The 67,628-nt window shown below is 39.1% G+C and overlaps 15 protein-coding genes and 1 long non-coding RNA gene across 20 annotated transcripts in view; 3 read left to right on the top strand and 13 right to left on the bottom strand.

Moving 5' to 3' along the window:
* Positions 1-1,127, bottom strand: part of LOC18786244 (probable carboxylesterase 120) — a 1,620-nt gene extending 493 nt beyond the window's left edge. Inside the window, exon 1 of the mRNA XM_007219750.2 lies at positions 1-1,127. This exon is cut by the window's left edge and continues 493 nt beyond it. Coding sequence (XP_007219812.1) covers positions 1-611 — 611 coding nt within the window. The 5' untranslated portion in view covers positions 612-1,127.
* On the bottom strand, positions 1,470-2,807 carry LOC18786279 (carboxylesterase 1). Its single transcript, XM_007219633.2, has one exon. The coding sequence runs from the start codon at positions 2,620-2,622 to the stop codon at positions 1,690-1,692; it is 933 nt and encodes a 310-aa protein (XP_007219695.1). The 5' UTR covers positions 2,623-2,807; the 3' UTR covers positions 1,470-1,689.
* LOC18785196 (carboxylesterase 1) lies at positions 3,318-4,554 on the bottom strand. The gene has a single exon (XM_007219668.2). It carries the CDS (start codon positions 4,447-4,449, stop codon positions 3,442-3,444), a length of 1,008 nt encoding a protein of 335 aa, XP_007219730.1. The 5' UTR covers positions 4,450-4,554; the 3' UTR covers positions 3,318-3,441.
* Positions 5,317-9,239, bottom strand: LOC18786487. Its single transcript, XM_020556460.1, has 5 exons — positions 8,042-9,239; positions 7,428-7,841; positions 7,278-7,325; positions 5,716-7,149; positions 5,317-5,553 (listed from the first exon to the last, which is right to left on the bottom strand). Exons 1-5 carry the CDS (start codon positions 9,153-9,155, stop codon positions 5,534-5,536), a joined length of 3,030 nt encoding a protein of 1,009 aa, XP_020412049.1. The 5' UTR covers positions 9,156-9,239; the 3' UTR covers positions 5,317-5,533.
* On the top strand, positions 9,734-10,708 carry LOC109947068. Its single transcript, XR_002270068.1, has 2 exons — positions 9,734-9,821; positions 10,437-10,708. It is a non-coding gene; the product is annotated as an uncharacterized LOC109947068 (long non-coding RNA).
* Positions 14,795-17,112, bottom strand: LOC18786422 (PTI1-like tyrosine-protein kinase At3g15890). Of its 2 annotated transcripts, none has more exons than XM_020557061.1 (4): positions 16,803-17,112; positions 16,568-16,715; positions 16,173-16,435; positions 14,795-15,649 (listed from the first exon to the last, which is right to left on the bottom strand). In XM_020557061.1, the coding sequence occupies exons 1-4, from the start codon at positions 16,898-16,900 to the stop codon at positions 15,007-15,009; spliced, it is 1,152 nt and encodes a 383-aa protein (XP_020412650.1). In that variant the 5' UTR covers positions 16,901-17,112; the 3' UTR covers positions 14,795-15,006. The 2 variants fall into 2 exon arrangements, with proteins under 2 accessions (XP_020412650.1, XP_020412651.1); XM_020557062.1 differs by having other exon boundaries at positions 16,568-16,712.
* Positions 20,138-21,551, bottom strand: LOC18787584 (transcription factor bHLH36). The gene is made up of 3 exons (XM_007219811.2): positions 21,075-21,551; positions 20,560-20,928; positions 20,138-20,451 (listed from the first exon to the last, which is right to left on the bottom strand). The coding sequence occupies exons 1-3, from the start codon at positions 21,423-21,425 to the stop codon at positions 20,386-20,388; spliced, it is 786 nt and encodes a 261-aa protein (XP_007219873.2). The 5' UTR covers positions 21,426-21,551; the 3' UTR covers positions 20,138-20,385.
* On the bottom strand, positions 23,314-24,618 carry LOC18785722 (transcription factor bHLH120). The gene is made up of 3 exons (XM_007220987.2): positions 24,237-24,618; positions 23,668-24,009; positions 23,314-23,528 (listed from the first exon to the last, which is right to left on the bottom strand). Exons 1-3 carry the CDS (start codon positions 24,447-24,449, stop codon positions 23,451-23,453), a joined length of 633 nt encoding a protein of 210 aa, XP_007221049.2. The 5' UTR covers positions 24,450-24,618; the 3' UTR covers positions 23,314-23,450.
* LOC18787436 (transcription factor bHLH36) lies at positions 26,150-28,181 on the top strand. 4 transcript variants are annotated; one of them, XM_020557065.1, is made up of 4 exons: positions 26,151-26,697; positions 26,962-27,342; positions 27,469-27,547; positions 27,815-28,181. In XM_020557065.1, coding segments are annotated over exons 1-4 (756 nt in total). In that variant the 5' UTR covers positions 26,151-26,403; the 3' UTR covers positions 27,817-28,181. The 4 variants fall into 4 exon arrangements, with proteins under 4 accessions (XP_020412655.1, XP_020412654.1, XP_020412652.1 ...); XM_020557066.1 differs by lacking the exon at positions 27,469-27,547 and having other exon boundaries at positions 26,150-26,697; XM_020557063.1 differs by having other exon boundaries at positions 26,154-26,697; positions 27,469-28,181.
* LOC18784780 (receptor-like serine/threonine-protein kinase At4g25390) lies at positions 29,312-31,952 on the bottom strand. The gene has a single exon (XM_007220835.2). It carries the CDS (start codon positions 31,510-31,512, stop codon positions 29,581-29,583), a length of 1,932 nt encoding a protein of 643 aa, XP_007220897.1. The 5' UTR covers positions 31,513-31,952; the 3' UTR covers positions 29,312-29,580.
* Positions 34,900-37,816, bottom strand: LOC18786692 (glycosyltransferase family 64 protein C4). The gene is made up of 5 exons (XM_007218108.2): positions 37,380-37,816; positions 36,892-37,291; positions 36,630-36,793; positions 36,459-36,529; positions 34,900-35,280 (listed from the first exon to the last, which is right to left on the bottom strand). The coding sequence occupies exons 1-5, from the start codon at positions 37,676-37,678 to the stop codon at positions 35,120-35,122; spliced, it is 1,095 nt and encodes a 364-aa protein (XP_007218170.1). The 5' UTR covers positions 37,679-37,816; the 3' UTR covers positions 34,900-35,119.
* On the bottom strand, positions 38,373-40,822 carry LOC18786410 (probable protein phosphatase 2C 75). The gene is made up of 4 exons (XM_007220081.2): positions 39,999-40,822; positions 39,514-39,900; positions 39,340-39,412; positions 38,373-38,865 (listed from the first exon to the last, which is right to left on the bottom strand). The coding sequence occupies exons 1-4, from the start codon at positions 40,536-40,538 to the stop codon at positions 38,531-38,533; spliced, it is 1,335 nt and encodes a 444-aa protein (XP_007220143.2). The 5' UTR covers positions 40,539-40,822; the 3' UTR covers positions 38,373-38,530.
* LOC18785706 (subtilisin-like protease SBT1.3) lies at positions 41,420-44,327 on the bottom strand. Its single transcript, XM_007219799.2, has one exon. It carries the CDS (start codon positions 44,040-44,042, stop codon positions 41,700-41,702), a length of 2,343 nt encoding a protein of 780 aa, XP_007219861.1. The 5' UTR covers positions 44,043-44,327; the 3' UTR covers positions 41,420-41,699.
* Positions 46,843-48,656, bottom strand: LOC18786164 (3-ketoacyl-CoA synthase 5). The gene is made up of 2 exons (XM_020556144.1): positions 47,477-48,656; positions 46,843-47,385 (listed from the first exon to the last, which is right to left on the bottom strand). Exons 1-2 carry the CDS (start codon positions 48,643-48,645, stop codon positions 46,890-46,892), a joined length of 1,665 nt encoding a protein of 554 aa, XP_020411733.1. The 5' UTR covers positions 48,646-48,656; the 3' UTR covers positions 46,843-46,889.
* On the top strand, positions 51,657-53,853 carry LOC18787620 (alpha-L-fucosidase 1). The gene is made up of 3 exons (XM_007219553.2): positions 51,657-52,330; positions 52,427-52,666; positions 52,992-53,853. Exons 1-3 carry the CDS (start codon positions 51,789-51,791, stop codon positions 53,704-53,706), a joined length of 1,497 nt encoding a protein of 498 aa, XP_007219615.2. The 5' UTR covers positions 51,657-51,788; the 3' UTR covers positions 53,707-53,853.
* LOC18785746 (cytochrome P450 704C1) lies at positions 60,028-62,617 on the bottom strand. The gene is made up of 6 exons (XM_007221023.2): positions 62,063-62,617; positions 61,588-61,803; positions 61,197-61,487; positions 60,773-61,093; positions 60,443-60,646; positions 60,028-60,331 (listed from the first exon to the last, which is right to left on the bottom strand). The coding sequence occupies exons 1-6, from the start codon at positions 62,366-62,368 to the stop codon at positions 60,134-60,136; spliced, it is 1,536 nt and encodes a 511-aa protein (XP_007221085.1). The 5' UTR covers positions 62,369-62,617; the 3' UTR covers positions 60,028-60,133.

Here is a 67,628-nt window from a genome sequence, read left to right as displayed (position 1 = left end):
CTGAAAAACGGTTGCTGTAATATCAGCCCATGGATCTTCAACGGATGGAGACGGTCAACGTCGGCGTGAAGTGCTGCGTGGTAGGCTATGTTACCCCCCGCGCTGATGCCCATGAGGAAAGTATTTGAAAGGTCAGCATGGTCTCTCAACCAATCATCTGGGGTGGTTTTGATCCAGTGCAGCGCTTCCGTTGCATCCTCATAGGCCGCTGGCAGGCGATGCTCTGGAGCGAGCCTGTACTCGACCGATGCGATGATGACGGGAACATCAGTGGCGAAGCCGACGCAGTAATCGTGGAATATGGTTGAGGCTGCACTGAATAAAATGAAGCCTCCACCATGGTAAAAAACGACGAGAGGTAACTTGGAGGAGGAGGAATGATCCAGTGCGTGGCGGGGCAAATAGATTCGAACCCAGGTGTTTTTTGATTCGTTGATGGGGATGTCTTTGGAGAGAACTGGGGTGGGAAGCTTGGGATCGGACGTGGGTGGGCTTTCTGGGAATTTGGCCAAGCGGGTGATGGTGCCGTCAGGGTTGGGTGCAATCTGGAGGCGCTGATAGTTATCAACGGTGGAGATGTCTTCTGCTTCACCTTCGCCTGCACCTGACATTGTTTAGTTTTGTTAATTATCAGAGAAGATGATTAATATGGACCGGTAACGATGCAGTAGTGATTAAATTATATAGTGGCTAACAAACCCTTGACTTGACTTAGGTGTTTATTGTCTTTTTCTCAAGAATCAAAGAAAAACCCAATGTGGAATTTTATTTAGTTGAATCAAAAACATGGGAAAAAGAAATAGAGGAGGTTGGCTAGTGGTGGTGAGAGCGAAAGTTGTCGCCGCTGCGATGTGGTGGGGTAGCTGATAGGTTTATCATTTTTTCTTTATTTTTTTGTTCAATTATTATAAGACCTAACAGGATTAAATTGAGGTTTTGTTCAATTTATCGCAGTGCTGAATGGGAAAGATGGTGGTTGAGGCTTGCTTGGTGGGGGTTTTCTTCAACGGGACCGTGTTTGACATTAGGAACTTAGGCCGACAATTGGGAAGGGTGGGGTTTATGTATGCGAGCCTCGTGGGATTTGGGAACGAAAGTTCTTATGTGGGCCTGGTTATTTAGAGAATTTCCACTAATGTCCTTTTGGGAAATGCATTCTAGTCCGCGTAGGACGTGGGCTCCACCGAAATTGGGCAGGTCCGAAGATGAGATCAGCTCGAGCTGCTGTTTGAGGGGCACTGACGTCAGATAAGAAAAAAATCGGAAAAAAAATATGAAAATAACGTGAAATATTGATGATGCATATTGGAAAGTTTGCAATAGTTGGGTAACGGGTTGGGGGCAATGAAGCTAAAACGGAGACGCATTGGCCCCACAGGGCAGAGCAACCATGGGTACATACATTTCGGCAAATGGAAAACCTAGTTGCACTCATTCTGTAGCAAGACTAGTGCAGACATGCTTCAATATTGTAACAAATTCTTGTTTCGTTCAGTATTTGGTATTTATATGAAGCTCTGAAAGGTATCCTTTTGTGAAATTCCACCTCACATCACATGTGATAATCATAATCATTTTATAATTGTGATATAAAATTGGATTGGAACGCAGCGTTATTCACTGATTCAGCTCTCACCACTCAACAATTAATTATAAATTTTCTAATCATTAATGATAAGCAATTAATAATTATAATTCATATATGAAGTTTTTCAAGACGGTGAACAAGGCTGGGGCTTTGGACGGGTCAGATACCTCCAAACCATGAAAACCATTGCCAAAATGGGTCATTGTCCGTACACCTTTCCCCTCTAACATCTTCCCCAACTCCATCTGACGGTCAATCAATGGGTCCCCGAAACAACCCGCAACCAAGACCCGACAACCCATTACCCGAATCGCAACGCAACGCTCGAATTCTTTACTTACCGCCGGATTGCAATACTCATGGTCACGGTCTGCGCCCACAGGCAACACCCATTTCCACGCTGCATCACAGACGCGAGGTGGCAAAATCGGGTCATCCTCCATGACCAGCTCCGACCCGGTCCTCTCAGACCCACCAAAGAATGGATGGTGCAATATCAGCCCTTTGATTTTCAGAGGGTCAAGATGATGACTCACTTCACAAGCGCGAAGCCCAGCATGGTAAGCCAGGTTCCCACCGGAACTCGTACCCATTAAGAAACAATTGGAAAGATCAGCAAATTTTGCGATCCACTCTTCTTTGGTGGTTTTAATCCAGTGCAGCGCATCCACGGCGTCGTCATAAGCCGCGGGGAGACGATGTTCGGGTGCGAGGCGGTACTCTAGGGAGACGATGAGGACTTGGAGTTGGAGAGCCATGGTAGAACAGAATTCGTGGAAGATGGATGACGTGGCACTGAGGAAAATAAAAGCGCCACCGTGGTAGTAAAAAATGATAGGGATTCTAGGGGCGGGTAAATCGAGGACCTCACGGGGTAGGAATAGTCGTACCATGGTTTCGGTTTTCGGATTTACCGAGATGTCTTTGGAGAGGACCCGAGTGGTTGAAGAGGATGGGTCGGGCTGGGCTGGTACGATTGGAAGTGTTATGAGACGGGTGTATGTGCCGTCTGGGTTGGGAATCAAATTGGACATGGTAATCTTTTACTTGTAGTTTGGGATTCTTCTTCTTCTTATAGGAGTTACCCAACAACATGGCTACTTTTTTTTTTCTTCTACTTTTATGGTGGTTTGATTTAAATTAATTTTATCCTAATATTATTTATTGAGATGATGATGTACCCTTGAAAAATAAGTTTCGGAAATTGTTTATCAGGTCCAAACAAATCCACAATATATAATGACGACTGTCTACCACATAATTTAATATAAACGTCAATTTCCTACCAGCGTCATATCGATACTCTACAACTAATTAATATAAGATGTCAAGGGTAATTCAGTAATTTCACATCTATTTTTATGTTATCCTATGCCTACCCCATGTATATGAATTTAATATCAAATTGGTTAAAAGTCTTTGAGGAACTCAAAATTTAGGCACCTAGCTTTTGCAACTTTCTTTTGCCCGAAAGAGCTTATGTGGGCCTTGTTATTTATAGTTGAGTTTTGTTGGGTCTGGTCTTATAGATGGACTTGGACCGAGGTGGATTCACGTTTGCCACATCATCACTTAACAGAAAATTAAATCGTAGAATTAACGGAATGTGTAAATTGGTCAAATTTAAAATATTATGGTTTAAATTGACAAAATTAAAACTCCGTGACCCATTTCAAAAATGATCCCAAACTTTCGGGGTTGGCTCAATTTACGTAAGCGTTGTAAAATATTTGAGTGAACAGACTCTTCTCATCTTTCATTAAATAAGAAGTAAATTGTACATCACGTTACAATCTTATAAAATCTAAACATCACGTTACAACTTGAAGTCTTGAACTAAAGATAATTATTTATTAGAGCTGGATTATAAAACTTCTAAAAACCACAAACAATTCATGTGCCTTGGAGAGCTCAACATCCTCAACTCCGTGATAACCTCCTTGGATAAAACGACCCACCACTTGCACACCCTTTTCCTCTAGCATCTTCACCAACTCAATCTGACGGTCCATCAGTGGGTCTCCATCACAGCCAGTTACCAAAACTCTCCAGCCAAGCGCCTTTATTTCATCCAAGTGCTTGGAACCGCCACCCACCGTTGGATTGCAATACTCATGATCACGGTCAAACCCACGAGGCAATGACAAGTCCCACATCAGATCACAACAACTTAGAGGTAAAACTGGGTCGTTGGCCATGCTTAACTCGGAGCCACTTCTCTGGGTCCCACCAAAGAATGGTTGCTGCAATATTAGCCCTCTGATCTTTAAGGGTTTGAGATGGTCAACGCCCACAACTGCACGGAGTCCTGCGTGGTAGGCTATGTTACCTCCAGCGCTGGATCCCATGAGGAAACAATTTGACAGATCAGCATAGTCCGTCAACCAGTCGTCTTGCGCGGTTTTGATCCAGTGCAACGCTTCCATTGCATCGTCATAAGCCGCCGGGAGCCGATGCTCCGGAGCCAGCCTATAGTCGACGGATGCAATGACCACGGGCACGTCAATAGCAAGATTCACACAAAAATCATGGAAGATGGTTGAGCCTGCACTGAGTATTATGAAGCCTCCACCGTGGTAAAATATCACGAGAGGTAGCTTGGTAGTGGGTGTGGCTGTGGGCGAGGGGGATTGATCCAGTACATGGCGGGGTAGGAACAATCGAACCCAGGTGTTGTTTGATTGGTTGATGGGGATGTCTTTAGAGAGGACTGGGGTGGGAAGGTTGGAATCACAAGTGGGTGGACTGTTTGGATATTCCGCCAAGCGTGTGATGGTGTCGTCGGGATTGGGTGCAATCTGGAGGTGATGGTAAGGATCAACGGTGGGATTGGAATGGGATGCTGCCGTTTGATCGGCCATTGTAATTTTGGTTAATGGAGCGAGCACACTGAACTCAAGTGAAAAGTCCTTTGGTTAGCTTTTGCAACTTCCCCTTGCGCATAGTTGTTCCTCAATCTACCTGAACCTTTTAGAAGTGCTTCGTATAATCCGGGGGGGGAAAGTGCTTATGTGGGCCTGGTTGTTGGGTCTGGGCTTACAGATGGACCGAGGTGGCTTGTTACATTTTGAACAAGCGCTTCTGTTTAAATCAATATTATTTAAAGCTGTGTGTCATTGTCAGACACAATCTTGGAGCTGTGTACGGTTTATGCGACTCAAAAAGGGCGTAATTGGCTGATAAAATTAAGTTGCAAAGAGGTCAGAAACCACAGGAACTATATGGTAAAAACCCCGAACGTGAAATGTTGATTGGAAAGTTTGGAATAGTTGGGTTTATATTGGGGCAATGAAGCGAAAATGGAGACACATTGGCCCCACAGGGCTGAGCAACTAGGTTTTGCATTTGAGGAAATGTACCCACGGTTCTCCCACTAGCGAAACATTTGCATCATTCTGTAGCCAGATATTTATACTGTTGTTGTGTTTGGATGATAGCTAGGGTTTGGATCATTTGGATCGAGGACAATCCTAATGGAGGTTTTCCTTTCATGTCACAAGAAATTTAGCTTAGAAATGATACACAACAACAGCGCTAACTTTCATACGTTCCATTACTTATCAACCTTGGAAATCTTGGTGGGAGACTTTTCGAGAATTATTGATGTGTTTCTGCGAAATTAAATAGAAATTAAAGATTCTGCAATGTTCTAGGTTAAAGATTTTAAGAGAAGAGGATATATATTGTGCATGCCATGTCCAAACAAAACAATGCCTTATCTAGCCCACTGCAATACCAATACCAATACCAATACCAATACCAATACCAAGCCCGCTTCCCAGACCTACGTACCAATCAAAACTGTAAATAAACCCACTGCTACCTCTGCAATGATACCCATCAGTTTTCAGTCTTCCCAACTGCATTTCCTCACCTTTGATTTGATGGAACTAACCCTAGGAGCTGCCTCTGCACCCAGCAGCGGCAGCTGCAACAGCCGCCATTTCACCTCCCCAACACACACCCTGAAAATCCAAAACCATTTTCTTCATTTTAAGGTATCAAATTTAAAAACCAACCACATACAAAAGTAAAATAACTTTAACAAACGCCAATTCATTAATCATAATAATAAATACATAATAACAATAATGTGTTAGAGAGAGAGGGTCACATCAGAGCCCCACCAGCTGTGGCTGACTGCAGAGAAGACTGCAGCTGCAGCAGGTGGTGGTAACAATCGGCTGCGGTCGGCCTCTGCTCGGGGTTTTGATCCAAACACCGATTTTGAAGCTCCCTCAGCATCTTCGGCACGCCTGTCAACCCACAGTTCCTCACCAAATACCCCACTCCCCACACGTCCACTTTCACCCCATGCAACCCTCTCTCCATCTCCGGTGCGTGCCTCACACGCGCCGCCGACTCCCCCGCCGCCACAGCTCGTCGCGGGTATATCTGTGGAGCCCCCACCGCCTCCTCAAACCCGCAAACAAACCACTCGTTCTCCCTTTCCGTTCTCCTCATCACTTTCTCCCAGCTTATGTCCCTGTGCATGAACGACAAGTCGTGCAGTGCCACTAAAGCTTTGGTCACGTACTTGAGCGCCTCCACAAGCTGCTCACAGTTTGTAGGCTTGCACTTGCACCCTCTTGGCTTGAACACCAAACCCAAATCTCTTTCCAACGACCTGTGGATATATTCTGCATGGGGTATTCTGTGGTCGAGAAAATCGTAGATTTCTTTGACCGCGGTCCATTTTCGAACGTTGGAGAAAAATCGAGTCACCGTAGTTGGTGTCATTTCGACTATGTTTCTTCCATTGCCCAAGTCAAGTCTCTCGAAATCACTATGGGGAAGCAATTTGTTGCAATTGGTGTTGTTGAAGCACCGATCGGCTAGCAATGGCAATAACCCGGCAATTCGATAACATGGGAGTAGGGCTTTGAGTCTCTCTGAGGGTGAGGACAGATCAATGGTGGCTAAATCAGTACGATTTATTCGATCTTGAGATCGGCTTAATGCACAAAATGTCACCACATAACCAATTGCATAATAGCCGAATATGTAAGGAAGGTCCATGTAGGTCCATAAGATTTTCTCAACGATTGAGCTAGATGGGTTCATGTCATGGCTGTCTCTTAGTTGATCGGTTTCTTCTCCTCTCCATAAACAAAAACTTCGAACAAACCCCGTCACGTTCGGCCATTGATCTTGTAAGGGTTCGGTTGGTGATGAAGCGTTGGGCCTGCGGATGAAGACCATTTCGAGTGAACAAAATTTGGAGACGAGCCTATTGATGCAGTCGTCCCAAATGGGAATGAAAGAGTCTCTACTTGTGGCAGTGGACGCACTGAGACTGGGGTTTGTTCGGATGATGGGGCTCAGGATGTCGTATGTGATGGCTCTACAGTCTAGCAATTCGGTTGAGGTGGTGAAGAAGATTTCTTTTCCTTGCGGTAAGTCGCGGTAGACGTCTTTTCGGAGTGGGAAGCGGAGTTCCTCCGGCGGCGGCTCTTGTAAGTACCATTGGAGCTCGGGTAAGCTCGGAAGCGATGGCGGCGGGGCTCCAAGACATCCCACGTAGTACTCAGTTGGGTCTTGAAATTCGGTTGAAGGAATAGCTGCAACAAAGCACATGCATATATGGCATGGTGATAATAATAGTAACATTAACCAAACCAATGTGCAATATAAAAGTTGAACATCAAATAAAATGATCAAACTAATTCAATTTGGTTTTAGGACTTACATCTTGAAGCGGATTCTGGTAAGGAAAGCTGGACTTTTTCATTGAAGCCTAATTGGCATTAAATAAAAATGAAGTGTTATATGTGGAATTAAGCAAAGATTTTTTTGACATGGGAATATCAAATTAAGAGATGCTATATATCAATTTTACCAGAAGTAGATGATGAAGGCTTTCTTCTGCCAAAGACTTTGACTACTTGTCCAGACACAAACCGATCAACGGAAAAGCCTCTAAGAGGTCCATCTTCAAAGGCTTCCATGGTGCAAGCAACCATGGAATCATCAAAGAAAGTGAGCTCGTCGGCATTCAAGAAGCTCGAGCCTTGGAGCCTCACTCTCCCGCGGTGGTGCTCACCTTCTTCAGCCCACAAACTCACTAATTCTTCCCATGTCATTCGAATCTTTCCAATTCGACGAAGCTCCTTGGAAGCAGAAGACGAAGAGAGGCCTGCAGTGAAGTCTAGGGAAGACTGATCATGATGATGAAACCCTAGCAAGGTCCCTCTTCCTCCATGGTAAAACGGTTCCCCTCCACCGCTCATGATCATTAGCTGCTTCTTGCTACCTGCATATATGATAAGAGAACTATTATATCAACCCATTGTTTAAAAATAAGAAAAGATAAAAACAAAAACAAAACCAAAAGTAAAAATAAAAATGATAAGAGAACTATTATATACTCCATTGTTTAAGGATGATGGAACTATTAAAAATATATATATGTTTGTGGACAATGTACATAATATACTATAGGATGATATATACCTGAGGGAGGGAACTCGTCTTCTTTGAAAGAAGGCGGTTGGGTTAGACTTCTTGTCACAACAAAAGCCGATCGACTATCGTCCCCAACTGAGCCTAATCTGCTCTGAGGTGTTCTCATTCTAGACCCCATGAACTGTGAAAGTTCCTCAAAAACCTCTTCATCAAAAGAGGCAGGCAACCTATGCAGCTTTCTCTCGTAGGGCGAAAGTCTAAAATAACTCTTCCCAACTTGTTCTCTCTCAGCCCCTCTCTCCCACTCGTAGACTTTTCTAAACTCTCCCAGCATATTATCCCACTTGGTACCTGCTGTTTTTGCGTCTCTGTTGACTCCATGCTTTTGAAGAAACTCAGCTACTTCCCTATCCTTATCAGCTCTTGTTTTGCTTCTGGTGTGAGGGGTACCTGTCTCTGTTGGTATTTGCTCTGTTCTCGAAGATGAGCCGGACCCATGATCTGAAGACCCACCAGCTGGCCCACCTTGATATTGAATCCTCCATCCCCTGGCCAACCACAACATCTCATTTGGTTTCCAAACTGGGCTCACATACTTTCCCTTTCTGAATTGATGGTTGTGCACTGGGTTTTGAAGATCTCCCTCGGTCTTGTTTGTGTCCTGCCCTGAGGTTGCTGATAATGAAGGCAGAGGAGAGTGTGCCGGTGGTGATGAGGCTGTGTCTGAGGAGGAAGCTGCTCCGGTAGGTGTAACATGAGGTTGGGGTAATTGGGTACTCTTTGGGTTTGGGGATGGGGTTGATTCTTTGGCGAGAATTGGTATTTGGGTTTGTTTTGTTTGGGAAGAAGGAGAAGGTAGGAGCTTCCATTGCCCCGTTGTATATCTAGGTCTCTTGGGGTTCACAGCTGCCTCAAAGTGTTGCTGATCAAAGGGTGACGAAGATGAAGTTGCAGCACCACTTGGAACAAACAAAGGGGCAGGAATATTGAATGGGGCAGCAGCCGGTGGAGGCTGCGGTTGATGGTGGCGTGGTCTTGTAATTTCTGTTGGTAGTAACTGATCTTCAAGGGGGTCGTTTGGAGAAGGTGAAATTTGTTGCTGTTGCTGTGTTTGTTGTTGTTGCGGCTGCTTCTTGCTTGTATCCCCTTTGTTGTCACCCATCTCAAATGGGCCCAAAGTATTTTTTTTTATAAAATACTTAAATGAGTTTGGGTAAAGAGAAACCTTAGACTTAGAGAAGAACTAGAACAAGAAAGAAGAAAGCTCTAAACATTAGTGTAGGGCCGTAGAAGTAGAACTAGTTTGGTTTTATTGTTCCAGCTTTGAACTTAAAAAAAAAAAGTTGAAACTTGATCACAAGGGAAAGGGAGGGGGCGTTTTTGGACTTGGGTAACGTTGCAGCCATATCTCTCCAACAGGGAAAGAAAGAAAGTCACAAAAGAAAGTATAGGGATCATAGCCCCAGTTAAAAGCAGAAAAAACAGAGAAAAAGCAGAACAAAAAAGTCGTGGTTGTGGAACTGCCATTGAATATGACCCTTCAGTCCATTAATCACTTAATTAAGACAACCACAAAATGATAATTCTTGATTTGTCACATTTGACAACTATACGTGCATGATTAGGGAAGGGGTCATCATTGTACTGGGACTGAAAAACGCGGCTCTAACTTTGCTTTTGTGCATAGCGCTTTTAATGTGTTTGTTGTATTGTCTAAGAGAGAGAGAGCGAGAGTTCCCGCACAGAGTGAGGGAGAAAGTGAGTGGGAGAGGTACGGCAGAGCGATGGGGACCGAACGAATCGATGGCTCTGCTCCAGTGAGTGACTCGTATGACTCTTTCTTTCACACTGTCTTATTTTTGTTTCTGTCCCACTCTCTCTCTCTCTCTCTTTCTCTCTCTCTCTCTCTCTTTCTCCCTCTCACTCATCATATTTATGTAGATCTACCCTTGTTGAGCAAGCTTATTAGTACAGATTCTCTGCTTCTTTTAATCATTTGCTCCCTTTTAATTTGATACACACTAGTTAATGGAGGGAGCTCAAAATAAATTCAAAGCATATCATACAATACATGCAACTTTTTCTTATCATAAAAAGCTTTTCATTCTTTTGGGTTCAACTGAATTGGTTTTTACTGCATAAAGCTTTTAATTGGTACCACGTTTTTTGAGCCTCTTTCAATATCAGTATGCATGCAGTGGTAATTGTGTGTGTGCGCGCCTTTTATTTGTTGATAAAAGCCTGCTGCTCCTAATCCTAAGCGCTCTCTATCTATGAAAGTCATGAGTCTCATGACCACTTTGATGAAGATTGGAGCCAACATTTGCCTTTAATTCAAATTACACTTCTTGTGTACGTATGAATTATTCAAAAAGAAAGTGCTTCTGGCTTGCTTGATTGCAATTAATAATTATTGGTTAATACGTATTCTTGGGTCATGCAGAGCAAGTGCGTCCGAGGCTGGAGCACAAACTTCTTTATGCCATTTCAAATGTCGAGTGTGCTCAGATTACGCCTTCGATGGATATCACATATTCTGACAGGACCACCACCATGGATCTATGATCTATCTAGCAATCAACCACTAGTTTCCAATCCAATGTGCATATGCGAAATTGTGAAGAAATTTAGCTCTATTTCAGGCAAGGTCTTCTTGTGCGTGCGTGTAAATTGTGATTGTTTCGTCATCAATACATTACAGAGTGTCAAGAAAAATATCTAATTTGGGCCATGTTTAATTCGAACTATACAGGTGACAAATGAAAACACATACCTAGCGTGCGTATGCACTACCTAATTACGATTATATGAAACACTTAACTTTGTATATACATATTAGATGAAATTGTGATCTTATATTGGTTGAACCTTATTCCTCAAAGCCTAGGCCCCAACATTTTTGTTGTTGTTGTTGTTGTTGTTGTTTATAGGCCCAAATTAAACCCCTTTGGTTAAGCAGATATACAAGTCTTAACATATTATGATTTTCATATAAATAAGCAAGCAAGTCAAGTAAGTACCATATATAGAGTAGAGCCACTGTATGAGTGCACGGTAGACGTTCAATTATGATGGTGCAGCTGTGGTTTAATTTCTGTGTAGATCTGCCTTTATTAAAATAAAGAACCCATGTGTCTCTTTCTACCTCAAAATGCCAAGCCAACTGCCAAGGAGATACAGAAAAAGGAGGCCTGGCATTGTCAAGTTACAAATAGTAATAATACAGCAGAACGCCCAGCGCAGAGCTGTAACAAACACACTCACTGATCACTCCCCTCAGCCACCATATCCTTGTATTTCAATGCCTACCCTTTTCTTCTTTCGTATTATTTTCCTTTTTCTTCTAATTATTCCTACGAATATTTGTATATGACAACTAGCATTTCATTATGCGACAAATTAAAGATTAAGGTGGAGAAACACTAATTTTTTGACTTTAAGCAAATGAAATCATAGATTATATATATTTTCAGTTGGATGTAATTATATTGTCATAATAGAGTGAGAAGCATTTGTTAAAAGTGATTTTCAGTTTCTAATAAATGCAAAGGAGGACATAGGTATAGTAAAGAAAGAGGAGGAATCTTTTTCCTTCTTTTTTGCAAATACCAGAAGAATTGCTCGTAAGTTGTAGAGGGCATGCACTCAATTTGTTTTTCCTTTGCTGCTTGGGCTTTTGTGGAAATGTAGATATAGGCTACATGCATAGCCCTCACGCAAAGAAAGAAAATACCAGAATTTCGTTTTATGTAAAGTTATTATGATTGATCATACTGGATTAATATTTATTAATAATAATAATAATAATAATAACAACAGCTGCACTCTCTGCATATAGCTATAAGCTAGCTGTGCACAATTGATGCACTCCCAGCCTGTGAGGCTGCTGCTGCTGCTGCTGCATAATTGTCATTATAATTAACTCATGTGAAGCTCTTGAAATTGCCGCTGGAACAGCCAATAGACTGAAAGAGAACCCAGGAACAATTTTCAAGTTTGGAAATTCTACTTGACCTGCTAAAATCAACATGAATGTTGGGGTTTTTGACCCTATTGCCATTGCCTCTCGTGATTGCTACTATATATCTCTATCTCTATGCCATATGTTGTGGTTTTGGACCACCACCATCCCCTATAAATAACATTATCTATATAAATGCAGTCCCAATCTCTTGGACCACAGGAGTCCAAAAGATTTGTGGTCACTCACCGTTGGATGTAAATTCAACGGTTCACTCAATCTTGAACTCCTTTAAAGAAACTTTTTTGAACCATTAGATTAATATCCAACGGTGAGTGACCACAATCTCTTGGACTCCTGTGATCCAAGAGATCAGAACTGTATATAAATGTACTTAAGTAGATAGCAATATCGTCTCTCTATTCTTGTCACCGGAGTACAAGGCTTCCATGTTTCGGTTTCATTGTCCTCCTCTCTTTATCTCTCTCTCTCTCTCTCTCGACACATGAGAGCAATGAAACCGGAATAAGAAAGTTTCTCTCTCGTCGTTCGCATATATCATCACTGCAGGCATCGCTAGTATTGTTTAAATTTTCTCAAACCGTTAGCCATAAAAAGCACAGAGTGACAAGCACGTAAATGGCATATATATGAGGAGGCCCTATCGATGCGCCATGCACACACCCTATATATATATATATATATATATATATTGATACCTCTCTGTTTGTAGCTAGGCCGGCTGAGAGGCTCAGGCTCCAGCTCATGATCATTTAAATGTTCCTTTCAAAGGGTACACACACAAAGCAAATGCGTTCACAAGCGTTATATGTAGTGTGTGTGCTTTTAACAGATGCTTTGATCAAAGTTCACAGTCCTAGTATGGCTATATCTTAGCTACCATAGCTTTATTTGTATGTATGTGTCCTGTGATATTAGTGTCAACAACAACCAAAATAGCTAGCTTGACTAGGTTTCAGCTCCTTTAAACTACATAACACATGTTTTGTTGGGATTTGGGATGCTAAAAGCTGTTCCCATTTTCCATTTTCACTGCCTTCTTCTTCCTTCCTCTCAAACTCAATGATCTTGTGTGAGTACCCCTAAAGCATTGCTTGTGTCCTCTGGTCTAATACTTTTATGCGGATCGTCATTTATATAACTTACAAGGAGACAAAGCCGATTCTATAGAGTCAAACACAAAGTCAACTTTCTTTTTTGTCGTCAAAGTTTGAGCACATAATAATTCAACTAAATATAATTGTTGTTATCAGATAATTAATTACATAATTGAATTAATGAATTGACTATATTAACTGTTGTGATCAATGTAGAAATTACACAAATCAAGACCATTATTAAACGCTGATCCAGAAATATTATTCAACTGGACGGTACATTCAACTTTGGGAATATTGATAGCTGACCTCTAATCTAACCTCTAAGCCTCTAAGCCTCTAGGGAGGGAAACTCTGCATATAGAATAGTGGGGCTACTCCTACTTGGACTTGATAGGGTGTATGTACGTGTTTTACTTGGACTTTTATTTTTTACCGAATGTGATTGCTGGCAATCAACATAAAAGGGTGGACACAGATGTCCTGGGGAACACAAAAATTTGCATAGCTCGCTTGCAAATATATTCCTTAATTTGGTAAAAATTATTTTTATTCTCTATTTTGCGATATTCCATTTTGCAAAGCCCTTTTCTGAACAAGGATTAATCTTTTAAGTCGGTATAGACGATGGACTATAAAATGGAATATTGAGGGTTGGATTAAACGGCTAACTAATTTGATTTAAGGATTAAGAAATAAGAACTCATCTAAAGACTTTAAAATAAGACCATCACTATAGAATTATTGAAGAATGACTCTAACGACATAACATTTCATGTCATTTTTGGGCTCTCTAACCTCCAAGAATTCTATAGTGTATATGACCATTAGGTGAGGCCTTATTTCTTACTCGATGGATCAAATTGGTTAGCCGATAGATCAAATTGATTAGCCGTATTCAACGGTTAAGAGATAAGACCTCACCTAAGAGCTATATAAGGCCCTACCTCTAGAATGATTCCTCTAATCTCTGCCTTTTCTTGCTGAAGCGTGACATGGATTTTTTGTCTTGATCAAGTTTGGAACTATTCGAGATTTTGATTTCCAATTTGGAAGGGATTCATTTGTGGTTTTCTTAGAAAACACAGAGCAACGCGTCCGGTAGAACAACAAATATAATGAATGGCATGCTTTCCAACATGCAAAGCAAAGACATATTTTTTATGTTATTAATTTTAAGATGAAGATGAATTATAATAATAATATAACGTTGCTTTCACGCTTTCAAATTTTAATTTGAAAAAATAATAACAAAAACTATACGTATTCAATTGTCCCTTTCACATTAGAGCTTGTCGATTGAAATTCGAAAGTATAGCAAACTTCCAAACCAAAATAATTAATAAATAAACTTTGGTCCAAGAGAGTTTTCATCATTCCAAAGTTGTATATTTTCAAGCATGAAACCTTAATTAGTGCTTGCTTAACGTAATATTTAGGTGTGCCTCACCATTCTCTGTTTCCTTAAGACTCAGAAGAATCTTAATATCTCCTAGCAGTATATTGCTGATTTGTTTACACATATTTATATTTTAAATTAAAATCAAACTAAATTATAACATTCCCATCCCTGTAAGCTTAGCTAGTTATGGTTTTTATTTTAAAAAAAATTTATAAAGTTAATAATGTCTTATGTATTTGAAGTATTTCTGAATGCGTGAACCGCGGGACAGAATTTCCAAATAAATTAAGACAAACAGATGAGCCAGAAAGGAATCATACTTGTAGACTTGTGGTACAATATTGAGTATATTTCAAAATAAAGTGTGAAGACTCTATTAAAACCTGTACAGGCTCTAAGACCAAGTCATGCTTTCATCAACTTACATGACTCATGATATGGCTCAAAAAGAACCTAAGCTCAGGTAGATACATTAACATTTCGATTTCACAAACGAAAAAATTATATGGCTCAAAAAGAACCTAAGGTGAAGTCATCTTCTTTGTGATCTAGCCCTTGTAATATTCTTTCTGGCATCAGATTGCTCCATACCATAATTTTCATGATCGGTGTCGGTTTCGTCGTATACTTCTTCTTCATCCTCAGTCTCCTCCACATGATTTGTGATCTCTTTTTTCCTTCTTCTTATACCACCCTTAAGCCAAGCCACCACTTCTACCATGGTGGGTCGATTATCGGGACTGTTATCAGTGCATTTCATGGCAATCAGGACCGTCGACTTAACTTGTTCTCGATCAAACTTGCCCTTCAACCTTGAATCTGCAATTTGATTGAATAAACCCTTTTGGACATAAGGGGTGACCCATTGAACAATGTCACGTTTCACTCCGCCGGGGAGTTTCTCTATCGGCTTTTTTCCGCTAATTATTTCTAAGAGCAAAATCCCAAAGCTGTAAACATCACAGCTCTCAGAAACTTTACCCCACATGGCATATTCAGGAGCTAGATATCCAAGAGTTCCCTTTACCCTAGTAGTCAGATGAGTTACACCATCCGGGATCAGCTTTGCAAATCCAAAATCAGCGACTTTTGCTTCAAATTCAGTGTCTAGAAGCACGTTGCTGGCCTTTATGTCTCTGTGAATTATATGAGGATTGGCCTCATGATGCAGGTACCTTAACAATCAAACACACAAAAGAAGATCCAAAAATGCTCTAGGTAATACTAAAACTTAATCTATGAATTAAGAGTAATACTTGGATTTTATTGAGTTTAGAAATCATAATGTACGCAACTGTTCACAGTTTTGTACTTAGAAGTATCCAAAGTTAAGGGACCAAAATTAGAATCTAATTTAACATAAGGTTTAGTGACAATTAGATCTTGACATCTGGTATACAAAAAAGGATTTCTGATCAATCTAATTTTCTAATGAAGTTAATCATAACACTTTGAAGAAGCCAATAGTAACATTATCTAGCTAGATCTTACTGGTAATGAATGAGAGTCTAGATATAGATGAAGCATCTTTAGCATATTCCAGTTAAGAACGACCTTTGAATTTCAGAAGAGTCATCTGGATGACTTTGGCATTGAAGCAACATACAAATTTAGGTGACCTAATTAATCAAGGGTTTACTTTCATATTTTATATAACATTTTTTGTTAGGCAAATTGGCGATTAGTTTATGTACTTACGATAGACCTTCAGCTGATCCAATGGCGATGCTCATTCGTCTTGGCCAATCAAGAAGGCAATCTGCTGCAAGTTGGCCATGCAAATGGGTGATCAAGCTATGATTAGGCATGTAATCGTACACTATGAGCCTTTCCTCACCACCGGCATAAAATCCCCGCAGGCCTAACAAGTTTCTATGCCTCACCCTTCCGAGTATTTCAACTTCCACTGCAAATTCCATCTCTGCCTTTGCACTCATCGTCTTTAGTCGTTTCACAGCTATCTGCACATGCACATGTGACCAAAGTTTTACAAAAAATTCAACTAGAGAAGAAGGAAACCAAATACTGATTGTTTGTATAATCAGAAGGAATTGAAATTATTCAAAGGAAAAAGATGGACATGATTGCCTTGCCTCGACGCCTTTACTTGTTCGACCCCAATAAACACTTCCAAACCCTCCTTCTCCAATTTTGTTGTCATGGTGGAAGCTGTTTGTGGCATGAAGAAGGTCCTTGAGGGAATATATATCCCACGGGTAATCCCTATTCTTGTGCACCCTACTAATTCATCAAACCACCCCAAGAATTAACATGAAAATTGGTAACAATTAAAGATAATTAATAAAAATTGAGTTTAATTATGTGTACCTGGTCTCAGCTGGTTCCTCTTGATCTTGAGAGAGGCAGCAACAGCAAAAGCAGTTCCAGGGCATTTTGGTCCTTGGAAAGAAAGAACAAGCCTTCATAACTGAGGTATATATGGGGGCAGTGGATTAATAATAAAATGGAGTGTGACTGTAAAGGATGGAGAAGAGTACAAAAGATTGATCAAAGCAAGAAGATGGGAGGGCAAATATTTCGGAAATTTTGAAGCAAAAGGGAAGGAGTCTTATGGTGAAGACAAAAGCCAGCCTTGGAAGTCAAGGAATCATGATGTTCAATGGTGAGAACAAAATGTTATTCTCTATCTCTACTCACAAGCAGCCTTCAACCTCATGTATTCTAGTGCTTGTTAGCTTTTGCCCAAGCTATTGTTTTTCATTGGAAATGTCACATTTTTAATTTTCTCATTAATTAGACTTTCATAGAAAATTATTTTATTTTTAATAATACGTTATATAAAATACTAATTAAGGTTTAGTATAATAATTTTTGATGATATGTGCAACCCTTTTTTCTATAGGGTTGAAAGTGACACCACCACCCGCGATGAAGTTGGCTATGTAACCATCAATCGTGACCTTTCAAAGTTATGATACAGCACAAATTAACTATTGATTTTGCGATTAAAAAAAAAATTTGTGGGATAAAACCAGCTAAGAATAGGTCACAGTCACCTATATTTATAATAATTAGCTGTAATTAACATATTTAATTGAATAGTGAATACATTATTAACTCTCTAATGCCAATGACCTTTAACCTGATGGCACGTACCCATCTTTTCTTTTAGATCCAAGAGCACAAAATGAAAAAAGGTATGCTGAAGCTAATCCTAGGATTGTCACAAATAAACTTATTTGGGTGTTGGTAGAAAGGGAAGAAATTGAGTCCAAGCTGGTCTAATTGTTATTATTTGTTTTTTTAACAGTTGGTTCAATGATTAGGATACAATAATCCCTTTTCACTTTGAAACAGAGAATTGCAATTTTATTGCTTGATTCATGGTAAATTTATATATATAATCGATTCTTGTTAATCATCAGTGACGTTGTAATGATGATTAGATTGAGAACTTGCACATCTCAGTTGTTATATTATTAAATAAACGGATGGAATCTCACCAACTCTCATTTGTTTAACCGTTCTAAAGCTGATTTAACAACTAAATATTACCATTGAGCCATATATTTGTGGAGCCTCAACTTATACACACACACAAAATCAAGATGTCATGAATTTAAACTCTTTTACATAAAACACAGTTTTTTTCAGTGATCTGAGTTTAGGAAGACAATTAAACGAATATTGTTTAGGCTTGAATTCGGCTGCAGGACCACTTTTACCAAGCTACGTGCTTAATCTCAGACCAAAATAAAGAAGGAAAAGAGAAGGTATGTGCTTAATAATACAAATGGAAATGATAAATTAATTAAGCACTTGGCCGCAAAAGCTTCCAATGAATCAAAGCCTCTGCTCATTGACGCTGTACAACAGGAAAGAAGAATTTTCCACTTTCATCGAAGGCTACCCTCCCATTGCTATATACTATACAAAAGTCTTCCAATTGACAATAGCCCCTTTTGTTGTTGAAAATAATAATAAAAAGAAATCGAATAATCCAACATTATTCACCCCAAAATAAAATATAAAAGAAACATCTTGTAGTGCAATCCAATACAATCCCACCCATAATTAGCATCTCAAATTGGAAAGGTCTGGGTTCAGAGATATACTTGCCACAAATTTGGGCAGGGGACCAAGTACTCATCAAACCTGGACTTTGGGACTCAGCATATATATATATATAAATCCTGGGTTGAAGTTTTCTCAGGAAAAAAGTGTTCTTCTGGGCTGACTTAGCTAGATTTAATTACATGCAGAAAGCTTAGCTTAGCTGCCGTGGAAGAACATTGTTAATGATAATTAGTACTAATTAAGGGAGATTGGGCCTTAGTTGTACCATCTCTCTTTTGTCCGAAGACTCATTGGGCTATTTGTGGCCCGTTTTGTTTTGTGCTTTCTAAACTGTTTTTGGGCCTCTGGGCTCCTCCTATTCTAAACGAGCATGAAATTGATTTGCATTAGGAGGTGCTTGCTTTCTACTTCAGCACTCGTCGCAAATAATACGCGCATGCAATAGCTAAAAAGAAGAAAACAACAAAGGTTCTGCATTAAAAAGTCAGAACCACTAGTGTTAGGGCTCGTTTGAAGCTACTTCTTTAAAAAACACTTATGCTCATAAATGTGTCTGGTAAAAGCACTTTTAATGATTTAAACACAAAATTCTGCATATACTTATCTGATAGTTCAAGGGCAGAGGAAAATTCTTTGCAACAAGTGCTGAGAAAGGAAGCTAGCTATAGCTCCAACAATTGAAAAGCGAACAAGTACTAACACTAGACTTAACATTAATCCTTTGATTTTGTTCATAAAGTTGGAAGTCACCGAAGTTGATGTTGGTTGCAGAAATCGGTTCATGCTGGTGGAGCAAAGCTAAGTTATGAATACGGGAAATCAGTACCATCAACAAAAGCAATTACCGTTTTGAACGTATACGAATACCACAGCTGTAAGCCTGTAACTATATATACATCCATGGAATGGAACTTGGGATTGATATTAATTTCCAAGATTTTGAAGATATGTATAGGCCGTTAGGTGGTAATCCATGTCAACATAAATAGAATTATATCTTGTAGTAATCCATTCTGGCATGCATGTACATAGAAAACCAATAAATTGGAGTTGGTAGGATCATGGTCTACAACTCTAGGTGTAGTATCTATTCAGTCCTGGTGTTTCGTTTGGGAAGAAGAATCTCTACCTTAACTTTATTTTAAAAATCATGAGTTTTGATTCTTGCCAACAACTCTATCCAACTATGATTTGCTTGCAATATATATATATATAATCACAAGGAAAATGAAAAATCCTCTAACCCGGCTGCTAGTGATATATCAATTGTAACGAGAAGCACTCAGCAGCAAACTTAAACAATTAACTGTGAATACATCAATATGCCTTATAGAGCGTGCGAGTTTAAGATTATCTAAGCATGCGAGTTTAAGATTAATATGGTATATAATTGGACATTTAATCTGGATACACATCTACTTAAACAGCAGGCAATGAAAAGGTTGCATGATCCATATTAAAATTTCATGCAGCATCGATAAACTTAATTAATCATCAGCATAATTTGCAAAGTTTGATATGCTGATGTATATGTGGTATATGATATTTAAAATCTCAATTATGCTGAATAATAATCTACAAAATTAGGATAATATGAATTAATATGTTGAACTATGAGGTTGACAACATAAACATCACAAATAATATTTGTTGCTTTCTGTTGTTGCATGAACTAATGAGTTCACAGCATCAAACTGTACGTACAAGAAATGAGTTTTCTTAAAACAAGGCACTACAAGTAATGAAACATCAAACATTTGACAAATCACAATTACAACAAAAAAATCTAGGGTTTTGATACATGAAAAAGGACAACTAATTCACGAGGCCAGGGAAGGGAATACCTCCTAACAATTAACGATATGCCTGCCACTCAGATTTGCAAATTTAGTTTCAGTTGCAACTCAGACAAATCCAGTACACATTCCAAATCGTCGACCTGTGGATTGAACAAAAACTGTGAATAAACTTTCTTGGATAGCTTCCTACAAAACCTTTATATCAAGAATATGAGTAACTAAATTGAAAGGAACGACCATATATATACCTCACACTGAATAGTGTGAAAGACCCTTTCGTTTACTCTCGTGGAAGCGCACTCAACAACACAAAGGCCTTCAGCAAGCAACAATTTCAGCACTCTTGAAAGAGGCAACCCTTCATCCTCGCTGCAGCTACTACTTATCACAACCTCCACTCCCCCCAAACAAGTTGGCCCAACCATGATATTGGTCACGGAGTTAACCAAATCAAGACCCAAAGTTTCATTTTCTAGACCAAACTCTTGTGCACTAGAATCATATTCATACAACCTTCTAAGCTTTTCTTTCTTAGCATTCAATTCTTGGATCTTCCTCTTCATGTGAGTTATATAATTCACCGCCTCGTTCATGTGCTCGGAGATTGAACGCTTTCCCTAAAATCCCACAAGAAAAAACCCTAGAAACATTAATTATCTAATCAAGACATTCAAATTCAATCCCCAATAGAAAATTAAGAAATTAAGCGTGGCTTAAAAAAGTCATGTACATATATTTAGAGAGGTTGATCTTGATTCTTGACCTTGATGAATTCATGAGGGAGGAGGGATCGAAGAGATGCATTTAGAACTGCCATAAGTTGTCTTCTTTGGCGTTCGTTGTCCCTACGCACGATCTTCCTTTCAACCTTTACATCACTAGGATTTGCTTCATTATTGTCCGGATGAGCAAATAATATCATATGTTGCTGTTGCTGCTTGCCTTTTCCCATTTTCTTATTATTATGGGATGGATCGCTTTCCTCTGGCAAAACCTCATGACCCGGCACCAGATCTTCTATTTGCATCATATCTTCTTGGTGGGGATCATTGGAAGAGATTTGAAATTCCAAATCCTTGCTTTGATCATTAGGATGATAAAAATTAGGAAACATTGAACATAGACATGTACATGCAAATATTCGAGCTCCAAGATTCTTCAGAGTAAGAGTGAAGGTTGTACTTAAGCGCCTTAATTAGTGTTCTTAAGATTCTCTGAAATCTCTTTCTTTAATTGCTTGCTGAGGAGCTGCAAACGTGGCATTGGACCGCATAATAAAGTCAGGGGTAATACATTATATATTCCATGTGAACCAATAATCTTTTCACTTTTGGACTAAACCAATTACTGCCTGCCCATTTACGTTCACACATTTTGGTGGACCACCATCTGTCGGAAAGTCGGCAGTCGGCGCATCAAATGGGTTCAGACCATGGGCGACCAACCTCAATATATCCGGTAGCCCGAGACCCAAAAGCAAATCAATTATACTGCCCATTAAACATAATTTTCGATTTTTTTCCACACATGGATGTTTATTAATTTAATTCTTTTAACGGAAGAATTGTATTTGTAGTTATTACTTCATTCGAGTATTATACAATAATTTCTCGTATCCAGATAACATAACCAACATGAAGTACCTATACATATTAATTGATCGAGAGCCTCCAATGCGTGCCAAACAATATTTAACTTGGCAAATGCAACAATTATATATCCAGATAAAGCTAGGGCTAGCTAAACAATATATATTGAAGGGCCACTGCCCTAGCATCCTAATCCTCTTTCTTCCCAGGACTGAACTTATTATAGTGAATTATCGCTTTATCCGAGAGTTGGTGGTAACAAGCACAATATACAAGAGGTGCACTTAAAACTAGAAAATTGCATACAAGTTATTGGGCCACCATGTTTTATTGAAAACTTTGACCATGTGTTCCTATAAGGACGGTGGTCATATTATAATAACCAAAGATTAGGGGGAGCCGCAATGCCAACAGTATCAAGGCAAATATATGACAGATAGTCTTCCTCCTCTATTTTATTGTGCCCAGTCCATACATAATTGAACCAAAACTTGCTTTACAATTACTTCTAAAGCAATATGCACATATGGTTGTTAGCAGAATGAAACCAATATGCATACAGAACCCAAGATCAGCTTCGCTGTCTAGTTTGTACCGTTCCTCCTTTTTTACAGAATTTTATTTTTATAACTATATATATATTTATAATTGTATCAACATCATCAATGACGCATTTGGTTGTCATACATATCTCCTTGTATATTCATTAATTATAAAGTTTCATGCAAAGGTTATTGAAGCAAAATTGATCATCAATCACTAATGTAGGTGCCAGTAAGGTTCATGTTTTTTGGGTTATAACAGTTCGAACCATTCATCGATCTATATATATTGGCAAAATTGTAATGTTGGTGTTTTAAAAATCCCACAGACGGACGAATCCAATTGATATTATCACTAAATTATTCTTTATTTGTTTGATTTTCCTTCAAAGATAACATAGCTATATAGCCTAAAGAGTTTATTCGCTTTAGTGAATAAGTGAGAAAGGAAGCGAAAAGTAATGTAGTGAAGATTAAAATTCTTCTCTTTTTTGTGTTTAGGAGATTAAACATTTGCTTTGTAAAGGTAGGAGATTCTAAAGTTGTTAGTGAAAGTGAAGTTAGTCTCTTTATTTGTTATCACTGTCTGCCAATCTCTTGTTTAAGTAGCCATGTTCAGCTTGTGACCTGCTGAGAGCTCAGAATTTTGAGGTCATGTCTGCTTGTCCAAGACAACATGCAAGATTAATACCACAGCAGGAAATCAGTAACGGTATAAATGGACATAAGCAACATGACAACACAGCAACAGCTCCCAATTGATTCAAATCTTCCACGAGAAATTAGACTAGCTAGTAGAATGAGCTCAATTGTACAGATATATATATATATATATATATATATGCATGGGTGAAGGAGATTGAGAGATGCATTAAACAAAGCAATATGCAGCTGATCAGTTTACTACGATTCTTGTAAAAGTCGCTCACAGACAAAAAACCTACAAACATTTATTACTCTTTCTGTGAATGAGCAGAAAAGCAGCTAACTAAACATATGTGTTGTTACTTAATTAGAAAATCTAGTCAATGATTCAGTCAGAATCTGCTGCAATCCAGAAAAGTCTCCCCACGCCGGATCGCTAACCTGTGAAGTTGTACATGGAAAAGAAGTAATCAATGCACTAACTATAACCAGATACATACCTCATACATAAAAACCTAAACTGATTAAACAGCGTAATTTAGATGGTTTAGGGGATGATGAGACAAATGTAATTAATTACCTCAGATTGGATGGTGTAGACAAGCCTTCCGTTAACTTGGGTGGTAGCACAGCTGATTACAGTAAGCCCTTGTCCAAGCAGTATTTTTAGCAATCTTGATAGGACCAAACCTTGCTCCACAGAGCCACCCCTACTTATCACAATCTCAACGCCACCAAAGCAAGGGTGCACTGCAACTCGAGGACTTGTTGAAGAAGTTGATGAGCTAGCACTCAAACTGGGCAACGAAGACGTCCCGATCTTTAGCTCATCTCTTCGGCGGCCAAGTACTTTGATCCTCGTTTGTAGGTGTTTGATATAATTCACAGCTTCGTTCATATGTTCCGCCAACGAACGCTTTCCCTGAAAATATTCCACAAACAAAATATAATCCAAAGCAGATAAATAGATCAAAAATCTAGAAAGAGGAGAGAGAAGGGTTCATTCATGTATTATCCAACATAATAAAATCCAACAAAAACTGAGAAAGCAATAATAAAACCATTTTTCCTCTAAATCAACTGCAGTGAATACACAAGGCAGATGAGCTAAGTGGGAAGAAATATATAAAGTACAAGATCTTTAATTACCTTGATATATTCGAGAGGGAGTACGGATCTAAGTGATGCATAAAGGGCGGCCATTTCTTGCCTTCGCTTCTTTTCAATTTCTCTGTGCATCATCTTCTTTTTTCCATCATCATTAGACTTGTCTTGATTTTCTGCACTGTCTAAAGTCAATGCTAATGATGATTTTCTCTGCTGGCCTCCGGTATTAATGTTATTGAACATGCCGACATCCATTTGACAAAATCAGATCTTCTGAGATTCTATTTTGTTCGAATAAAGGAAGGAATAAATAGATGAAATACGGAGAAGACCAACTTGTATTTCTTTGCTGCAAACGAAACATTGTATATTATAGAATACTGTCAAAACTCTCTGCAAGTTTTATTTTCTTTTTCTCAGAATGGCAAAGAAGGCAAAATAGTAGTTAGGGTTTTAGATCTTGCATATGGACCAAATTAAAATCCCAAGATTCCCAAAAGTCTCTTCCCTGGCCTCGCTAGCTGTATTAAAATATTGCACCGTGCTTAACGCTTCCCATGTCATTTGTTTCTTTCACTTCTTTTTTTGCTTTACTTTTGGAAATTATTATTTTGCAATACATGGCATGATTGAAACCCTTTTTTTCCATAGAAAATGGCCACAAGTTTATGCCCAAAATATAAAACATTTTGAATAATTGGACACGTAACAAGCTTTTGTACTGCTGCCGATTTCTGTTATATGTTACCAAGCTGGCGTATATAAACAGAGATTCAATTGTGAAATTCCTCAAATAAGACATTTTTGTAGATTTCACTTTAAATTTTATTTTAATAATCTGATTCATAAGTTTTTATGTCTTTCCTCAAAGATTATCAACGCACAATATCATTCAAATCCAAACTGTTTAACCACTCAATTATATATATTTATGTTTTCTTATTAAAACACCTTGTTCGTTTTTCATCCCTCATTGTAATTGACAATCATATGGGACTCCAAGACAGATAGGTTTGAATGATCTTAAAAGGAAGAAAGTAAAACATGGTAGAACTATTATTAACTATAAATAATATACATATATATGTGTGTGTGAAAACCCACGAGTCCAACGATCCAAAGTATTATATAATCAACGCCATGCAACTTGTATGCCCGTACCAACTATCAATTGATGACCATGTTAATTACATTGAGTACCATAATTAAAGTCAAGTTGGGTCTAATTAAATTAATGGATAGATGTACACTCTCTAAAAGCTTAAACCGTTGAGACCATTAATTTCATCATGCATGTCTATCACATGGGTTTAAATTGATTTTCAAGTCCTGCTCAATCAAATGGTAGAGGGCACCCTGTAGGATTCACTGTGCTTAGTACTAATTAACAAAAAGTAATTAAAAATTGATCACAGTCTGATCTGGTACTAATCCTTCATTAGTAAGCTAAGAAGTAGCTTAATTATTCCATCACACATTGATAAGATAGGTTTCACAACCACTAGTAATATTAAAATAGATTCGCTACTTGATTTTGTCAGGAAAAACAATTAGGAATAGTAAGCTTAGCTGTTTCTTCGACCATTACAAAATATTTGTCTCAGAAATGCAACATTATCAACAACTCCTTGTCCAACTCATAAAGCACGCAGGCAATTTCCTAAGAGATCTTCTTGATACTGTTGGTGGTTATATGCTTCCTGTTTTTAGGGTCCTGCTGCACTGCACAGACACCTCCTTGCCCTCCGACATATAATTAATTTTCTCTTCCAGAAAGAATGTCTCAGTTCAAATTCCTTCTAATCAATTAAAAGAATTGAGAAAAGAATTGAGAAACAATCATCACTCATCAATATATACTGATTCGATACAATTATTAAATGGATAATTTATTTAGGTATGTGATCCACCACCTAATGTGAATGCTATTAACATTTGTACATAGGAACAGGGCAACGAAACGGGCATATTAAAAAAAAACTTTTAAGTGGCCGGTGAGGTCACTTTCTCTCTCTCTGTCTCTCTCTCACTCACACACACAGTCATCAGTCATCTTGTATCTGAAGAGAGATGTCAAACTTGAAGGAATCTTTGGGATCTTAGGCCCATCAAAGATTGATCATATCTACTTCTTTATATTAATCCTCCATACCCAATTTAGAGAGAAGGCTGAAGCTAGCTGTTCAATAATTCTCAACTTGTGCAATATATGATGTTTCCTTTACACCAAGGCAAGAAGCTGGTCTTCCAGACTTCATCTAATCCTCCCCAAAAGCACACAATTTCAGAAGATCGGATTCTTGGACATGCCATCAGCACAGGGAAAAGCCGCCGGCGGAAATTAGTAGCTGCTTTCAACTATGACATGATTGATCAGAATTCGAATGATCATAACAAGAAGAAGAAGATGATGATGCATAGGGAAAACGAAAGACAAAGAAGGCAAGAAATGGGTACCCTACATGCCTCACTCAGATCCCTACTTCCTCTTGAATTTATCAAGGTGAAGCACCCTGCCATCTCCTGTATTAATGATCTTTGTGTGCGTGGACTATATGTATCAAGGTCCTTCAGAACCAATATGATTTTTTTCTTTTTGGAGTCTATTCTTCGTAAAAATTGCGTTAATTTTTTACATCCAACATCGTGGTTTCGTACAATTATATGAATACCATTTGAGATTTAACATCAATTCCTCTAGCATCTCTCTCATGGCTAGCTGCAAGAATATGACTAGGGTTAATTATGTATTGGTTGGGAAATTAAGCAGGGAAAGCGTTCGATATCTGACCACATGAACGAGGCTGTGAACTATATAAAACACCTTCAGAGTAGGATCAAGAGATTAGATGCCAAGAGAGCTGAATTGAAGAAATGTTCCAATATAATTAGCACCACTGGCACTGACCATGGGGCTACTCCTGGAAGCTCCGATGGGCGTTCGCCAAGCTGTTTGACGGTCCACCCATGTTGTGGTGGAGTGCAAATCGTGATCAGTTCTAGGGGCTTCAGATCTTCAAAAGATGGCTTATCCTTGTCCTTCTCTATCTCAAGGGTTCTGGAAGTGCTGCTTGAACAAGGGCTTGCTGTTGTTAGCTGTGTTTCCTCCAAAGGAAATGACAGACTTCTTCATACTATCCAGTGCGAGGTTCGTCGTACTAGTCTAAGCTCCTAATAATTTATTGATATGTTTAGGTTTAGGGTTTGTGTATGTATGTTTGGAGTTTCCAACGTTGATCGGTTTTCCTGCATATAATCAAAATTTTCTTCTCAGGTAAATGATCTTGAAAGTATTGATCTTTCTGGCCTGGAGCAGAAACTAGCCGAACTAGTGTCTCCATTTTCATCCAGATGTATATCCGAGTAACTTAATTTTAGTATATTCATTCGCGTGGAGTATGCTGCCTCGATCTTACTGTCGTTATTATAGCTAGAATTGAACTTTGTTTAATGACTCTCAACAGTGACTTCTTAGTTACATTTTCCCTTGTGAAATTAGGTTAAGTGTTTGCTGATTTTGTGAAGCCTTCCCAAATGTTTCTGTAAGATAAAGGAAAGGAAGGAATGCCAAATCTCTCTGTTTATGTACAACTTCTCTAACTGGGCTTAATTTCGTGCAGGATATGTACTGTTGTGCCTTCCATAGTTTTTGAGAAAGGAGTTGGTCAGTTAAATTGATTCTTCTTCCTTTTTTTTTCATCCTCCATGGGAATGGGATCCTTGTGCAGTTGAAGTCATGAATTGAACTGGCATGAATTTTGTGCAGTTTAGGAAGATGATATCGTTTATTTATATGTGGGGAAGCAAATTATATCATATATATAGACTTTTATATATGGACCAACATTAATAAAATATATATGGCTCTTGTATGATAATTTATATACTCATTGGTACGCATGAAAAGTACATATTATATACTTCTTGTATTGGTAAAATATATATATACTTGTTGTATAGTTCATGATGTCAATGTGTATTCTGTTATGGTTTCTATTGTAGATATTAATACTAAGTTGAGAGCAGAGGAAGTGCTGCCTCTGCTCACCCATGCAATTAGTTTAGTGCTAAATCATGGACGGGCCTTGCCCCTTGAGGCTTCAATCCGAAACAAATAGTAAATGATGCATTTGTTCCAATATTTCTGCTTCTTCTTTTTCTTTTTTCTCTGAGTCTTCTTTTGATGTCATCAGTATTGGCGATGATCTTTCTTCTAAGCCTAGAATTGTAAGTAGCAGTTTACGTCTCATCTTGTTTCTTGAAGGCACATCACATTTGCAGTGCAGGATTATCAGGCTTTCGTCGTCTCCCTCCTGTAATTAATTATAAATTACTTACATGGACAGCTTCAGCGACATGTCGTGTGTGATTTTTAGCTACGCCAAAAGGCGACTTGTGAGATGTTTAAAATAAAAGTATAGACTGGGCTCGGAGACTAAAAGGAGCCATTGCAAACCTTGGGCCTGAGCCGTGGCCGTACATTTAAGTCTTAATCTGACTACTAATTCAAAAATCACCCACAAAATCGAGGTTACTGGCAACATTACAATTAAATTAGATCAGTAAAACATTACTTTTCTTCCACAATGACACAAACTAGTCAGCAATGTAAAATGCAAGCATCAATTTTTCTCCCAAGGCTATGAGAAGAATACTAAGAAATTATATTGCAAGGATTTGTCTTCATGTGCGCATGGTGACAACAAAGCTCAATAATACCTATTTACTGAATCATCTTTTAGACAGAGTGGCATCATCACAGGAGAATCGTCGTCCATGTTTAAATTTTTATCACCCTTTTCCAAACCTGGTTTATATGAATGTGTTTTTTTCCCTCTCTACCATTACCAAAGTGAAAAAAGAAAGTAAAAGGCATAGTCAACTTCGACGAAGCTACAGACAGGAATGATGAAAAGAAAGTTGCTCTCTTTTTCCCCTTTTCTTTTTCTTTAAGGCAAGAGGGGGTCAACCAAAAGAAGTTCATTATGCAGCAAGTTGCTCGGATTCAACTTGTACAGAACTTATTCAAATGAGTAAGCTTGCCTTATCGCTAAGAGAATGGGCCACTCCAAAAAAAAGCAAACGTGGAATTCCTGAAAGTCAGTGCAAGAGGAATATGACAAACTGACAATGTTTTCATCTTTACCTCCAATTATGATTACAAACACACGAAGATGAAAAATCTTTCGGATTTGTAGGCCATACCAGTAAAGAGATGAGCAAATGAAAGAAATTCCAATCATCTAAATTCATTAATGAGTTAATACAAATGAAAACTATTCCTTTTCCTTCCTTTCAATACACAAATCATCCATCATTCATAGTAATGATCTGTAGCAGTATACCACCTACTGTTAATGAAAAAACAATATCATACATTAGAAACTCACCGGACCTTTGTATGGGACTTAAATGGGAAGCGTGACTTAGCTGAAGTGGTTAATTCAGGCGGTAGTTTGGGTGGTTCCAACTCACCCGTCAGCATCCCCACAACCTCTTTCATTGAGGGCCGGCGAGAAGGCACCTTTTGCAAGCAAACCAATGCCACAGTGATGCAAAGGATCGCTTCTTCTCGAACCAAAGAATGAATGGACTTATCTACAAGATCAACAAGCTTCCCTGCACGGGCAAGATGGCGAGCCCACGACAACAAATTCGCCTTTTGGAACTCGGATAGAGGCGAATTGCTTACCTGCAGTGGCCGCCTTCCGGCTATAACAACCAATAATAAGACCCCAAAACTATAAACATCACACTTCTCAGAAGGATCACCACCATAACCATATTCCGGGGCAACATAACACACTGTCCCTCTCATGCTCGGAGTACTACTAATGCCACCACTCTTGGGAATTTCCCCAGAATCATGGCTATTATTTCGTCTCATTCCATCCAACCACCAATCAATACTACTCATACTGCCCCAACTCTTGCTCCTACTCTTCTTCTTCTTACTCTCCACATACAATTCTTCGTCGTCCGGCCAATAGTGATCCTCATTCTCATCAAAGCTCATTCCTTTTGGTTGCTTCTTGTCCTTCTTTTTCTTCTTCTTCTTTGCAAGTTCATCACAATACTCCTCCTTCCACCATTCCCTCGCAGGCCTTCTCTTTTCCTTGTTTGAATTTTTTGCAATCTTTTCCTCGTCCATTGATATCCACCACTCCAATCTCTTTCTATCCTTCTTCTTCTTCTTCTTCTTCTTCTCGCAATTCCCAACCATTTCACTGCTGGACGAAGCTGTGGTTCCCATGGGCCTATCATTCCCAATCTCTTTTCCAATCCACTCCATCACATAGTCCTTGACACCCCCACTGTCCTGTCTCCACCACCAATCTTTATTCACTCTCTGTTTCCCTCCGTCATCCAAACTACCCTTATCAAAATCTCCTTCTGGGGACACCGGAGACGGTGGCGTCGCCGACGTCTCCGGCGAAATTGGAAGCTTTGCTAGATTCTCCGGCGACTGATCAACACCGACATTGAACTCCTCAAACCCAGTAGTTGCCACACTCTCAGTTTCCTCAACCACAGACCCATAGTCACATCCACCATTAGTCTCCAGCTCCTCCTTCTTCCCCTCTACCCCATTATTGATCTTGCACACATCAATCACTACCTGACTCTCCGATTTCAACCTGGCAAGCCCAAAATCGGCAATCTTGACTGAGAAGTTGTGGTCCAGCAGAACATTACTGGGCTTCACATCACCATGAATAACAGGCGGGTCCAACCCATGCAGATACCTCAACCCTTTGGCTATATCAACCGCAATCGAGAACCTTTTTCTCCAGTCCATCAATTCAGGGCACTTCCGATGCAAGAGAGCATCCTGCAAATTCCCGTTACTCATGAACTCGTACACCAGCAGCATACGTCGTCGTTTGGGGTCGGAGGAGAATCCGAGGACGGAAACTACAAGCGGCGAGTCGAGCTTGGAGGCCAAGAAGAGCTCGTTCTGGAACTCGCGCTCGCCCTGAAGCGAGCCAGAGTCCATGACCTTGACGGCGACATCTTGGCGGGTGTGGGGGAGGGTACCGAAGAAGACGGAGCCGAAGCCGCCTTGACCGAGGCGGCGCTCGGGGGAGAAAGAATTGGTGGCGCGGCGGAGGACGGAGTAGGAGAGGCGGTGGGGAGGCTTGGAGTCCGATTCCGGGGCGGTTCGCTTCCGGGTGATCTTGCGACAGCAAACTACAAGGAAGAGGAGAAGCGAAAAGGCGGCGGCCGTGGCGGCGGAGACAGGTTGAAGGAGGTGACTGGTGCCGAGGGGTTGGGGTTGGGGAGCTGCGGGGGATGGGGATTGAGGGATTTGGCGCATCTTGAGCACCAAAACGACATAAAGATTGAAACTTTCTGAATTGCTAACAGTGAATCTTGCGACAATTCAGTGGCAGTTGGGAGGGAGGAGGAAGAAGAAGAAAGTGGGAGTTTTGTGTTAGTCTTTTGAGTTGTTGAGCTGTTCGTCTCTGTGTTTGTGCCGTGAATCACTGGATTGTGATGATGTGTTTTTCCTTTTTCCTATTTTTGGCGTGTTTTGTTTTGGTGGAGCTTTCCTTGTTTTTTTAGGGTATTGACCAATTTCGCTTTTTTATTTATTTATTATTATAAATATTTATTTTCCTTTTACCGTTCTTTTTTTCTTACGCTGCCGTCACTTGTCACTTTTTACTTACCTTGCTGCGTATTTGGCGCCTGTGCACCGTTGAGTCTCTTGTATAGTGTTTCTCATTTTATTTTTCTGTAAATTTGCGTTTTCCCACTAATTTGTGGCAAAATAATAATTTTAACAGAAACTCGCAATGCCATGTCTAATTATGATGAGAGAATTATTGATTCATTCTGGAAAAAATAAAATAAAATAATGGATTCGTGTATTCCTTTTAAAAAAAATATTATACGAAGATTGAAGATGTAGATTATATTAAATTTGAAGACGATGGATTATGTATTTGAATCTAATTCTTTAAATTGACTGAAATGAATCTTATAGTTGACTGATGTTACATAGTATTATTTAATTCAAATAGACAAATTATCAAATAATGTGTAAATCAGATAAATTGTATTGGCAAAATCAACTTTAACATGCACATCATAGAACGTTGATTAATGTTTTTAAAAATAAATAAAAAATTATACATGCCTCATCATCATTATTCAGGTGCGGTTACTTTCATCTCAAACAATAATGCATTATGCATGGGAAAAGGAAAAAGTTTAGACTTTCTACACACAAAAAAGAAGAATGCATAATTAGGATTTATTCCGAATAATCACATAAGAGAATTTAAGAGGCAAGTGATGTTATTATGTTGTTATTTATAGGCTTAGTCAAATTGGTTAGAGTTGATGTGCTTTCCACTCTGCACTCAAGTTCGATTTTCTCGTAGTTTAAACTATTTGTTGTATTAAAAAAAGAGGAGGATTAATAACTGGGCTCATTTGGTAATCATGTTTTTTTTAGGACATTTCCTATTGAGTACTAAACTCACCCACAATACACCGATACTATGACTCGAACACAGGATCTTGTTTGAGAAAACAATTGCTTCAAATCACTACACTAGTAGGTCTTTTACTATAAACATGTTTTTATCTACATTAGTAGGTCTTTTGCAATAAGCATGTTTTTATCGTGAAAGAAACATATATATATAAATAAATAAATAAATAAAAAAGACGTTAAAAAGCCCAAGAAAAAGAGAAAATAAATAAAGAAACAAAATGGAAGCATGTCATTTTCCTATTTTGGTTTTCTTCTAGGAAACGCCCCACTATTAACATTTTTTTTTTTTTTTTAAAGATGGGTGGCAATTGAATTTTCAATTAACGAACAATAAAAAAATAAAAATTACACCCTAGTGATTGTGTGATTGTGTCACGCACACCTCGGCCAACCCTAAAAGAAAAATAAAATGGGAGTACCAAACAACCCACTGCCAAAGTCTTTGGTTTCTTTCTTTTGTTAGGTTTGACTTTTCATCTTACAGGCTGCCGTTGTAGCTCATTTCTCATATGATGCTTGCTTGCTTACTCAACATTTTTTATTTTACAATCTATTAAAATTTTAATTGAATAAACTCTTTTAAATATCTCTATTCATTACTCAGTAAATACTATTTAACCCAAATTTCATGGATGTTAGCAAATGAACCAATATTTTATTTTAGTTTTTTAAATTAAGAAAACTAACTTAGATTAAGGGAACAAATAAAAAAAATTATCTTTCACTTTCTTTGTTGATGCTAAATTTATTTGGAAATTTATTTTATTTTTCCTAATGATACGATATTGAGGGGCCAGGAGGAGAGGTCAGCTTGATAAAAAAAAAATTTCTTTTTAAGAGGATCAGTTTTTATAATTTGAATAACTGACTATATTCAAGTCCTTTATTTATCCTTTTCTAGACTTTTTGTTCTTGGGTCAAAATTGGGAAAACCAGGAAAAACAACGTGGATTGCTACTCACCTCACCTGACCCAAATCTATCCATTCATTTATATTTTCTGTTTGCACGTACAAGTTTTTTTGTTTCTTAAGTTAAACATAATCCTTTTATTCCTTTTTATTTTCTTTTGACATTTATTCAGTAAGCTCTTCAATCCGGGAAATATTCCCTGAATAGTTACATATTTTCATTTCATTACGCTCATTTTATTTTTATCCCTATCTTTTTATAAGGGTGCATAAAAAGAAAGATAGAGAGAAATAAACAATAAATCGGATCTTTTTTAATGAGAGATAAATTGATATAAGGGGGGGAATTTGTATTTTCATATTTGAAGAATTTCCATCATATTTAATTTAAAGAGAAAAAAAAAGAATGAATGAATGAAAAATGAAGTGATAGGCTGTCACATCGTATTCAGAGAAAAACTTGGTTAAATTGTATCAAAGTCAAACATAATGTAGACTTTTTCAACTTAATTATGAGATTCCACGTGTGGAATTTTAGAGTTCCAACTTGTATTGTTCGGTCGGTCCTAGTGTGCTACAGCAGGTGTAGAGGAAATTCGTTTCACAAAATACAAACAAGCCGGTAAGGGTAAATCCAAGAAAATAAATATTAAATAGAGAAAGATGAAGAATATAAACATTTAAAATATGTTTCACTAAAAAATATCAATGTAAAAGAAAAGTATTATACAACGTGGTGGTCGACAACAACCGACCTGTCACTGCCTAAAAACAAAAGAGTACACATGATAACCAGCGCGCGCACACACACACAAAATAATCCACGTGGCTAGCTGGGCATCGTCTTCACCCAGTCAACGATGTTGACTGTTGATGAGATGGTCACACGTGCAAAGAATCCATAATGATCGGAAGAATGGGCTTTAACCTGGTCCTGATGAATTGAATGAGATAAGGTATAGCTCGTTTAGAATTGATCACATCACATGAGAGGTTTGCTTGCTTGTATACTTCTCTTGCATATCTTGAGAAAATTACAAGCCCATTAATAAAAGCCGGGCCTCCTCCATAAGCAATGTAGCCCTAGCGCCGACCTTTTAACAATACTGATGGACCTCCTCTCCAAGTTTCCAACCACCCCACCCCACCCTATTAATTTACACTAATAATTGTTTCTTAAATGCTCGGAATAATTGGTCAGTTAGTCCGAGCAATGTGCCCAACCTCTTACGCCTAAATTTGACTAATCCACTATAGAAGATAAATGATGAACAAGCAAACAATTGAACTTCTACCCCAATCTGTGTTCTGTATAGCATTTTGATGGGAGGGTCAACAAAGAGAGTGCTCGCTCATCAAACAAACATGCTGGATTGTGGATTCTGGTTGTGGAGCAATGTCATTTCCATATCAGAATTAGAGATTACGTCCTTGTAGGTACCATGTCCCAACAGTCTATACAGACACTAAACTACAGGTGGGGAAAGCAAATTATACACACAACTCAAGTTACCAGAACCATTCAAGCCTCGTATCTACAGCCTTAACGTTGGTTGATACAAGCGGCATTCTTCCGAATAGGGAGATGAAATCGTTGAGGCACTTGTTCCTCCTCTTGCTGTGCCTTTTCATGCTGCTCATTCCAGATGATCCAATCTCATACGTCTTCCCTGCACAGTTAGTGGCCCCAGCTTCAACATGAAAATTTTCCAACAAAAAGCCTTAGAGATAAAATTTCTTAGATTGAGGACGACCAAGAGCTAAAGAGTACAACGACAAAGTTTAGGAGAACCAACAACGGATGGCCATCATAGTGTAAAAACACAAATGTGATAGTTGGGTTGGTGCCGTAAAGTAAAGGGATTTGAAATTCGAATATCTGAGCACTTTTGCTGAGCAGAAAATGTTATTTGAACCCAAAAACTAACATCAGTATCATCAGTTTAGATATATTGAGGAACAATGTAAAGAGAAGCAGTTACAACTTACAACTAAACAGCATTTATTAAGGAATTTGTCCAAAACACGCCTCTGAAATTCATACATAGGATGCACCTTGTTATAATGCACTCAAGAATCAAGATCTTCTAGAAAAAAAAATTCTATTCGAAAAAAAAAAAAACCTTAGTGGGTTCTTGTCTAAAACCAATAGGCCTCCTCTCCAATTTTGCAGCTAATTTGATGACAGATTGTATAAAAACTTAGGTATTAATATACATATGGTAATGGTCTTTCAGTCCTGATCTCCGCAAGCAGAAATTTGTATGACATAAATCTTTAACCAAACTCTATGACACACGCTTGTCAGGTCAGACCGACGGATATACAGGTTGTTATTTGGACGGTTTAATTAGTGAATTAGTGTTAGTTTTGACAGTCTGAATTGTTAGCCTCACTGTTCTATTTGCTAAGAGGAGGTGGATGTCAATCATGCAAAGCTCTGTAGTACTTAAAAGGCTGCACATCCGCTTTTGTTCATTGTATTGAAATCCGTATTCTTATTGACTGAGGAGGACTTCATTTCTCTCTAACTTTCTTCACAGGTGAAGGTGCTTAATTTTTTTACTGATGAATGAGGAAGTAAACAAGGGGAAGGTTGTCAAGCAGAGTACTCAAACTTGTTTTCAACCAAGCAGAAAGTTGTCAACTAGAGTGCACATCCAACAAGAGCCTCCGTCAATAATTACCAAAGCTATTGATGGATGCAGGGTGTATTGACCATGCAGAATACAAGCTATTGTGAAACTTTATAGTAGTTATAGTCATTTGGAAAACTAACACAAACCCTGAGGCTCATCCAACGTAGTTTGCACATACATACATGTTAAGAAAAGAAAATCCAAAATACCTTTCACCCAAATTGGAGGAGCACCGGTGGCATTAGCGACAAGCAATGACATAGCAATATCTTCACAGTTTCTGCACAATCGAGCACAGAAAATCTTAAGTATAATAAGCAGCACACAAACAAATGAAGCCCCCAAACCCAAACGAAAAGATAGCCAACACATGTACATACCTCTCCCTGGTGACATAGTCACGGATAGATGAGGGCATATTGTTGGTATACAAATTCAAGTAGTTCCTATGAAAGAATGCAGCTTTGGGAAGAAGCAGACTATATGTGCCCATCCACCAAACGGACCACCACCCCCCATACGTATATTTCTCTACGCCACTCTTCTGTTTAGAATTCAAACACAAAGATTAACCAAAATTACAATTAATCAGCACAAAGCTCAACCAAAAACTCAGGCACACAAAAGAGCAAAAATGCTAACCTCCTTATCAAGCCAATGCATGCGAGGAACAAACCCAATCATAGTGTTGGGTGCAGATTGCCAGACCGTGAAAGCAAAATCCAAAGTGGAACAGGGGACTTTTACATCATCATCAACAGAGAATATGGCGTCTGATCTAAGGTCCTGAATTGGCTTAAACCGATTGTTCAAATCGTCGTCTTGGCTCATGCTAAACTTAAAGTTGGGTTTTTTCGCTGCTTGTGACTTTGAAAATGCCATCTTTTCGAGATGGTATTTCATAGATTCTGAGGGTGGTTCGCTGTCCGTCCACACCACATGAATTGCTTCAACGCCACCACATGACGCATAGTGCCCAATTGATTGCTTCAAAGCTGAGCTTCGCTTCCATGTGTTCATAAGCACCGTATATCCACCACCTCTGAAGATTATTTCTCTTTTGGTTAGTTATAAGTTCAGAATTTTCGGAATTTAATTATGAATTTACGAATGAAATTAGATTTGGTTACCTAGAACTGGTGTTGGGGTTAGGGTGGGGAGGGACCCAACCCATCACAGAACTAAGCCTGGAGGAGGTGACCAAAACGACGACGGAGAAGATGACAACGCACACAACGAGCTTGAGCTTAGCCGCGCAGACCAGGCTTCGGAGCCGCCGAACGAGCTGGGAGCGGCCGGTGTAGACGCCTCTGGCGGCGGCTTTCTCCTTAGCCGGAGAGTAGATTCCGCCGTTCATGTCGGCTGCGGCTATGGCTGAGGCCACTGCACCGGTCGGCCCGGCGTCGCGGATGCCAATGATCGTGGACATTGGATTGAATTCAACTGAATGTCGTCAAGCTCGGACGGTCGTGATGTTTGGAGTAGAGATGGTCATCGTGATGCGTGCAGATGGAAGACCCAAGACAGTTGAGCACTTGTCCACTCCCCCAGCTGGACTTTACAGTTGGGAGAATGCTACGTGTCAGAATGTCATAAACGAGTGCGTATTTGGTGACAGACGGTGCGTTTCAGTTGTGAATTGGGCTACAACTTGAGTCATGTTGGAATTCTCTTGCTAGATGGCTCAGATCTTTTGGACTACAGCCCATACAAGGAAAAATATGCACTTGGATAATTTAAACCTCTCTTCCTCCTTGCAAAATGAATTTTTTTAAATTTTTTTAGTTAATTACATTTTTCTCATGGAAGAATTTGCTATACTCTCATTTCTCCACGAGTGTCTAATGTATTGTAGACTTCAAGTATATCAACAATTGAAAATTACAAACCTCCAAATACTTCGTAGACTTTACATGCATCAACGATAAAAAATTATAAACTTATAATATCTAACGATTGACCAATAACACACTTTATTTGTCAATTATAAGTCACATTTCATGTCAATTATGAGTTACATTTCATGTAAATACCCGAATCTTGAAACCTTATAATATGCACCTTAAAATTTAGGCTCCCTGGCTATGTTATTTTGCTATTTTAACCTTCCATCACATTTTCCGTTATATTAGAGAACATTCAAGCATTTCACTAAACATTTGGTTTAAAAAGAAATCGCTTGTCCAATTGAACAACCACAATTATTCTCCCAATGTAACCCTTCATAGTGAAAATAATGCAATTATAAATTCCCACATATTCTTTTGCTTCTATTCTTCAATTAGCCACTTTTCAAATCGACAACCATGACACTCATATCGTCAAGGCTTCCACGAGCAAATGCGAGGCGGCAGAGCAGCGAAGCTGCTAGGTGGCTTTTAGAAGATAGAAGCACAGGGCCGTTTATATGAGAATCAACTACAGCAACAATAGGACTAATATGGCTGTCATCTCTAAGACACCTGCAAGCCACTCTGCAAGCCATGTCATCCGACATCACATTCCAAATACCGTCGTTCGCCAAAATCAAGCACTCATCTCGCTCTACTTCTCTTTTTATGATGGAAATCTCAGGTTCCAATGTCACCACTGGTTTCAAAATGTGGCGTTCATCACCTGCTCATTAATTTCCAATCAATTAATCAAATAATTAGCATCAAGAAACATGTACTTAGATTAATGCTTAATTAGAAGAGATACAATTGTGCCTCATTTGGTGGTTAGGATAAGTAGTAAGATTAGATTAGCTTAATTGAATGTCATTTTGGTGCTCGAAAATGATCCTATGGTGGTTGAATGTGGTTGAATGTCATTTTGGTGCTCGAAAATACAAGATAATCCCACCATAAATAATCCTATTGTGTGCATTTTGATAGCATAATTTGTCCTATTTTATAGGTGAGATATATGATCCAACTATTCCAACACACTAGCACGAAGTTAAAATCAGAATACGGAACACTATAATGTCAATAAAAGATACTTATTCTTTCCAATCCAATACCCTTATGCATTGAGCGACACACAACAAATGGTCGCGATACTGTGAGTATTCAATCCTATTTATCAAATATTAGAAGATTTACTTACTTGGACTCAGATAATGAAACATGTTGAGAATTCCATATACACGCACGCCATTGTGATAGAACAACCTTTCACGCTGCGACCAATTAAAGTAAGATGTAAAAGTATAATTTTTGTACTATTTAGCAATTTTATTGATGTGAATTAATTGGAGGCAGTTTGTGTTACAAAGTGAACCTTGTGATCATGGGAGAGTGGGAAAGGACTCCCGGCGCGGGCAAGAACGGCGTGTGTGGAACCAGACTTAGCAATCACAATATGCTGAGCTGTCAAAATGGCCACGACAGCAGTGGACCCCGCAACTGGCAGCGCATTGATATTGGGCTTGCACCCGCATGTGTGCCCGATATTCCCACAAGAGCAGGCGTCCTGGGCCAGCCGGTGCATCCTCTCGAAGCTCCTCTCTAGGGCCGTCCGTACCAGAACAGGCCACTTCGCCTCTTCCTCCTGCGAAGAACCCAAGCCCAAGTTTTTATCACCATTGGCACCCCCTGACGCGTAGAACACTCGCCTTAGCTCCTCTGCTACGAATTCGTGCATCTGTTGTTTGCAAAGCGCGGAGACCTGAAAGTCAGCACATGATTAATTCAATTAATCACATCATAAAATGAGATTAATGAAAATTGGGTATTTTTGAGATTTTTTTTATAAAAAAAACGTACATGAGGGTGTCCATGACCATCGTAGACAGCGAAGAAATGCATAGGCCGACCACTGCCGGGAACATCATCGAAATCGAGCCGACAAAAGTCCTCCTTGACGAACACCGTATCGTAGTCATCCGTACTGATCTGAATCTGATCTGGACGCCTAGTCAGCCAAATGGTTCCAAACTCCGGCATCGGATTATGATGAAGCCAATAGCGCGGAACCAGTACAGCTGGCCGCAGCACCACCGCATGGTGATCATCAGTTGGCTCCACTGCCTCCGTCCCATCCTCCTCCTCCTCAAAATTCAGATTGATATTATTATTTTGCCTCCGTTGTACATAATCAGATAACAGACAAGTCTGCTCATGGTCGTCTGAATTGTTCTGATCATGGCGTACAGGGAGGTAGTAGTGGCCGGAGTAGGACCACCGTGCCCGCCTGATATCGATTCTCCTGCGACGGCGCTGTCGGCATTGCTCCGGTGTGTCAAACTCCCACTCCTTCCTCAGCACCATCTTGGACGAAACAAGCTCAGCTCGCTGCCTTGTCATATCACTTCTAGCTAGCTACCTACCCAGTAGCTAGTTGGTTGATTATGGTGTGAGAGCGAGGTCTGGACTGGAGAGACTCAGAGAGAAGATATAAAGATAGGGGATGATGGGATTGACGAGAGAAACGTGAAGGTGAAGGTCCTGTAAGGAGGAACTTGGTGACTCGTGGAAGGAGACCAAGGTTGGGAAGCGCCACGAGAATGCTCTGCATGAGCCATGAAGCCACTACGTGGGGCCTTCTTGCTCTTGCTGCAACCGTCGATGTCAGTGACCAGTTATGTCCACGTCATTCTTTTGTGGCACTGAGTGACATAGATAATCTTAAATTTCTTAAATATTTTTTTTTTTCACTGTGAAAAATAAAAAGAAAAGTGTGAAGAAGAGGCAGCTTTGACTGGGCCAAAGTGCACTGGTGTAGTTTGGAAATGTATATGGCCCATATAAAATGGGTGTATTATTGTTTAGCCGAAAGTGCAAGAGGATCCAGAACAAGAATTCTATGGCGAGGGCACTTCTTTAATGGCAGTCCCATCTAAATACAGGCCTAATAGCAGCCTTTGAGATTTGAAGAGATTTCAAATGAAGACTGCTCAGAAGGCTTTTAAGTTTTCTGCAATTTTCTAGGTTCAAAGTAACATGCCCCGTAAGATTATTAATTGACGAGGGCAGTTCTTTAATTGCAGTCCCATCTAAATCAAGCGCTTGTAGCTCCTCCGTAATAACTGAAATCTCTGGAAACTTCTCAAGACTTGAGCAGCCAGAAAGATTAACTACTTTAAGAGATTGAGCAACTATGATAGTTATTCATCGTGGCTGCAAAATGACTAGAACTCTACCAACTGCAGAAAACATGTGCTCTGCATTCTCAAATTATATGCGAATTGAGCAACTATGAACTTATATTATAATCTAGTTCTGAACCACAACGATTGAATTTGCATACGAATTCGACATTGCATTACACATGGTTGCTCTGCTCGTGTTCTAATGTTGATCACTTGCACTAGCAGCAAGCTGGATTATAATGGTAACAAACCACTTGAAGAGCAACAGATGAGTGAACTTCTTGGCTCTTTTACACAAAATTTGTTTATTCAAAAGCACTAAAACCCACATTCAGATTCATTCATGTCAGGAAAAAAAAAAAATCTACTGAAAGATTCACAGTGGAGGCAGCCACACGACAACAATTGGGCTTCTCACTCTGTGCACTCCATCCTTCCACACCAACCCTCCAAACTCAGGAGTTGCTTGCCGAGATTTTGTAGTGAAGGTGATTTTATAAGACAGCTTTTGATTGGCTCTGGTGAACTTCAGGGTCCGTGGCTCCACTTTAACATAAGCACCTTTGAATGGTGAAACTATGGCATGGTAATTCGACACCGGAGGGCCAACATTAGTGACTGTTCTGTGAAGGGTCAAAAGAGAAACATTGGTTCTCTCTGGGAACACAACAGAGATTGCTGGATAGTTCAAGTCCCCTGGGCTGGCCAGAGCGTGCTTGCAGCTTCTGTTTGAGTACTTGGTGAAAACTTTGAGCTGCATTGGGGTTAGCCTTTGTGTACATAGAAATTCAAGATAATCCTGAGCCTCAATGTCATAAACCAAACCTGGGTCAAGAGCTTTCCTTGGGTTTATGTGCCCGGCGCCGTGATCATATGGCGTCGAAGCCTCAGCTGCTGAGGCATCTTGCAGAGGCTTATGCGTGTTGTCGTGAACATATGCAGTTGTCATCAAGGCAGATTTTATTGCTGCCGGGCTCCATTCGGGGTGCCTAGCCTTGAGCAAAGCAGCAATGCCGCTCACATGAGGGCATGACATTGAAGTCCCGGACAATATATTGAACTTCACTCTGCGGTGATCTGTTGGCAAGCTTGAAGGACCTAATGCTCCAGTCCAAGCAGCAAGAATGTTGACCCCTGGAGCCACCACATCCGGCTTGAGAATTTCAAGGCTCACAAAATTGGGTCCTCTGGATGAAAATGCTGCCACAACTGGAGATGGCCTAACCCCAGTTCTCGTCCCAAGAAATGCCAGAGTTGCAGTGGCTCTTGGACTTGTTAAAGCATAATGCTTTATTGCTTTTGCTTCAGTTTCTCCTACAGCTACTGCTGGAACAAGGTGACAATCTGCAACAAGTTCCTCTCCATTTGCGGCTGTGTTTGCCAAAATCATGCCTACTCCTCCTGCATCTTTCACCACCTGTCCCTTCTGCACTCTGGGGCTAATCCCTCGGTCACAAATCACAATTTTCCCAGCAACAACACGCCGATCCAAAGTTCCCTCCAAACACAACGAGCTTGGATCAGGGCTTGTTGAATTATCGCCCATGTACACAACAGGGTATTGCTTATTTGTTGACAGCATCATTCTGCCTTTGTAGAGTGAAACCCCAGTCACAGTTCTGCCATTTCCAAGCTTAACAGAAGATGGGAAATCTCTGTCCATGGTGCTAGCACCAACTGTGGTTATCCAAGGGGACACATTGGTGAGACTAACAGGGTCTGGTCCTCCATTTCCAGCTGAGCACGACACGAAAACCCCCATCTCCATAGCCCCAAAAGCAGCTATGGACAAACTGTCCCTGTAATAAGCTGACACTCCACCACCCAAAGAAATAGACAACACATTGACCCCATCAGCCACAGCTTTATCAACTGCTGATAGAATATCAGAGCTGAAGCAACCACCAACCCAACAAACTTTATAAGCTGCAATTCTCGCACCGGGTGCCATTCCTCTGGCTGTCCCATGAGCATAGCCAAGAAGATTAGCACCGCGCACTGGAGAGCCAGCAACAGTAGCTGCAGTGTGTGTTCCATGCCCATCTTGATCTCTAGGTGATTTAAACTCTGTTTGCTCATTGATCTTCCCTGTGGCAGCTTCATAACCATGGTAGAAGATTCTTGCTCCCACAATTTTTTTGTTGCAGTTGTGTTTGGAGAAGCCTCGGCCAGTTTCACAAGCTCCTTTCCAGTAAGCCGGCACCGGGGACATGCCAGTGTCGTTGAAGCTCTGGCTCTCGGGCCAGACCCCTGTGTCAAGCACACCCACTATGACATCATGGTCAGTGACTCTTTGAGACCATACGGTGGTGGTGCTGTCATGTGGTTCAAGCCCAAGGAACAGAGGGCTCCTTGTAGTGTGGAGTTGGTACTTTGTGTCTGGGAAAATAGCCAAGACTCCATCTTGCTCCTGTAGCCGCTCAGCCTCTTCTTCACTCAACCGAGCAGCAACTCCATGAAAAGCATTCTGGTAAGTGTAAATTACCCTTTCTTGATCATGACCTCCATCTTCTTCATTTTCTGGTTTGAAGACAATTGAGTTTACTTTAGACGAGTACCAGTCTAGATGATTGGTGAAAGATTCTGGCTTGGCTGACTTGTCCATTTGGACAATGTAAGTCTTGTGTGCAAATTGGGTTTTGGCAGAGAAGGCAATGCTGAAGAACAGGCAGTTTGTTAGTATCAAAACCAGCCATTTTACTGGTTTTTGATCAGCCATTTTGATCAGGCAAGGAAGAAGAACTGTTCTTCCTTGAAGAATGAAGTAAGGAAGAGGCAGTAGAGTGGGGAGTGAGGAGGATTATGAAAATGGAATTTGGAGGCTTGAAATATCAGAGAGAAAGGAGGGGCCTTTACTGTTGTGGGCATCTTGTGCAGGCAATAAAGATGGTTGGTTGTTTCATGAATGCACAATGGGCGAGTAGATTTTGAAGAGCTGGCTAGTGGTTGTCAACTTGTCATGGTACAAGACAAATTCATTTCGATCGTAAACAAAAAAAAAGAGTTAATAATTAAACCAATGTGAATCATATATATATGTATAGGATCTTTATCATATATTTCTTTTCTGAACACTAAATTATACCAGAAAACATTATAATTTAGTCTCTGATCTTCATTTTATGAAAAGGGTTTTAGTCAGCAAAACCAACATTGCCATCTACTGGTGGTGATCAAAATATTATGAGGCAGCTTCACAAGATGCTATATGGTAAGAGTGAGAGTTGTACAGAAACTCCTTTAATAGTGGTAGGGCTATATGGTCATCCAGTCCTACAACGGTCACAAGATGCTGGTAGACTCATGGTCTGAGTTTTCTCTGCAATTGGTATGTGAAAAAAATAAACGGCCATGTGTGAATCAATATTGATGCTGCATATCATCTGCGAATGATTTTTTTTTTTTTTTGTTTCAAACAAAGCTAATTAAGCCTGGTAATGTAGGTGATATATAGTCAAACTATTGCCCTTCGGCAAAGCTATTGCCTACAATCCTACTTGGGAAAATGAAATAAATTAATGGTTTTGTTTTCAAACAAGGCACGGCTTTATTCTCAACTTTTCCTGTCAAACTCAAATTTCCAAGACATTGCAGAATCTTACCAAATTATGCTGAGCATAACTAATAAGAGCTTTCACAGTGGGGAGTTTATTTTCAAGGGTGTAAAGCCACTTTTACATTCCATTTACATTTTTGTGGGGTGTAAATATGTTTTTTTGCTCCAATGAAAAACTATGTAAATTTAAAGATGTATAATTAATTTGTTTGTCTTAATTCGTTTTTGTGTTAAATTTGTATTTTGTGTTTACTTTATAAAATTAATTTTTTTTGTATTAGATTAATTTTATTTTTTTAAATAAATAGACCTAAAAATATTTAAATTCAGAGAAGATATAATTTCATCCAAAAAGATTCGTTGGATTGTAAAGTATATTTAATCTGAACCGTTGGTATCTTATCAAAATACAACATGATAAAATTTGATCTTATCTTCAACCGTTGGATCGAATTCTCTTATCTTCATATCAACTCTTGGATCAGATTTTCTTTTCTTCATCTCACCCCTTTGATTCTTACATCAGATATTTTTTCTCTCCTTTTTTTCAGTTAGATCCCACCTACAAAAAATATAAAAAAAAAAATATACAATTACATTTAAATTTACATCTCATGGTAGAGATGTAATATACATTCATCTACACCCTTATTGCGGATGATTATTGTTGAAGAGGGTATATCTATTTGTTGCACATAAAAATTCAATTATTGTTGGTTGGGTTGGAAGATGAGGTTGGATGGCGAGCAAATATGACAGCTCAATGGCACAAGTCCATATCAAATGAAAAAAGGTACATTAAATTCTCCTTTATGTGAGAACAGTAAATACACACATGGGGGTCAGAAAAAATGCCCACCTTTACATTATTTTTTTGTACGTAAATAGGGTGGAGAGGATATTTTGGAAACCCCATACGGCAACCTCAGCCACCTACTTGGGTGTTTTGGACGGTGATCTTAACTATAGAGGTGGCGGTGGTGGTTTTAGCAGCCGGCAATGACATGGTTCATGGTACCAGTAAATGCTACAAAAATTAAGTAGATTTAGATTTAGGATGTGTAATATAATATCTAGCGTTGGTTTTAGCTGCCTAAACTGATAATTGCTGATAATAATTGATCATTTTGGTCAGCAGTTAATAGCTTCATCTTCATCCTACCAAACTCATTACCCTAAACCGTGTAAGACATTAATTTCTTCTTATTATCACCGCCAGTATTGCAGTGGCAGCGGGTAAAATTGCAGGTTACATTGGCGAGCTATATTTGGTTTTTACGAGGGGAAAAAAAGTTAACAGGTTATGTATGTACTCTGCTAAAAATGTAAAATATTTGCACCATATTTACTGCTCTCAACGTCTACATTAAACTCTCTTCTTCCAGCATTCAAGGCTATCAATTTTTTCGTTTTTCGAGGGGAAAAGAAAAATACTGGTATGGAACTTGGAAGTATAAGTAAATAATTTACATGAATGTTATTTACAAAAGTTCATGTTCTTCAAGTTTTAAACAATTTGCCAACAGTCTAGTCTAGTGAAAAAAAGTCTTGACTTGTAGATCAGATGTCTTAGTTTTAAATCTCCACAACATCATAATTGTGTGTGAGTGATAAATTTCTCTCTTTTGTAGTTTAGACTAACGCTTGTACTAAAAAACAAAAAAATAAATTTCCACAATTTTTTTTAAAAAAACTTTGTTTCTTTAATTCTATGATGAGGGCAAGAATCAAGCCCTTACCTTTATATGTGGGAACACGAAAAAGTGATATCTATTGGAGCTAGAAGCGTAGTTTGATTTATTAAAAGGCATAACTATTTATTTGCTTTCATACTATATACGTCACATCGTTGCTCTATAAAACACGACAGGAAAAAAGATCCACGAACTTTACCATTTTGGGTCGGCCCAAGAAGGAAAGAGGAAAGATGACACCGTGATAAAATTGAAAAGTGGGAGGGGGATCATCAATGGCTCTCTAATTACGATGATTAACGGTTACCATTTAAATTCATTGATCAACGGCTACAATTGGATACCGATGGATGCTGTCAGCCCATGGGCCCTTCATGGCCTCATCATCATCTATGGGCCTTATACATTTCCAGACCAAGCTAGTGCACTTTGGGCCAGTCCCCATTCCAAGCTGCCACACCTTGTCACCTTTCTTCACTCTTTGTTTGGCCTCCAAGTATGCAAGTTCATACCACAGTGAAGAAGATGACTGGTTCCCAAACCTGTGCAACGTCATCAAAGCAGCCTCCATCTCCCCATCACCAAGCTTCAACCCTTTCGCCAATTCCTTCACCAACTGCCTCCCCGACGTCGGCAAACAAAAATGCTCTATCGCACTCTTGAAATTCGGCACGTAAATCTCAGCAGACTTGTCAGTGAACCTCTTACGGATTCTCGAAACCCCGTGCCTAAATTTCTCCGACAATGGCAAGATTGAGGAGCCGAGAACGGTCACGTTCCAACGGAGGATCTCCCCAGCCACCTGTAGTAAAGTATTAAATATCCATATGTTAACGGAAACATCACGAGCTTTGAAATTTGAAGAAATATTAACAAAATTTCAGAGACCATGACTCTAGCATATCTCGCTTGATGGTAACGCCAAGTTTTCCATTTGAGTCCTCTTCACGTATGGTTGAAAGATAAGCTCTGTCATCAAAGGCTTTTTGGGTTCTTAGCGTCCATAAAAGTTGATATTTTGAAGACTTAATATCTTGTTTTTTGTTTGTAAGCCAAATTGCTGCACTGCCTATTCGGAAGAGGCAGTTAAGGATCAACTTGGGCTGCTCATGCCCTGCATACCAACCTGTTGATAAAATTTCTGTGCTAAGAACAATGGCATCAGAGTTGTTGTGAACTTGTAGAAGATTTTGAGCTAAATCAATGGCTAGAGCACTTGCACTACACCCCATGCCAGAGAGATTGTAGCTCTTGATGTCACTTCTCATTGAGTATTTGTTGATGAGAATGGAGCAGAGAGGAGAGGGACAGAAACCACTACAGTTCACTATCAGAATGTCAATGTCTTGGGCAGAGTGTTTAGTTTTGGCCAACAGGTCATCCATGATGGGGAAGAGCACCATATGAACTTCTTTGATGGATTCTTGGTGATGGGATTTTGGTGGAATGTGATGCAAGGCTGGTGGGAGATAGGTTTCTTGGCCTTGTCCTGAAGAAGTAAGGACTTTGGCCATGAAAGCTAGACTTTGAGCATCAAAAGATTCAATCTTGGAGGCATTCCCAAGAAAGGTAGAGAAGGGGACTCTGCATGAGCTTGGTGGCGTCAAACATGAGAAGTCTACCAAAGAGACTTGACCAGAATTGGAGAAGCAGTGGTTGAGGATGAAGAAAATGATAAGACAAAAAAGATAAATGAAATGGAAAATGGGTTCCTTGTTTTGTAGGATAAGTAAGGCTTCAATTGATGCTACAAGGACGAGGACCAAAAGTCTTTGAAGTTCCAAGAAAGCGGAATGAAGCTGCTTATTTGATAGAAGAGTGGAGGGGATATCGGGTTCAATGGTATTGAGCAGCAGAGGATCATGGGATTGCTTAGAAGGAGGTTCCATGGGAGAGAGAGAGAGAGAGAGAGAGAGAGAGAGAGAGAGAGAGAGAGATTTGGTTGGTGGTGGAGACGAGGTTGATGTTAATAAAGTGAGTCTATAGCTGCAGAAGCTTATAAATGGAGGGACAGTGCAAGTAATAGGGTCTAGGATAGCGAGAGCGAATTGCAGTTGGCAGGTGAGGCTCATTGTATTGCAATAATAACCAGAACAGTTTCAATGACCATCCTTTATGGTGGTGGTGGTTTAGTCAAAATGATCTCTCACCATGTGTCAGGAAAATGCAAACATAATTAATTTCAAGATTTTGTGAAGAAGAATGGCTACCTCGTATCATATATGTCATTAGGGCTTGAGACAGCAAAATGCTGAAACATGACATGAAAGATGGATGCCTATCTTTCTTGTATTATAAAGGTAAGCTGGCATGGCATTGCTAGGCCTAGGCCTTGTGGGTCAGCGTGTGATGCTTGGTAGTATATGCTAGGCCTTGTTGTATCAAGCTTCTTTGCCCTTTCTTTGGTTGATAGAATTATCAGGTCAGTGATTCGGGCCTTTATCTGAAGCTTACATGTATTAGCCCAGGATTTATGGGCTGGCCTGCTAAATTTAGCACGGCATTTAGCAAGCCAGATTGCCGTGTTTGTTTTGGAATTCTTGTCTTTGCAATCGTTTGTTTTGCATATAAAGTGCAATGGGCTCGTTTGGGAGTGCTTATGGAAGATCTAAAAGTGTTTCTGACAATGTTTAACATAAAAGTTTAGAAGCGCTTTTTGGAGAAGTGCTCCCAAGTACTTATTTTTTGGGTAAGTACTATTAGGTGTCCGGGTCAGCTTGCGCGCACCTCGACAAATCCCCACTCGAGAAACTGAGTCTGCCCCTGACCACTAGGTGTTGCAACTGCTGGGACTCGAATTAGGGAACAAACCCATATGAACCCCAGAGCCTTACCCAAATGGCGGACAAACCACTGAGCCACTCTTGGTGGTTTCCCAAGTGCTTTTTTATTCAGCACTTTGATTTCTTATGAAAATTTCAACATCTTTATAATAAAACTAAAAGCATTTATGAGCATAAGTGCTTCTTAAAATTTCTCTATCCACCTAGCCCAAAATTAGAAATTCAACCTCTTCCAATTCCCTTTTCCTAACACTCATATGACTCAAATTATTCTTTAAGAGACTAAAATCAAACAATCACAAGGTAAAAACCAATTTTTTCGAAATTGACTCACCTTAGATAATTTTTTTCCTTCCCTTCCTCAAATTCTCCTCTTCTTCACCCAAATTTGATTTCTTTCCTCTCTAATCTTATCTTAACTTATACAATTAATATCCCTAGCCTAGACTAGATGACTCACCTCCACTAGATGAACAACTCATCCCAAAATCAGATTTTTTTGAAGAGAAAGAGGGAAGGGGGGAAGAATGAAGAGAAGAACAAAAGCTTGGCTTACACGTTGGTTTTTTGTTTTTAATTTTTAATTTTTAATAATTATTATTATTTTATAAATTTTTTTTTTAACCTACAAGGATATTTTGTTAATTATCCACACATAAAGCTATTTTGGTCATGTTTGTCCAACTTCAAATTAAACACACTTAATTTAATAATCTCAATCCAAAATCACTTGATAAAATACCCATAATCATTCTCCACGATAATATTATTTTTCACTAAAAAAATAAAAATCCACCTTGAATTTTCCGGGTATACACAAATTGACACATTATCTACCACATGATGTGGTATAGTCCGCTAGTCTTTCTCCAATGAGTTTTAACACCCACGCACACGTTCCCCCAACCAAAATAGGAGCCGTTGATTGGTATTTAAGTCTTCCTCTGGTCTTCATTGATTGATTGGTAAAAGTCTTCCTCTAGTCTTCATTGATTGATTGGTAAAAGCCTTCCTCAAAGTCTTATAAACACCCACTTTTGTCCCACTCCTCAGAACAAAGGAGGAGAACGTGTATTTTACATTTTCATTTATGAGCACATGTATATCCTTTTTTGATAAGTTTACCTTTAGAATTTTCTTCGTCATTTAATATGAAAAGTACATAAAGAAAGAGCGGAAATTTCATACATTATTTCATTAACTAATCTGTCTTCCTCTATAATTTTATTCGTCGTTTAATATGAAAATTACATAAAGAAAGAGCGGAAATTCTATACATTATTTCATTTTCTAATCTATCTTCCTCTAGAATTTTCTTCGTCGTTTAATATGAAAATTACATAAAGAAAGAATGGAAATTCCATACATTATTTCATTGACTAATTTGTCTTCCTTTTTGTTTGTTCCCCCAATACACGATAGGAACTCATACACATCAATAAATTTAGACATAATAGAAAATTGACAGATCAGTTAAGGAAAGGTAGTGTGTATGTGAAGAAGTGAAAAATGTAAAAATTTCCACATGAGAAAGAACTAACTGTTACCGTTTGTTTCATTGAATGATAGTGAAGCAAACAAAACTTGATGCAAAAAGGTTGATTGGATGTCGTATCGTTTTTGCCTCCATGCTTGGCTTCCTCCATTTGGAGAATATTCTTTACATCATGTTTGGTCCCAGTCCCATCTCCAAATCCCTCAATAATCTCTGAATTCTGTGTTAAATTCAGTCCAAATCAAATCAAGTAGGCGTTGCCCCATATGGAGAATCTTGATCTTGTCATGGTTGCTCATCTTTTTTTAGGATTGTTCATCAATTCGTACCTGATTTTCTTGGAAATTTCACTCCATCTAATTACATTCAGTTTAAAAGGTTCATAGATCAGTGCATATCAAGCCCTGAGTTTCTATTATCTCTTCAGGTCAGTGTCAGTTACAGTTTGTATTCCTACTACTTGTTATCAATGAAACCTTCTTCGTCCAAAAAAAAGCTGGATATTGAATATTCAATCCAGTCCGGTTGAAATTGGATTAAAACTAATGACTTAAAACAGAAATTTGATAACATACATTGATAGAACCCCGTTCGACCTTAACCCAAATGTACAGAGACTCAACAAACACAATACAATTCAACATCCCAACTAATATTAACTAACCTCCTAATATAGTCAATTAATTGCTAATGCAAAAGACTGAAACACCCTTAGTATCCTATCATTTATAATCCAGGTGAAACTTATCAGCTTAGGGCCACAATGGTATTATCAAAAATAAATTGAAAACCCTACCTAAACAATCGCTGACTCATCAGCAATCCATAAAAGAAATGCTTAAGCTTTACATGACTGTAATTCCACATTCCTATATAATACTGTTTCTCGCATTAAATACATAAACTAAGAATAGAACTAAAAGAACCAAAGGGCATTATGCCTAAACTATGGTGCTTTTTGTCCACAGTCACACTCTTTCAACTATGCACTTTCACCTTCTCCAGGCTTGAGCTGGTGCCAACACCACCATTGCCAATTCTGCCCCTTCCCTCATATGCCCAGCTGAAATGGCAACAAAGGGAGCTCATCATGTTCCTCCATTTTGGAGTGAACACATTCACTGACTCTGAGTGGGGCACAGGCCATGAAAACCCAGCAATCTTCAATCCAGTTGGGCTCAATGCAAACCAATGGCTGAGCACAGCAGCAGATGCAGGCATATCATTAGTCATACTTACTGCAAAACACCATGATGGGTTTTGCTTGTGGCCTTCTAAGTACACTGACCACTCTGTGGAAAAAAGTCCATGGAAAAATGGTCATGGGGATGTTGTGCAGGAGCTTGTCAATGCAGCCAAGCCCCTTGGGGTTGATGTTGGGCTCTATCTCTCACCTTGGGACAGGCATGATCAGAGATATGGGCATGAGATTGCATACAACCAATACTACTTAGCTCAATTGCAAGAGCTACTCAACAGGTAAGAGCCAGAGACAATCAAAAGTTAATGCCAAAGTAATTAACTTTATTAATTAAAGTTGAGAGTGCTTATTGATAATTTTCTTTTTCTTGATAGATATGGGAGTGTGAGAGAAATTTGGTTTGATGGAAGTAAGGGTAAGAATGCACCAAACATGTCCTATTATTTTACAGATTGGTTCTCCATGGTGAAGGAGTTGCAGAGCTCCATTAACATATTTTCTGATGCGGGTCCGGATGTCAGATGGGTTGGAAATGAGAAAGGCTTTGCTGGGAGTACATGTTGGTCCACCATTAACCGGACCTCTCTATCAATCGGAAATGCAAGCATTGAAGAGTAAGTACCATTTTCATTTTTTCTGTGCCTCAGGTGGAATCTGCTATATCTGGTTTGTACTGTGTGCAAGCCAAACTTCAGTTCTTGTTTTTCTAGTTCAAGCAAGTTCATTTTTCTTCTCTTTGTTAATCAAATTCAAGGTACTTTTTCAGTATATAATTAATTAAACCATGCTAATTTTCCCTCATTTTGGTAATGATTAATTGACAGCTGTGGCTGATTTAGCTTAACATGCGCAACATGAGCACTGGTCGATGACTTGATGTTAATGTAGGAAAATGACATCTTAACCACCATCTAATCGATGTCTTGTAATTGAATGCAGTTATCTCAACAATGGCGATCCAAAAGGGACAGATTGGTTGCCAGCAGAGTGCGACGTTTCGATCCGACAAGGATGGTTTTGGCATAAATCACAAACACCTAAGAGTCTAAGTCGGCTACTTGAAATTTACTACAACTCAGTGGGACGAAATTGTGTGCTGCTACTCAATGTGCCTCCCAACTCAACCGGGCTTATATCAGAAGTAGATGTTCAAAGACTGAGAGAATTTAGAAGGGCAATTGATACAATATTTTCTACCAATTTAGCAGAGAAGTGTTCTGTCAAAGTTAGTAGCCAAAGAGGAGGCAAAGGAGGAGGCTTTGGACCTGAAAATGTGCTAGACAGTGACCATTTGTGGACATACTGGGCTCCAAGGGATGATGACAAAGAGGGCCATTGGATTGAAATCAGAGGTACAGGCACAGATGGAGGGCTGAGATTCAATGTGATTAGGATTCAAGAGGCAATTGGGCTTGGTCAGAGGATCAAAAGGCATGACATTTATGTGGATGGTAAAAGAGTAGCAAATGGAACCACAGTGGGGTACAAGAGGCTTCACAGACTTGAAGAGGGAGTGATCCATGGAAAAATTGTAAAAATTAGAATTGAAGAATCAAAGGGATTGCCTTTAATTTCTTCCATTGGTCTGCATTTTGATCCCTTTTGGCACCCAAATCCAAATGGGGAGCGACCTCAAGAAAAAGGGATGAAATAAAATAAAGAGAGCACTGATCTCGTGCTCTATTAATTTTTTTGTTAAAGCAATTTTTTGATGCCCATGCTCTGCTTTTTCTGTTTGAAATACCTTGTTTTCTATCCCAGAAAGAAGACAATGACAATAAAAACAGCTCTGATTTATCTATCTTTGCCCTTGCCCTTGCCCGTGCCCTGCTCTGTTTGAAATACCTTGTTTTCTGCTCTACAAGACAGACAAAAACTAAAGTACTTTTTTCAACACTAAAGAAACCCACTTCGGAAATGGAAAGTGAAAAACTATGGTAGGGCGGTGCAGATCCAAATCAATCTGCTAAAACCTCTTAACAAGAAGAAGAGGATGAGATTTAGGGATTTCAAGAGAAGAAGGAAGAGAGAAAGCAAGAAGGAAGAGAGCCTTGTTCTGATTAGATTGTGAATGAAAAATGGTAAAAGCACAACTTTAGTACAGTGCACATCTCCTAATATTACGCTAACAAACTTAACAAATACAGCTCTCTCACTAACAAACTTAACAGAGAGCACATGAGCTGCACACGATGATTTAACAATTTCTTAACTAAAACACATGGTTAACATTTTCCCTACCCAGCTGAACTCCTCAGTCTAAGATGAAGACAGTGTTGTAAGAAAATGGGACTGTGTAACCCCTTTGTAAAAACATCTGCTATTTGTTCTTCAGTAGGTATATACTGCACAATAAGATCCTTTCTTTGTACCTTCTCTCTCACAAAGTGGAAGTCTATATCCAAATGCTTAATTCGAGAATGATATACTGGATTTGAGCTTAGAGCCAGTGCTGATAAGTTGTCACAGTACATAATAGGAGCATCCGGCAAAAACATCTTTAGATCCAAGAGAACCTGTCGAATCCATGACAAGTCAGCAGCTGTGTTTGCTAAGGCCCTATATTCTGCCTCTGTTGAACTCCTAGACACATAACCTTGCTTCTTGGACTGCCAGGAGATAGGATTACAACCCAAGAATACTACACATCCGGTTGTAGACCTTCTAGTATTGATATCCCCTGCCCAGTCTGCATCACTGTATGCATTAAGCTGCCAATGACCCTTTGTAAAACTAATTCCATACTCTAATGTACCATGTACATATATGAGAATACGCTTCACCAAAAAATAGTGAACCTCAGTTAGATTATTCATATATTGACACACATGATTCACAGCATAAGCCAGATCAGGTCGTGTAAATGTTAGATACTGTAGAGCACCTACGAGACTGCGAAACATAGTAGGATCAGCCAAGGGCTCACCGTCAGTCTGTAACACTTGAGTGTGTGGCTTACAAGGTGTTGCACAGGCTCTACATGAACTCATGCCTGCTTTATGTAGTAGATCCTTGGCATACTTAGTTTGACTCACGAATATGTCACTAGAGGAATTATAGGAAATCTGCAGACCTAAGAAAAAGGTGAGTTGCCCCATATCTTTCATTTCAAACACCTCACTCAAGTCTGTAACCACTTTTTGAATCAACTTATCACTCGAACCTGTTATAATGATATCATCAACATATAAGAGTAGAATGATAATATCATTCCCAGTATGCTGCACAAACAGACTTGGATCTGAATGTGAAGATTTAAAGCCAAGAGTAGGTAAGTAACTTGTGAATTTAGCATTCCATGCCCTTGGAGCCTGTTTAAGACCATACAAAGATTTTTTCAGTTTACATACAAACTGTGGATGAGTAGAATCTTCAAAACCAGGAGGCTGTTTCATAAAAACTTCTTCTTCAAGATCGCCATGTAGGAAAACGTTCTTGACATCAAGTTGTCGTAGTTTCCATTGTTTCATAGCAGCTATGCTTAATACTAACCTCACTGTTGTGTGTCTAACAACAGGACTGAAGGTTTCCCCAAAGTCAAAACCAGGCTCTTGACTGAACCCCTGAGCAACAAGTCTGGCCTTATATCTACCCACTAAACCATCTGGATTTCTCTTTATTTTATAAACCCATTTACTGCCAATAATATTTTTATCACATGGACTAGGAACTAAGATCCATGTGCCTTGCATATGAAGAGCATCAATCTCCTCATTCATAGCTTGCCTCCACTCAGAAGAAAACGAAGCCACCTTAAAACTAGAAGGCTCATCTAATTCCGGAATAGCATGAAGACAAGTAAAATAACCTTGATAATCTGGGAATTCTTTGTTCTGAACTATCCCACTTTTGGCTCGAGTAATCATGGGATGATCATTGATAGGAAATAAAGAAACCGATGAGTCCAAAGTACTAATAGAAGAAGAGGAAACATCAGAGACCTCAAACGGAAACATAACCTGTAATTGTTGTTCATTCAACACAGGTACAGAACCTGCAGAAGTCACTAGAATATCATTCAACGAAGCTTGATGTTGGATAGGAGATAAAGACCCAGGAGTAGATGAGATGGACTGAGACTGAGAAGTAGATACTCGTATATCAGAGGCTAGAGACGATGGATCCTAAGAATTAAGAGAAGCTTGAGAAGGCCTTGAAGGCAAAGAAATAATGACAGGAGCCACTGATGCAGTAGAAGAAAACTAAGAAGACTGCCTACATATGCCAGGGTTTATTTGCTTAAAAGGAAATACAGCTTCATCATGAAGAACATGCCTTGAGATTACACATTTTGCAGTAATTCGATTGTAGCAAATAACTCCTTTGTAACCAGGTGAATAACCCAAGAACATGCACTGAGTGGTTCGCAGTTGTAACTTATGCACATTATAATGTCTTAGATACTGATATACTGCAGTACCAAATATTCTCAAAGAAGCAAGATCAGGATGATGACCAAATAAACGAAAATAAGGAGATTGATTATGTAAAACAGAGCTGGGCATTTGATTTATAAGATCCACAGCATGAGTAGTAGAATGAAACCAAAATTGACCTAGCAAGGCTGCTGTAGTTAACAGGGTAATGGCTGTTTCAATAATATGCCTATTCTTCCGTTCTGCCAGTCCATTTTGCTGCGGAGTATACGGGCAAGACAAACGACGCACAATTCCCTTGGAAGCCAAAAAATCTGTAAAAACCTTGCTAAGAAACTCACCACCACCATCACTCTAAAAACACTTAATAGCAGCACTGAATTGATTTTGTATCAAAGCATGAAACTGTAGGAATTTGGAGAAAACCTCTGATTTATTGAAAAGGGGATAAACCCACAAATATCCAGTACATTCATCAAGGAAGGAAACAAAATATCTGTAACCCTCAACAGATTTGTAATAGGAAGGACCCCATACGTCACTATGAACGGTATGAAAAGGAATTTCAGACCTACTATGTCTAACAGGAAATGGAAGCCGATGCATCTTCCCTTGAAGACAAGCTGAACACAAGGGATTCAAATTGGAAGAATCATTTGCACATTGCAAACCAGAGGCTTTAAGCATTGATTGCACCACTTCATTCGTTGGATGGCCAAGTCTGTGATGCCAAATAGACGACTTAACATGTTGACCAAGCAAAGCCACTTTCTTGGATAGGCAATGAGAGGATACAGCAGAGGGAATAGGATACAACCCGTTGTTACTCTGGCCTGTTAGAAGGATTGTCTTGGTGACTCGATCCTGTATTACAAAACCAGAAGCATCAAAGCTAATAACACAATTATTATCTTTGCACAGCTGATGCACAGACAAGAGATTAGCAGATAACTGTGGAACATGAAAAACTGATGGCATTTTAAGAGAAGTAGAAGCACAGGCAATGGCAGTAGTACCAATGTGTTTAATTTTCAAACCTTCTCCATTACCAACAATCACGTGCTCTGTAGATTCACAAGGAGCAACATGAGTTAAGGAGGAAATATCAGACACCATGTGATGAGAAGCCCCACTATCTGCAATCCAGACTTGATCAGGCATATAGGAAGTTTGGGCAGTCATAGCAGAAAGGTTAGAAGGAGGAGCTTGACCCTGATAGACATAGTTAGATCTATGGAAACAATCCAAGGCTCCATGACCCTTCTTACCACAGATTTGACATTCAATAACCTGAGAGCCATGCCTAGAAGAGCTTGCCTCATGGCGAAAATAACAATTAGCAGCCGTATAACCCCGTTTGCTGCATATCTGACATTCAGGAACAATTGCAGATTTCTGAGAAAAATTGGAACCAAATCGATTTCCTGAGAAAGATGAAAGAGAGGCTCTGCTTTGAAATCTACCTCTCCCAGAACCAGAATGATTAGTGAAACCAGAAAACCCTTCACACTGACTATTGGCAATACCGTGATGCTGATGATCGTTAAAACGACTAAAACCACTATTATTACCAAGAACAGGTCTTGAACTTGAATTGCGATCCAATGGAGGCATAACAGAACGATCATAGGACCCCATATAGGCAACCATGTGTTTTAGTGCCCTAGAAATCGATGCATAACGATCGGAAAGACTTAACCAGGCGTCACGAGCAGTCTTGGTGCCAATAACATACTCAATGGCCTCATCAGAAAGAGTGGCAATGAGCAAACTGAGTAAAGCCTTATCAGCGCGAATCCATTCCTTGTAAGCAGCAGTAACTTCAGATGTAACACCCTCCTCATCAACAATAGCAAAGCGAGGAGGAGCAACTTCAGTTCCGTCAAAATGCCCAAACAGATCATAACCCTGAAGAACGGATTCCAATTGAAAACTCCACTTGAGAAAATTATCGTCCTTGAGACGAATCGTAATCATCCCAAGCAAACCGTCAATTCTGACCGAAGAGGAAGAAGAAGAAGTCGTCATTGATGAACATAAATTAGAGAAAAGACAGAAAAGAGGAAGGAACAAGAGAGACAGAGCAAGAGAATAGCACAGCAAGGAGACAGAGCAGAAGAATCGGAAGCGGATCGAAAGTGTCAAGCCACGATGGGCTCTGATACCATCTTAACAAGAAGAAGAGGATGAGATTTAGGGATTTCAAGAGAAGAAGGAAGAGAGAAAGCAAGAAAGAAGAGAGCCTTGTTCTGATTAGATTGTGAATGAAAAATGGTAAAAGCACAACTTTAGTACAGTGCACATCTCCTAATATTACGCTAACAAACTTAACAAATACAGCTCTCTCACTAACAAACTTAACAGAAAGCACATGAGCTGCACATGATGACTTAACAATTTCTTAACTAAAACACATGGTTAACAAAACCAACCAATTCAATCCAATCCAATCTAATTTTTATTAGTTTCGACAACATTGACGGATTGGATTGGATCAGAAAAATAGAAATTCAATTAGATCAATTCAAATGGCGGATCAAAAATTGAAAATTCAATTTAAACCGAACCAATCCAATATACACATTAATATACATTCAATATCTAAACCAATCTTACTTTCGAAAAAATTAAAACATTAACATATTAGATATATTATTATATTAATTTATATTAAAAATTAATATATTAATGTCATTTCTTTGATCATATTGAAATTTGTATTATATGTATGAAAGATTATGAAATTTTTTTGTGATGAATATTTTTTCATACAAACCGATCATCCAATCCAATGTATATTGGATCGGATTGGATTGAATCCTAACATCCGATCATATTAGATTGGATTATAAAATTTGTAATCCAATGAAAGATTGGATTGGATTGGTTTAGTAAAATGGTTTCGAACCAATGCTCACCCCTAAATTATGGCTTGGTCATGAAGTCGCGTAAAAAGTGAAAAGCTGCATGGAGTTATTGCGTTTTGTCAAGTGCTTCTTCAGTAAACCCTTGAATTGTTTTTCAGATTTGTTGCTCCTTGAACTTACTGTGCAATATTTTCTTGTATATAAAGATGCTTGCATTGCACTCCCATAAAATCTCTTCATTATGCTTCAATGGTCATGTCACTCAAGTTGATGTTCATGCATCTGCTGTTTCTATGTTGTACAAGAGAATGAGCTCTCATTTCCTGGCCTTTAATAATAATAATAATAATAATAATAATAATAATAATAATAATAATAATAAGAATAATAATATGTTTATGCCCAGTTGCCAATGCTATGTGTTTTTCTGTTTACTCTGTTTTCTGTTCTAGAAAGACAATGGCAGACAAACTCAAGGCACTTTTCACAATACAAAGGAAACAATGTCAATTTCACATTGGAAAGTGAAGCAATGGACTAGGGTTGGTGGTGAGTGTTCAGTGGGATGTATAATCTTAACAACTATGGAAAGAAGCAATCACATAAAGCAAAGATTTCAATCAAGGGTGAAAATGAAGTGTATAAAATCACTGGGATGGAAGAGAAGAAATAAATATATCATTGATTGACAACATAAGAGAAGATAATTATTTTTATTGAAGACCAATTATTCATAGTGATAAGGTTGTGAAGCAAATGGTCCAATGGAAAACAATAATGATTACAATAGAACGCTGCTTCTTTTAGTGCGATCATTAAGAGCAATAGTGGAAGTTAATTAAGGGCTTGCATTCGCAAATCTTGGAGAGGCTTGCACATAAAGGCCCCCATCAATATGGTGGGTAAACTTGGTCCTGTAGTTGGCCACTTTGTTCTCATCCCTAAGCTTCAATATGTAGCTGCCTAGAAGCACAGCAGAGAAGATCATCATCTGTCTATAAGCAAACTCCTTCCCCACACAAATCCTTGGACCCGCCTGTGTAAACCATAAATCAAATTTCTTCAGAATTACAATGATTTCGGTGTTCTGTTTGCTCCATCAAATCAAAAAAATAAAAATAAAAATTGTGTAATATTTTTTCCTTACACTGAAGGCGATGAGTTTGAAAGAGCTTTCTTGCTGGACAAGGCCATTTTCGTCGAGCCATCTCTCTGGCCGAAATTCTTCTGCATCATCACCCCATATAAATTTCATCCTGCCCATGCTATAAGCGTGGTATCCCACAATATCCCCTTTTTTGACACTAAATCCATCTGGCCAAGTATCATCAGATGAACAAACCTTCGCATTCTATGACACCATCACATCACACAAACTTAATTTGTTCATTAATAAGTAATAATAAATAAAGGATCCAATTCAAAAAAATTAAGCCAGCTCTTGCAATTAAAATTGCATTCAGATGCTTAAAATTACCAGTGGAACTGCAGGGTAGAGCCTGCTTGTCTCAGTCAAAGCTGCAACCAGATATTGCATTTTGCTAAGGGTTTCTTCAGTAAGGCTGTCTGCAAGCTCATCAATGCTTGAATTATCTTTCAGATTTGTTGCCTCTCTAACTTCCTGTGCAATCTTTTCTTGGATATCAGGATGCTTGCAGACCATATAAATAAACCATGTAAGAGTGCTAGCCGCTGTGTCTTTTCCGGCAACAAACAGACTGAATATAATGTCTCTGAGGTACTTTGGATCAGTCTGTCCTGATTCCAAAAGCCTCGAAAGAATGTCTCTTCTCTTCAACTGCCAGTGCCACTCATTCAGTTGCATTAATAATAATAATAATTAGTAATTCAATTAATCTAGAACAAAACAGATATGGACTGGAAGCCAAAAGATAACTCACATGTACATCATCTCCTGAATTTGCAACTGTTTCAGTCTTGCTTTTGATTAAGTTATAAACAAACTCATCTGCCACTTTTATACTCTTCCTTAGCATGGCTTCTGATCCAATGTTTAACAACTTTTTAATCTTCCAGGAGAAATCAACGCAACGATACAAGGTCATCTCATTTGCTACATCAAAAGCATTGGAAAACCGGATAGCTTCTTTATTTGTCCCATACATGGTGTCTACTTCGATACCAAGAAGAACGTTGACGATTGAATCTAAGGCTGCTTTCATAAACAAATCCTTCCCAAAAACAAACAAAACATCAAGATTAAAATATCTGAAAAAGAGATCAAATAACAATGCTATATATGTTATTATTGAAGAATTGAGGCAAGCTTACTTGGATCTCTATCGCTTGGCCGGAGGTTGCAGCTTCAGAAATTATCCGAGCAAGTTTCACACCATTGGTTTTGAAAACTGCACCGCTGAAGTCTCTCACGGATTTGGTTAATAATTCATTGCTTGCTACCTTCCTTTGATGTACCCATTTTGCGCCATCCACGGCGAAGATCCCATCACCCAGACAATCTGACATAATGGTGTAGAGGTACAACCCCTGCAGCAGGTCAGGATTTGAAATCTTTGGCATGTTGATTTGCTTCTATAGAAACGTAACAATATATTTCACTAGTTTTAGTGTATAAAATATATCTTAGATATAGAGGATAAGGTAGGAAATATGCATGTCCTGGGCTAGTAGTTACTGAAGAACAGTTGATAGATACTCTAATTAAAGTCTCTCCCCCCCCCCCCCCCCCGTAGTTGACCTCTCTTCTGCGTGACGAAAGCATAAAAAGAAAATAATATATACATACCCTGCCGTAGTTTGAAAAGTTGGTTTTGAGGAAGTATTCCACATTTGCAGGGTCTGTGGTGAAAACATAATTTTGGAACAAGTTAAGCACCCGATAAGTTTTGTTTTTGAATGCTAACTCAGTCATGTAATCGTGTAGCCTAGAGAAGTTGACGAGGGCGCTTAAGAAGGTTGCGACAACAGGATGGTATCTCTTTTTGTTCTTCTCAGTACCCAAATGGACTCTGATCATAAGTACAGCTAAAATTACTGCTAAACTTATTGCAATGGGAGATAAGGAAATAGGAAGAAAATCCATGATACTCATCCGATGATGAACGAAAGAAACACTTGTTACATATATATAATGTTACAGCACCACTTTATCTCCCAGTGGACTGACATCAAATTCATAATCCAAGGCCTCGTTTGGCCATCCACAAGGTTATAATGGAATCCCAAAAAATAATGTTTTCTTTATGACGACTTTACTTACAGCCAATTTATGCTCTGACCACGTGGTTGCAGAAGGAGAAGTGATAACAGCTGTTAGCATAACTTATGAAAGTTCTTCAGAAGGTTTTACAGAAGAGGAAAGTTGAGATACAAATGTATTTCATATATTCAGAATGGCCCAGCGTGCCTTTACGATTCCTGAGCTATTGCTTTTATACAGAAAAGGAAAACCCTAGAGAGAGCTAGGCACAAAAAAGGTATAAAGGTATATTCTATAACTCTATCACATCTATATACGTTAGCACAAGAGAGATGACCGTTGGTCCTTTGCATGACTGTCCTTTGGCTTTGTCTTGGAGTGAGTTTGGGTGTGCTGAGAGGACTGTAAGTTTTGTGTTTGCATGCAAGCTCAGTCATGTAATCGTGTAGCCTAGAGAAGTTGATCAGGACGTTTAAGAAGGTTGTCACAACAGGATGGTATCTCTTTTTGTTCTCAGTACCCAATCTTCTGGTATGGGATCTGATCACAAGTAGAGCTAAAATTACTGTCAAACTTATTGCTATGGGAGTGGAAAGGAAATCCATGACAGAACTCATGACTGATGAAAAAGAGAAACCTTATATCATCATATATACACACTCACAAGGCAGAATTCATGGCCTGGGGATGATGAAGAAAAGAAACACTTGTAGTATCATTATGTACAAAATTCAAGTCTCATGTGACCGACGACAAATTTTGGATTTCAACATCTCCAACTGACATTTGGATAGAGTTTTAAAGCTGACCACAATCAGATATTCCAAATAGAAACGTTTTTCTTTATGACCATCGTCAATTTCTGCTCTGACACGACCTTACAGTTACCGACATAGTGGTTCATAATCTTTATGATTCGAAATATGTCGGTGGCGTAGCTGTAAGAACCGAAAACGAGAAGTGGCAGAGAAGAATGGTAGACAAGTGGCTGGTTCTTGCATTCTTCGAGCCAGAGCCAGTGTAAATATGTAAGATTGTTTTCCTAAGACTTGCATTTGCGATTTACATATACAACTTTTGAAGGAAACCCATGTTTAAAATCTTAACCAACATTAAAAGCAGCAAGCACAGAAAGCAAAAAAAATAGTTTCTTTTTTCTTTGCAGATATGTTTTCTTGATAAATTAGCAATAATTAATTTCTTCGATATTTATTCTTGCAGTTCAGCTGTCCAGGCACGACAATACGAACTGGGCCATGCCCATCGAAGCTGTTTATTTGTAGCGTGAACAGCTTCCCTCTCAGCATTTTACTCTGCAGCAGCTCAGCTTCAGTGACTGAGAATCGGTCGGCTACTCCAGCTGTCAGCTGTATCGGCATGGGGCTCTCTGCAGAGATTGCTTCTTTGCTGCTTTGGCGGTACTGCAACTAGGGGCGTATAAGATCCAATTCAATCCGCTTAAATCAACCGACAGGCCAATTCAATTTCAATCAGTTTTGACGATTTGGCAGACTTGATTGGATACGCTGACATGATTGGATCGGATGATCGATTATAAGAAGAGATTTTTGTAGACATGTCACCTGAACTTATACCTCAGTTTCAATTTGTCACCTTAAAGAAAAATTTAAGAGAAATGTCACCTTAATTTTTCAAAATCCATAATTTGTCATCTGACTTTAACACAATCCAATTTTCTTTGCAGCAAGCACAGAAAGCAAAAAATAGTTTCTTTTTCCTTTGCAGATATGTAGTCTTGATAAATTAGCAACAATTAATTTAGTTTCTTTTTCCTCGCAGATATGTAGTCTTGATAAATTAGCAACAATTAATTTCTTCGATATTTATTCTTGCAAATCAGCTGATCAGGCACGACAATAGGAACATCCGGTCAAATCCAATTTCAATTAGTTTTGATGATTTGGCAGATTTGATTGAAAAAGTTATGAATATTTTAAGTCATTTAATGAAGTTATGTTTAATGTATTATATAATCAAAATAATTTTATTATTATAGTATTTTATTTATATCTTACATTTACGTTTATTAATATGTTTAATTATATTAAACCAAGGATAAATGTTTATTATTTTATTATTTTATTTTTCCATTATCAAAACTGATCATCCAATCCAATTTATATTGAATCGGATGTGAATGGACTAAATTGTATTGATTTTGAACTAACGTACACCCAAATTGCAACTGCAGTTGGGCCAAGGCCACCCAACCCAACCCAACCCAATAAAATGACATGGGCTTCTCTATTCAACACATGTGGTCTATGTAGGTCTCATGGATCACAGATTGGGCCCAATGGAAGTGAACACTGATCCTCCTATAGAAACCTAAACCCTAGTACTGCTGGGATTGAATGAATGACACTTGCTCTTTTGAATTTTAAGGGTCTATGACGTCGGATCCTATCTTTAATTGAACTGTTACCAATTAACGGTGTAAATGAGTAGGGTATTCCAACTAACTCTTAACTTAGTAGTACTTCTATTTTCGATGTTATAAAAGATCCAAGTTTAAATCTTTCCTCCCCATTAATTTAAAAAGAAGAAAAAAGAGAGCAGATTATTAGCACATCTTACTCTTTTGTTATTACAAGGACAAAATTATATACACATCCAAGCAATTCAAAGAACGCACACATGACTCAGAGACCTATAGTCTCAAGTTCGAATTCTTATGGTACCTTAACAGTGTGTGTGTAAGAAAATTCTCATTCTCCAATATCGCTTGTGTGTATATATATATATATATATATATATATAAATAAAGCTCACATAGTTACATGGGTGGTCCTAAGCTAAATGACTAGAATTTAACTCTTCCAATTTGGTTAGGGCAGAACCATGAATTTTTTAAGTTATTAGCTTAAAATCTAATAATAATTTTTTTGCACTTACATTTATGTACTCTTTCTAGAAATAGAATATACATTAAATTATATAAACCATGTTAATTCATAGCTCTATTGACTAATTTTTAATAAGCTTTAACATAAAACAAATACATATTAAATGCAACCGAAAAACACATATTATCAAAATGAAAATATGTTCAACAACATTATTTTATTTTTATTGCTACCCTGCAACTAAATTCATAAAGAATTAAAATCTTTTTGAACTTTAATAAGTTATTACATTTTGGACTATATTTGATATATAGGTTTTTTTAAAACCCCTAAAGAGCTCCCTATGCGACAGCTGAAAGGACCCGCCCCGAATTTTCTCAAAACTCGGGACGAACCCTTTGGAATTCCTGACATCACTCCGATGACAGATCCACTTACTAAAAACTGAGACTCCCTGCCGAAATTTCGGCAGTCTCCCCTATAAATTGGACATTTCCCAAAATTATACCTGCATGAAAACGCATTTAATATTTCCAACTGGCAGCATGCACAATATAATTTCATGCAAATTCTCATAAATGGCCTTCGGCCTCCCAATAATTCTCAAACAACTACCAAACAATTTAAATACAAATTATGACTAATATTTAGTCTGCGGTTGCACCTAACAACCTTAGGCTGCCTACGTACCCTCCTTGAGGGATCAAGTCATACGTAGTTCTTCCCTAAAACCCAATTCCACACTTGGGCGATACCTTATTTTATTTCTCTGGATTTCATATAATCTCCCCATACGCCGGTACAACCAACGCCACGTATGGGGCCTGTCAACACGCCGGATAACCTATGCCACGTGCGACCATGCCATACTGTCATTATATCTCCCCATACGCCGGTACAACCAACGCCACGTATGGGGTCTGTCTCAACGCCGGATAACCTACGCCACGTGAGACCTGCACATCATATCACATATCTCCCCATACGCCGGTACAACCAACACCACGTATGGGGTCTGTCGACACGCCGGATAACCTACGCCACGTGCGACCTCAACACAATATCACATAATCTCCTCATACGCCGGTACAACCAACGCCACGTATGGGGCCTGTCTCAACGCCGGATAACCTACGCCACGTGAGACCTGCACATTATATTACATAGCTCCCCATATGCCGGTATAACCAACGCCACGTATGGGGCCTGTCCCAACGCCAGATAACCTACGCCACGTGGGACCTAACTTTCACTTGGTGGTACTTGTAGTGGATCCAACATCTGAGGAGGTACCTAAAGTAGTGCGTATAGCACTCCAAACTGACACTCTAGACTCTGTTGTACCATTGTACAACCATATATAATTATAGTTATATAAATTAATTCTTATATTGTGTAACCCTCCACAATCATCTAGCTCCCGATAATTCCCCCCTGGAAGGGTGAGATTACTCCGGGAGACTCACGGTCAACCAAGGGTCAAACTACTCTAACCCTGGTCAAACGGACCTGCAGAACCCACGACCTCCAATTTCTGATCTGAAAGTCTCTATGGGTTCTACCAGGTATAGGACACTTGTCCTGCGAGTTTGGTTCAGATCAGACGGTCGGATTTCTCACGATGGCATGATCTGACGGTTAATATAAAATATAAACTTTAAATTATTATTCGGAACATCCGGGGCTCCGATTCACGATCTGTGAATTCCTACACGATCCTAGAAATACCTAGATTAACATATATTAAATTTGGGACCATCCAACGGTCCCAACCTATCGAACCCGGATAACGCACACTATGCGATTATCCGTTCGATAGTCAAACGACGTCCGAATTGAGATCCGCAAAATCCTACGCACTCGTGACAACCTAAGGATCTCATCGGAACACATTGCTACTTTTTCTACAGTGCCCACGAGCCGCCGCACGCGCCGGCAGCGCGTGGTGCCCAAAGCGATAACGCTTCGCAGGAAAATCTCAAAACCACGGCTCCAAACTCCTACCCTAGGTATAACACCTTATTTGGAGCCACTTTTGTTCTTGGACCTACCCCAAAAAGTGGCCGGAAATGGCCGATCACGGTGGCCGAAGTTCGGCCGATTTTCAATTCGAAAATCGAATTGTCTACGCTAAGAATCGATCTAATCCTACCCATCCATCAGCTAGAGCATACAGAGGGGATGAATTTTCATACCTTGATCGCCAGAAATGGCTGCCGGATGAGGGAGATCGGCGGCCGTGAAGATCCGGCGACATCCGGGCGAAAATCGTCATTTTTCGGCGG

The sequence above is a fragment of the Prunus persica genome, chromosome G2 (assembly GCF_000346465.2).
Source record: "Prunus persica cultivar Lovell chromosome G2, Prunus_persica_NCBIv2, whole genome shotgun sequence".
Lineage (NCBI taxonomy): Eukaryota > Viridiplantae > Streptophyta > Magnoliopsida > Rosales > Rosaceae > Prunus > Prunus persica.
This window is presented reverse-complemented; position numbering and strand designations above follow the sequence as displayed.

Bases quoted from the DNA above. Each gene is read 5' to 3' on its own strand.
- LOC18786279 (XM_007219633.2), bottom strand. From the start codon at position 2,622: ATGTCCAATTTGATTCCCAACCCAGACGGCACATACACCCGTCTCATA.
- LOC18785196 (XM_007219668.2), bottom strand. From the start codon at position 4,449: ATGGCCGATCAAACGGCAGCATCCCATTCCAATCCCACCGTTGATCCT.
- LOC18786487 (XM_020556460.1), bottom strand. From the start codon at position 9,155: ATGGGTGACAACAAAGGGGATACAAGCAAGAAGCAGCCGCAACAACAA. The intron at 7,842-8,041 runs GTATATATCATC...TCATATATGCAG, and splicing joins AGACGAGTTCCCTCCCTCAG to GTAGCAAGAAGCAGCTAATG. The intron at 5,554-5,715 runs GTGGGGCTCTGA...TTGGATTTTCAG, and splicing joins TCTGCAGTCAGCCACAGCTG to GGTGTGTGTTGGGGAGGTGA.
- LOC18786422 (XM_020557061.1), bottom strand. From the start codon at position 16,900: ATGAAGGCTTGTTCTTTCTTTCCAAGGACCAAAATGCCCTGGAACTGC. The intron at 16,716-16,802 runs GTACACATAATT...TTGATGAATTAG, and splicing joins GAGGAACCAGCTGAGACCAG to TAGGGTGCACAAGAATAGGG. The intron at 16,436-16,567 runs GCAAGGCAATCA...GTGCATGTGCAG, and splicing joins GAACAAGTAAAGGCGTCGAG to ATAGCTGTGAAACGACTAAA.
- LOC18787584 (XM_007219811.2), bottom strand. From the start codon at position 21,425: ATGTTTCCTAATTTTTATCATCCTAATGATCAAAGCAAGGATTTGGAA. The intron at 20,929-21,074 runs GTCAAGAATCAA...GTGGGATTTTAG, and splicing joins TCCCTCATGAATTCATCAAG to GGAAAGCGTTCAATCTCCGA. The intron at 20,452-20,559 runs GTATATATATGG...TTCAATCCACAG, and splicing joins TTCACACTATTCAGTGTGAG to GTCGACGATTTGGAATGTGT.
- LOC18785722 (XM_007220987.2), bottom strand. From the start codon at position 24,449: ATGGATGTCGGCATGTTCAATAACATTAATACCGGAGGCCAGCAGAGA. The intron at 24,010-24,236 runs GTAATTAAAGAT...GAATATTTTCAG, and splicing joins TCCCTCTCGAATATATCAAG to GGAAAGCGTTCGTTGGCGGA. The intron at 23,529-23,667 runs GTAATTAATTAC...ACAACTTCACAG, and splicing joins TCTACACCATCCAATCTGAG to GTTAGCGATCCGGCGTGGGG.
- LOC18787436 (XM_020557063.1), top strand. From the start codon at position 26,404: ATGATGTTTCCTTTACACCAAGGCAAGAAGCTGGTCTTCCAGACTTCA. The intron at 26,698-26,961 runs GTGAAGCACCCT...TGGGAAATTAAG, and splicing joins TTCCTCTTGAATTTATCAAG to CAGGGAAAGCGTTCGATATC. The intron at 27,343-27,468 runs GTTCGTCGTACT...TTTTCTTCTCAG, and splicing joins TTCATACTATCCAGTGCGAG to GTAAATGATCTTGAAAGTAT.
- LOC18784780 (XM_007220835.2), bottom strand. From the start codon at position 31,512: ATGCGCCAAATCCCTCAATCCCCATCCCCCGCAGCTCCCCAACCCCAA.
- LOC18786692 (XM_007218108.2), bottom strand. From the start codon at position 37,678: ATGTCCACGATCATTGGCATCCGCGACGCCGGGCCGACCGGTGCAGTG. The intron at 36,794-36,891 runs GTTAGCATTTTT...AATTCTAAACAG, and splicing joins TGCATTGGCTTGATAAGGAG to AAGAGTGGCGTAGAGAAATA. The intron at 36,530-36,629 runs GTATGTACATGT...TCGATTGTGCAG, and splicing joins GACTATGTCACCAGGGAGAG to AAACTGTGAAGATATTGCTA.
- LOC18786410 (XM_007220081.2), bottom strand. From the start codon at position 40,538: ATGACAAGGCAGCGAGCTGAGCTTGTTTCGTCCAAGATGGTGCTGAGG. The intron at 39,901-39,998 runs GTACGTTTTTTT...GCTGACTTTCAG, and splicing joins ATGGTCATGGACACCCTCAT to GTCTCCGCGCTTTGCAAACA. The intron at 38,866-39,339 runs GTAAGTAAATCT...ATTAATGAGCAG, and splicing joins GTTTCATTATCTGAGTCCAA to GTGATGAACGCCACATTTTG.
- LOC18785706 (XM_007219799.2), bottom strand. From the start codon at position 44,042: ATGGCTGATCAAAAACCAGTAAAATGGCTGGTTTTGATACTAACAAAC.
- LOC18786164 (XM_020556144.1), bottom strand. From the start codon at position 48,645: ATGAGCCTCACCTGCCAACTGCAATTCGCTCTCGCTATCCTAGACCCT. The intron at 47,386-47,476 runs TATGCTAGAGTC...GATATTTAATAC, and splicing joins GGCGTTACCATCAAGCGAGA to TTTACTACAGGTGGCTGGGG.
- LOC18787620 (XM_007219553.2), top strand. From the start codon at position 51,789: ATGCCTAAACTATGGTGCTTTTTGTCCACAGTCACACTCTTTCAACTA. The intron at 52,331-52,426 runs GTAAGAGCCAGA...TTTTCTTGATAG, and splicing joins TTGCAAGAGCTACTCAACAG to ATATGGGAGTGTGAGAGAAA. The intron at 52,667-52,991 runs GTAAGTACCATT...AATTGAATGCAG, and splicing joins GGAAATGCAAGCATTGAAGA to TTATCTCAACAATGGCGATC.
- LOC18785746 (XM_007221023.2), bottom strand. From the start codon at position 62,368: ATGAGTATCATGGATTTTCTTCCTATTTCCTTATCTCCCATTGCAATA. The intron at 61,804-62,062 runs GTATGTATATAT...GACCTGCTGCAG, and splicing joins ACTTTTCAAACTACGGCAGG to GGGTTGTACCTCTACACCAT. The intron at 61,488-61,587 runs GTAAGCTTGCCT...GTTTTTGGGAAG, and splicing joins GCCAAGCGATAGAGATCCAA to GATTTGTTTATGAAAGCAGC.